We start from the raw sequence: 72,089 nt of genomic DNA on the forward strand, positions 1-72,089 counted from the left end.
TTTATCTTTGAGTTTTAACAGTTTTATTATATGATGGATGTGATTTTTGTATTCAAACTATTTAACATTATCTGAACTTCCTTGGTGGCTTGATGCATTTCTTCAATTTGGGGAACATTTAGGCTATTTTTTCTTTGAATATTTCTCTCATCCCATCCTGTATTATTCTTCTTCTAAGACTGCAATTACATTTATCTTATACTGTTTCATCCTGTAGCGAACATATTAGATGCTTGTTCCATTTTTCCCACCTCTTTTTTGTGGTTTAGTTTAGATAATATATATTGACTTGCCATAAACTTTACTAATTCTTTCCTCTTCTGTTCAGTTTTCTGTTCTTCTCCATTGAATGGTTTCTTTGTTTCTGATACATTATTTTTCATTTCTGGTATCTTTATTTGATTCTTTTTTTATAGTTTCCAATTCTGCTGAAGTTCCACATTTGTCCATTTATGTTGTCTAATTTTTCCATCTAGATCCTCTAAAATGCTTAATCACTGTTATTTTAAGGTCACTGTCTGGTAACCCCACCATCTCTGGGCTATCTTTGGGTCTACTTCTATCGACTACTTCTTCTCTTGATCACAGAACACATATTTCTTGCTTCTTTGCAGTTCTTGGACTCCATGATGCCATGCCAAATCCTGTACATAAAACAACAATAGAGAATAAAGTAAATAAGGAAGAGCTTCCTTCTTCTTTGGACAGGTTGCTAGTGAGGGAAGATAAGTCAATCTAATCTAGTTGAACTGGTACAGGGTTTGTCATAACTCAAGTAAGAGTCATTTAGCAGTCAACAGCTTCAATGTTTGGAAGGCAGCAACAGGATTTTCCCTTCAGTAGGGGATAGGATCTGAGCACTGATGTAACTCCATAGTTGTTTTTATGCTTCACAGTCTAGCCACCAACTTTCTAAACCACACTCGGTTGCCAACTCTGGGGCTTCTGCAGAGTTCTCTTTGTTCCTGTCCCACTTCCAGGCTTTTACTCCTTGGGAGATCTCACCAGCTTTCTGTCCCACATCAAACTCTGAAGGGTCACTACAGGCATTCAGTGAAGGTCCAGAGTATCTCAAAGGGATTTTTCTCACCTCTGCTGTCTTAATCCTAGACATCACAGGAGTGTTGCTGTGTTCTCAGTGAAGGCCTCCTGTGGCTCCAGGGATTTCTGTCCATTTCCCTGCTTTTCTTTTAGCCTTCAGTATACTACTAACTAGTATTTGGAGAATGTGTATGTACCTCAGAGGGGTCTCTCTTTGAGTTCCTTTCCCACCTCAAGTCTTGGATGGACTTTCCCTTAAACATGATGAGAGCCTCTAGGAAAGAGTTGGCTCTTTAACAGGTGCTCCTCAGGACTGTAGTCCATCAAGGGAGCCTCTGATTATTACATGTGTGTTGAAGTTCAATTGGCTTTTCTCAATTCCTTTCTGTACAAGATTATTCCTCTTCCAACCACCCTAGGTAGTATGAAGCCACTACAGATCTCTTCCCTTCTAGGAAGAATTTGTCACTTTCTGAAATTAAGCTCACTGAAGTTTGTTTTTTTTTTTTAAAAACTATGATTTTTGTACTTTACCTTGGTTCTCATTGTTAGGGGCCCTATAACATTCCCCCCCCCTTTAACCTTATAATATCTTTAAACTTTTAAAAGACATCTTATTCTAAAATGAAATCTTATGCAGAAATTGAATATATAAAACAGATCAAAGTTGAATGTTCTGATTAAAACATACTTGGTGGGGAGGATGAGGTTGGTGGCCCAGAGGTTCCCACAGGCTCTCTCGTTAATTTCTGCAACAACTGTTTGGAGAAATTTTCAAGTTGTTTGACAATCACAGATTTGATCATCAAGTGGGAATGTTTTCTTTATGGGTCCAGTCTTTATCATTTAGTTTTCTCAATATTCCAATGTCCAGGGCTCTTTTTAGTTTTTACATGTCTCTGCTTATGCTGCTTTCCCTCCATAGGAATCTTGCCTCTCTCCTAATTTAAATCACTTACCCTTCAGGGTCCAGTTCTCCCTTAAGGAGTTCTGCTGTTCCCCAGCACTATTATGGCACTTACCATTTGGGCTATACAATTTAGACATTGACTGTGGGGTGTCTTCTCCTGGTTTGGTGAATGTTACTCTGCCTCTGTAGCTGGACATCCTTCTTTCAAATAGGGACTACGATGGAATTCATCTTCTGTCTTTTTGGGGGCTGGAAGAGAGAGGCAGACTGAATATTTGCTACTGTGACTACTCTGGAAATGTGAAAACTGTCTTTTGGTTAATGACTCTGCGTCAGCCACAATTATTCTCTATTTATGGCTTAATATCTTTTCATTGAAGCCCATGTGGTTTCTGCTTAAAATGAACATTGATTCAGATCACTGTCAGCCCTTCAGAGTCAGATGACTGCCTTTGTTTCCACAGCTATGCTACTGGATGCTGGGACTCCATGTGTCTTCTTAGTATTGGTGATGCTTGAAGATTTACCATACAGTTATTTTTTAACTACCTAGTTTCTCCCGTCCTTCATCCTCTGAGCTGGCCAGGTCCACTCATGCTAGCCTGCTGTTCCATCAAGCCTTGCCTCAGTGGGGTAGACTGGCTGTATTCCAGAACCACACTTCAATTGGATTAATGTGGCTATAAGAGGCGCCAACTGAGAGTGTGTCTTTTCCCTGATATCCACTAAGCTGTCAGCAACACAACTGGCCTATTGCAAGGTGGCACCTAGAATATCTAGGCAAACTCTCAACATGTAATTGTGAGGATTTAGAATTAGTATGTTACTTTTGACTCTGTCTGATGGCTTTCCCCAGAAATAGCTATTTCCGGGCATCTCTGACTCAAAGAGATTTCTGGGAGATGAAATGTCTTCTTCCATCCCCAGGGAAATCAGAGAACTTTTAACTTTTCCTTCTCTAGGGTAAGTCATCTACCCCTTTTTTTCTCAAGTATTTTCTTTCTGAATCTTGGGGGTTGTTGTGGTGATAATACCTACCTCATGGAGTTACTATGGAGATTAAAAAAGGCATCAGTCTTGCTTAAGTTCTATGCGTATTCTTCAATATGCCTGTTGTCAAGGTCTTTTATATTTTCCTGAATCTTTTATGCATGTTCTTCAAGCTCTTTTATGAAGGAATTGGGGCCCAAAGCAACAAAAGACATAAACACCAAGAAGATTATTTTCCTTAGAAGATCCACACTTTGGGGAGTCTAATTTCAAGTTTTAGGACCCTGGTCTGAATCCTCATTATAACATTCACATCAAATCTGTGGCCTCGCACAGCTCTAGGAGAGGTACACAGGCCCTGGATTTGCAAGAATGTGAAGGGTAGTTGGCAAAAGACCACATGTGGACACCCTTTTGCTTGCGGGGAGTTTTTATTATGTTTTCAGGGACACTCTAAAGTACAAGTTTCCCTAAATTTTCTTTCATCAGATTTACATATCTTTCTTAAAAAAACAAATTTGCACTACCTCTTTAATCATGTCAGAGCCAATGCATTTATTTTGCTTTCATTAAGTCATTTGCCTGGCTGGCATTCTGCAACTCTGAACTACACACTGATAAAAGCTGAAATTTAAAACCTACCCAGAAATCTGTTGGTAGGCAGGGACTCTATGAACCAACTTAAAATGAAATGTGTTTTGGGGGCACCTGGGTGGTTCAGTTGGTTAAGCGTCTGCCTTCAGCTCAGGTCATGATCCCAAGGCCCTGGGATCGAGTCCCGCATTGGGCTCCCTGCTCAGCAGAAAGCCTGCTTCTCCCTCTCCCTCTGCCTGCTGCTCTGCCTACTTGTGCTCTCTCTCTATCTCTCTCAAATAAATAAATAAAGTCTTAAAAAAAAAAAAAGAAATGTGTTTTGGGGTATGGGTAACCTTAAGTCCAGCTCCAACCTCTCATTAACCAGATGACTCCTGTTCTTGGGTGATGTGTTTGGGCACAGATACTCAAATCACTGTGTGGCTCTCCAGAAAGTTTAGGTTGGGACAGTGAATTTTGCTTTGCAAAGGGGTTTATTGTTAAAATTCCTTGGGACTTGGATTGTATTCTTTGGGTACATTATCATCTGGATTCTGAAATGAAACCTCTTAGGTAGCAGAAGGGTTGAAAGCTTGGCTGGCAGCAGTGGTGGAACAAACCTGCCCTCTGACCAGCTTGATGGGTGAGGGGATTTACTGCTTATGTAGATAAGATTCACTGTAGTTAGACACTGTCAGCATAGCCTGGTGTAAATGCGGTACCTCTCCTTGACTTTCCCAAGGGAAAAATAGATCTCATGACATTGACTTTTATTTCTTAGCTATAGTGTCTAAAGTATCTTTTCTCATCGAGGGGCTGAGACATTGGGCTTTACAGGTCTCCACTGCTGGGCAGATTTAGGAATGTAATCTGACATGCAGTTTAAATGTTCATATATGGATGTGCTTACAAATGCATGTATTATTATTTTTTAAGTTTTTATTTAGTTAGTTCACATATAGTGTTGTATTAGTTTCAAGTGTGCAATATTTAACAGTTCCATACATCACCCTGTGCTCACTACAACACATGCACTCCTTAATCTCCATCACCCATTTCACCCTTCCGCCCACACCCCTCCCCTCTGGTAACTCTCGGATTATTCTCTGTCATTAAGGGTCTATTTCTTGCTTTGTCTCTCCTTATTTTTTCCCCTTTGCTTGTTTTTTCTGTTTCTTAAATTCCATGTACAGTATTTGTCTTTCTCTGACTGACTTTTTTTACTTAATATTATACTCTCCAGCTCCATCCATGTCATTGTTAATGGACAGATTGCATTCTTTTTTAATGGCCGAATAGTATTGCACTGTTGCATGCATTATTTTAAATGTAAATAAATTTACACATAGAGAAAATGGGACATATGTGCAGGAAACAACTATTTACTACTTGATGGCATTAGTGTCAGTGTAGATTATAATGACAATGTCTCCTCAAAGGGAGGAATGAACTAAGCTCCACTGTAGTCTGTTTTCTATTTGACTTAATGGTACTTTTAGGTGGTTATTCATTTATTTATTCATTTAACACTTTGTGCAAGCACTGTGTTGGGGGCTGAAGACATATCTTGAAAAGTATAGATTGTCCCTTTGAGAGATTACAGTAGAATGGGAAAGACAAAATAAACAGGTAGTGGTTATAATAGGAAAGAGAGGAGGTGGAAAAGCACAATGGAAGGAGTCAGCCTCTGGACAAAGGCCTACCAACCACTGGAGGAAGTGATAGCATCTTTATATTATTACAATATTTCATGGGTAAGTTTCACTCTTTCCCAAATCTCCCCTATTCTTTAAAACGTTCCCCTGTTTTCCCATGTTTATTCTTCTACACAAACTTTGTGTGTGTAGTTTGTATACAAATAGTATAGTTATAGTATATTTATAATATATTTTATAGTATATTTACATAAATATACTATATTTATAATATAATTTATAGTATCTTTATAATAGTATATTTGTAGTTTGTATACAAATACAAACTTTGTATTGTTTTGATCAAATTTCAAATCTGGATTACATTTATAGATTAATTTAGGTAGAATCATTATCTTTATCAGGATTGAGTTTTCTTACATGAGAACCATATATACTTCCCTCCATTTGTTCACTTTTTTAAAAATAGATTTCTAGTACCACATTATCATATATGTCCTACATGTGTCTTGTGGTTATTGCTAGACATCCCCAGCTATTTTTTGTTATTGTGATTGAGATTTTTAGATTATATTTTATAATCAATTAACTATGGTAATGAAGAAAGCTAGTGAAATTTGGGTATTTATGTTTTACCTGGTCATAGAGAGATCACATCAGATATAGGTGATTCTCCCTCCTGTTTACTGACTGCTATAGGTTAAGTTCCTTGAGAAACAGACTGGCAGATGAAGGTCCATGCACAAGAGATTTCCTGGAAGGTTCTTCCAGGAACCTTGTGGAAGAAGGAATGTGAGGAATGAAGGAAGCAGAATTGGGAGAGGGAAAAATTGAGCCACCCTGCAGTTGCAGCAGAGAACTAGGCTGGTCCCACAGGGACCTGTAGATCTGGGATGGCCCTTCCAAGTTGTCCTGAATTGAGGCAGAGAGGCCAGACCTTTGGTCTGCCCCCCACCCCGCCCCAATTTACTGTGCATTGTATGTGGGCTTCTTTTGAGAGGGAAGTGTGAGCTTGGGCCAGGCAGTTCCCTTCAGCAGAGGGCAATCCCAGACATCATTGGAAGTTTACTCTCTATCTAATGGGGGATCCAGGGCTTCAATCTTGAATAGGAGAGCAGGGTAGTGACCCATGGCAGGCCTTACACTAAGATTTTCCTATTTCTTTTTTTTTTTTTTTTTAAGATTTTATTTATTTATTTGACAGACAGAGATCACAAGCAGGCAGAGAGGCAGGCAGAGAGAGAGAAGAGGAAGCAGGCTCCCTGCTGAGCAGAGAGCCTAATGCAGGGCTCAATCCCAGGACCCTGGGATCATGACCTGAGCCGAGGGCAGAGGCTTTAACCCACTGAGCCACCCAGGCACCTCAATATTTTCCTATTTCTGACTCCTAAATGACTAGATAATCAAGGACACCAACAACCTTGACAAGCCAAGGAGGTGAAAAACACCCAGCTAGCTGTCCTTTTCTTTACTTTTTAAAGACTTGTTATTTAAATTTACCTTTACTTATTATTTTCTAGCAGATTTTTTTATTTTAGAGAGGGGGAGACGGGCAAAGGAAGAGTGAGAGAACGTGTTAAGCAGACTTTCCCTGAGTGTGGAGCCCCACAGGGGACTCCATCCCAGGACCTCAATCACAACCTGAGAAGAAACCAAGGGTCCCTTGCCCAACTGGGCCACCCAGGTGCCCTGAAATTTACCTTTTAAAGATTTGTAAAGGCATTTCACTCTGAGGATGATATAGATAACGAAGGTTTTCAGAAACAGATAGCCTTCACTTTGAATTCACTTTGATGTTCTGTGAGGCATTAAATAATATTTGTTCTCAGTATAAGGAGACCTACAAAGAATAAGACAGTGTGTCTTCAGTCCAGACATTATTGGATGAATTTTAAAATGCCTTGACTAGTTCAGACCTGCTGAAAAAAAATCCCACCTACCCTCAAAACACATTCAAAGTAAGACTTAAATACAGCCATTTCTTTCTCTCCAACCTATTGAGGTGTAATTTACATAAAATAAGATGTGTCTATTTTAAGTGTAGATGTTGATGAGTTTTGACAAATGTATACATCTATGTAATCACCCCTATAATGAATGTCTAGGACATTCCCATCACTCTCATCCCAGTCCATTCTCCTGCCCTCCCCCTAGCCCACCCCCAGGCAACCTCTGATCTGCTTTCTGTTTCCATAGGTGAGTTATAGAAGTTTCATGCATATGGATGCCCACAGCATCTGTTCTTCTATATCTGGTGTTTTTCATTTACTATTTTAAAGGTAGTTTTATTGAGGTTTAATTTGTACACAGTACAATGGATTCGTTTGAAGTTTACAGGCACTTAAAATGTAATCACTGCCACAATCGAGATAAGATATAGGACATTTCCAGGGCCTTGCAAAATTCTCTGCAAGTCCTCTTTGCAGTCAATTATTTATTTGCAGAGCCTAACCTGCTGCTAATCCCATCATGTTGTATTTTTCTTATTGGATACTGTTTTCTCACTTTACAAGGTCCCTTTGGATCTTTTTTCCAATTTCCCTCTTTCATCATTGTATTCATACTTTCTTTTATATCCTTTGACATGATTATAAGATTTTAAAATCTGAATCTTTTAATTTTCAATCATTTAAGGTCCTTGTCTACTAATTCCATTATCTTTGCCATTTCTGCGTCTATTCCCATTGATTAATTTTTCCCCTGGTTTTAAGTCAAATTTTGTTTCTTTACATGATTTCTGAATTTTTATTGGATGTTGGGAATTATAAATTTCATTTTTTTTGGGGTGCTCATTTTACTATATTCCCTTAATGAGCACTGGGCTTTTTTTTTTTTTTTTTTCCTGGTAAGCACTTGTTACTTGGGATCAGTTTTATTGAGACTTTCTTTTAAGATAGTTACAAAGGGTTTAAAACTCTGGAGGGCCCCATGCTTATTTCTACAGCTCTTTCTCTGCCTGGCTCCATTTTTTAGTATTTCTGCCTCACAGATTACCTTGAACTCCCCCAAAGTCACATCTGTTGTCTCCTCAGCTCATAAAGATAGCCAGGCTCTCTTTGCATTACATTCCTTTGCATCGAAATCCAGAAGGTTCTTCCAAACAGAAAGCTTTGTCAATGGTAGAGTTATCTTCATTTGTTTTCCTTTCTTAGGAAGAACAACCCAACACTGTTTGTTGTACAATGTCTGAAAATAGCTGTTTCCTGTATTTTCTCCAGTGTTATAGTTGTTTATGGCTGGATGATAGTTCTGGATCCTCTTAATGTAGCTTTTATAATATTGTTTTTAAAATGTATGTAAACGTTATTAGAATTTTAAATTTATTTTGTGATCCAATTTTTTTAATGATGTGAATTCGATTTCTATAAATATGGCCTCAATTTCATGTAATGGAAATGTGGTCATTGACTTTTTAAAACATAAAACCATTTAAGTTATAGTTCAGTGGTTACTGGCAACCTCAGGTCTAATACATTCTGTACTTCTTTAGGAATAACAATAATTCAGCATTAACATGGAAAAAACATTTGCCTCATTATTACAATAATATATTTGTATATTAGACAAAAAATGAGGTAGCCTTCAGTCATAATTGGAAATTAGAGTACACACATTAGAAATTAACTAAGGAAGTTGGTATTTTTGTTTCTTTTTTGTCTGTTCTCTTCCTGCATGCCTGGTTTGCTTGCTTTAAATGACTTAAGCACATGAATTGTCTCCACCAAAGGATCAAGGTAAACTATGTCCCAACCATGAATAATTGCTGGTATACTCCATATTCAAAAATAAACCATAGTATATCTAAAGAAATCAGGCAGTGAAACTAAACAGAGATAAATATCCAGGTAGTACTGAGTTTAGAAGTTGCTTCTGGCAAGGAAAAGGATCTGTCGGTGTTCCTACCAGTGCTCCTAGCTCCCCACTGTAGCACACTTGGAACTACCCACCCAGAAACGTGTCTTCACTGATGTAGAGAGAGTCACCTTGTCATGAATTTTAAGAGGCAGAAGGGGTTTACAATCAGTGCCCTGCTTCATCCTATAGTACAGTTAGTGATCTTGCAGTGCCCAGGTGGCTGCCACGATAGCCATTGCCTTCTGGCTAGAAGGGAAGGTAGATTTCTGGTATACTCACAACCCAGGATGCATCTGTCATAAAACTCATTCGCAAGTGAGAGTGACTATAGTTGCAAACAAGTTATCCTATTCCAGTGTGCATATATGAAAGGCTAAATTGGCTTTTGAGTTGGATGGAGAACTTAGTCTCTGAGACAATATGAGTTTCAAACTGTAGGGAGTCCTTGTTAATCCTGTATTCATTACAGGAGTCTCTATAGTTATGGGGCTGCAGGAATCACAGGGAAGCTAAAGTCAGAGGCAAGCAGAAACCATCAAAACCAGAAACTATTCATTAATGACATGACAAACAACCATCCCACCTTAATGGTTGAGTATTTCTCAGCTCCTCATGGCAAGGCCTTTGTGGCCTGTCTCTTGCTGATGGTCAGATATTGTTAACATACAAAATTTAAATACAAAAACAAGAGATTCAGGAATTTATAAAACCGATGAAAGTAATGTTGGAAAATTGTTGGAATCACACTCAAAGTTTTGAACAACACAAGTCTGGCAGAGTTAACCTGTGAACAGTTGAAGAAGAGAAATCTAGTATGGGTGAAGCCAAGGATATATCCCTAGGCAGAAAATAATTTGATTATTAGAAGATTAAGGGAAGCCTTGGAAAGTTAACAATGTCCTAGATTTTTTTTTTTGAAATTACTTTCTTTATGACCACACTGAAAAAGCCAAGCTTGGACATCAAGTGAACTATGTCTTATGAGGCTATCACACAATTTGTTTGAACAATAATAATCTCAGGCCGCCTGGGTGGCTCAGTCCATTAAGCATCCAGCTCTTGGTTTTGGCTCAGCTTATGATCTCAGAGTCATGAGACTGAGCCCCGCTTTGGACTCCACTTTCAGCACAGAGTCTGCTTGAGATTCTCTCTCTCCCCCTACTAGCGCAGGTGGTCTCTCTCTCTCTAAAATAAATAAATAAAATAAAGTAAAGAAAAAGAAAAATGATAATCCCCTTTTTAAGAAAATCCTCATGCGGGGCGCCTGGGTGGCTCAGTGGGTTAAAGCCTCTGCCTTCGGCTCAGGTCAGAATCCCAGTGTCCTGGGATCGAGCCCCACATCGGGCTGTCTGCTCCGCGGAAAGCCTGCTTCCTCCTCTCTCTCTCTCAGGCTGCCTCTCTACCTACTTGTGATTTCTGTCCGTCAAATAAATAAATAAATAAAATCTTTAAAAAAAAAAAAAAAAGAAAATCACATGCAATCAATCTTTTTTTAAAAAATTAAGGCATAGTTGTAATTTAGCATAAATTTTGTTAAACATAATATAAATCTATTTTTTAGAATATTTTATTTATTATGATAGAGAGAGATAACAAGAGAGGGAACACAAGCATGGGGGGAGCTGGAGAGGAAGACGTAGACTCCCTGCTGAGCAGGGAGCCTGATATGGGGCTCCATCCCAGGACCCTGGGAACCTGACCTGAGGCAAAGGCAGACTCTTAACAACTGAACCCCCAGGTGCCCCAATATAAATCCATTTTTTTAATAAGTTCTTGGGTTTATTATTCAAGATTAAGTTCCTATCCAACTAGTTTTTATTTAGTGTGAAATTTTGGTCCCCATTTTAAAAAGATTTAACTGACCTCTAGCCGGCTGTGCTACTGTACCTTTTCACAAAAGCAATTTGGTGTTGCAGGCCCTTAGTAAATTGAGGACCAAAAGGAAATGCCTTCTGGTGACTTTGCTGGTATAGACATTTTGAGATGAATATTTATCTGGAGGTCTTCAGAAATGTAAAATTACTAGCTCATTAATAGACAGTAGGTATAGTTTGGTCCAACAGCACTTCTGGGTCCTCTTTATGGAAAGAAAAGGAGGACCCTGTAAATCCTAGATGCTAGAAGGTATTCCTGTGGTGGCCCTGCCATCTCGGCTTCATCTCTCCCTTCCCCCTACCCTGCAAGCCTCACCTTCTCCACTTGCATTTCCTTTTCTTATTCAGGGCTCTTTTTTTTTTTTTTTTTTTCCGGCCTAAGGCATTCTGGTAGTGATCGAAATCATCCTGGTCATAGTCTGCGAACGTTGTTTAGACTTGGATAGTCCCAACCAGATATGAGTTACCCATGTCACCCGCTTTAGGTACAGATCCAGTCCCCTGTGTCTTTGTGTCATCTCTCCAGCGATGTGCACAGGCCGCCTTTTTTCTCTTTAACAGGAAGTTCATATTTCTTGTTCTTGATCTCAGTTATCCCTGCTCCCCACATTACTTAAGCACCCTGGAGGCTTGTTCAGTCCAAAGGGTCAGTCTTGTCCCGGAATGCCAGTAGATAAAGAATGGAAAAGTCTGATTAGTCTGATACAGGGCTTCAGTTTATAGCTGCCATGATTCATTTTCAGCCCTACAGTGGTTTCCTGGTTGGAAATGGACCTGTATGTTTTCATCCAAAGTTTTGGATGAAACACCAGTGTGTTTTCATCCAATGTTTTAAGATGTCCTTTCTCATTTAGATCTTTCAGGGGTTTATGGCACCATTGGTGCAGATATTTTTTTTTTTCAAAGTTTATGCTCACATGCTCAACCAAATGATCCCAGAGTTCAGTTCTTGGTGTAAGCAGTGCTGTGTCTGGACAGGTTTGCAACCTCTGCCATCCGCATCCCCTGCATGCTCCTTTCCTATCCATTTGGTGTCAGAAAGGAGTCAAACACCTCATGCCTTCCAGGTGTTGTCCCCTTTGGGCCCTTAGGGCTCCTCCTGTACCAACAAACCTTAGTTAAGAGCCTTCTGACCCATTAGATCACTTCCCAATAAAATGGTACCTCAATAAGGTTGTTTTTGTGGCAGTGAAGAGAATCCCAAAGTCTGTGAACTTACAAGGTATCATCTAGTCAAAATCCTTTATTTCGGAAAAGGTAAAGAAAGAAATACAGGTGAGTGCCCAAAGTGTAACAGTTGAATAATAAGAGATCTGAGACCAGAACTCCTCAATTTTAACATGTGCACGAGTTTATTAATATTATGGCGTAGTCAACCGAACTCTTCCCAGAAAGCTTTCTCTTATATCTTGTTTGCCTGAAGGAGAATTAAAACAATCCAAGGGCTTCTTTGAATTGTAGGACCATCCTTTTATATGTCCTGCTTTGTTAAATGTGATAAGAGCATCAGATTGGAGCTGAATATGGAAGCCACTTTCATAATATACACTGTGTATACTGAATTTTTTTTTTTTTTAATTATTTCAAAGGTCAACCAATATTTTTTTAAAAAACAAAAGGGGAGGGGTGCCTGGGTGGCTTGGTGGGTTAAAGCCTCTGCCTTCAGCTCGGGTTATGATCCCGGGATCCTGGGATCGGGCCCCTTGTGTGGCTCTCTGCTCAGCAGGGAGTCTGCTTCCTCCTCTCTCTCTGCCTGCCTCTGCCTACTTGTGATCTCTGTCTGTCAAAAAAAATAAGTAAAATCTTTACAAAAACCCAAACAACAACAACAACAACAAAACAAATCAAAAGGGGAGGGAGTAATGGCAAATAGAATTGACATATGTATTTGCTTATGTGTATAATGCTAATACAGTAATTTGGCCATCCTCTGAATGACTATCACTGAGTTGAATTTGAGTTTAGGCCCAACCACAGGGGTCATGTTAAGATGGCATCCTGAAAGTGCTGTTTGCATTTTTGTCCCCCGTTCCCTCATCAAGTCTCTTCATTCGATTCTTATTTCTTTTTTTTGATTGATTGATTGATTGATTTACTTACTTATTTATTTCGATTCTTATTTCTGATTGGCTCTTTGGTCTTTTCCCTCAGGCTGTGTAGCTGAAGTTTCCTTCCCTTATCTTGGAGCTGTAACTTCTCCAAGCTTGAAAATACTGCTGCTGTATTGCTGTACCTCGTACCCTGCAGACACCTAGAACAGGCACCTGGGATATTTTGGCAAATTTACCCATTGGTAGAATGTGGCGTGCGGTTTGATCCAATCACAGTAAGAGGTGTGGTGCTTGCCCACGTGACACTGGCCTACCTAAGAACACAAAGAAGGGGCCGCTCAAATGATCCTCCCCTGAATGCCTGCAAAGCCTCTCCAAATCCGCTCCAAACTATCAAGTTCACTCAGACTGGTAGAAGCTTGTTAGAGTCCCCCCCGTTAATAAATGTTCAGTCTGCTTCATTCTGTCCCTGCTACATTTTTTTGTCTCTGGATTCAGCTCAGTGCCTGGCACGTAATAAGCAGTCAGGGAATATTTGTTGAATTAAAAAAAAATTTGAAGAATTCGTGACCCAGTTCGATGGGGAGCTCTGACCTGGGCTGAATGGGAATACCGAGAGGCGGGGTGGGGATTGGTGAGGGTGGGGTGTGCTGTTGGGAAATGTGAGTTCTGGGAGGGGTTCCTATTGATTTCATAGATGAATTAAAACATTTGATAACCCTGTAAATAGACTACTGTACAGTTATATAAATGGCACACTTAGCTTGTGGTTATAAGGTGCTAAAATAACTATGAAAAATGAAAGAGTCCATCAATCAAATGGTTGTTTTGCCTATGTGAAAATCAACCAACCAATGTGACCAATTTTTTTCCTCCTCTGAATTGACCCCATTGTTCTGTGACCCAACGCTTTGGTGCAGATTGCCGATTTAAGGCAACCCTGAGTGCTGATTACAGTGTTCTGCAGGCTCCTGTGTGTGAAAAATGAAGCAAAGGCTCAGCCATGATGCTGGCTCGGGAGACGCTGGTGCAAGTCCAGTTGAGGCTGTTTTATCCCTGAGGTTATCAGACTGGTTCTTCTTGGAGGGCATTACGTAGGTGGTTGAAAGGAAAAAGGAGAAGGATAAATGTGGAAAGTAGGTCCCATGCTATGATCTCTCCAATGTAAAGGCAATTCCTTTTGAGTTACAGTAGAGACACGTTTTTGTATATGTGTTAATATGCACCTACTTAGAGACCCAGTGATAGGCTGAGCAACGGTTGCCTCAAAAACGTCAAGTTCTAATGCAGGCACCTGCGAATATGCTGCCTTATAAGGCACATGTCTTCCTCCTCTCCCTTTTCCCAGCTCCCTTACTCTCCCCTCTCCTTTCTCTTCCCCCTTCTGTTTTCCTCCTCCCCCTACTCCTTCCCCTCTTGCTCTCCTCCGCCACTTCCTCCTTCTTTGCATGTAGCCAGCATTCACTCATTGGACATTCTGGCATTTTCTATGAGTGCTGTTGAGGTGAGGGACGTGTCATACAGAGCCTGCTCTGTATCTTACACTGTCAGGAAGGCGGACAGACAGCATTTTTACAAGGCCCATGGCTGCACCTGCCCTTTTTGGGCCAAACCCACGATCCTGGGACTTTTCTGAACTCCCTCTTGAAGAGCACCTGTTAGTTTCCTAGAATTGCTGTAACAAGTCACCCAAGTCTGGGTGGCTTAAGACAACAGAAATTTTTTCTTTCAGGCCAGAAGTCTGCCATCAAGGTGTCTGCCGGCTGTGCAGTCTCTGAAGATCCAGTGGACAGTTTGTTCCATACTGTTCTCCTCGCCTCTGGTGTTTGCTGGAAATCCTCTGTGTTCTTTGGCTTACGGCTGCGTAACCCCGACGTCTGCCTCCATCTCCGCATGGCCGCCTCCCTGCGTGTCTGTGTTTGTGTCCCTTCTCCTCTTTTTATAATGACACCAGGTGCATTGAAGTCAAGGCCCACCCTACTCCAGAATGACCTCATCTTAACTTACGTCTGAATTGCATCTGCAAAGACTCTATTTTCAGACAAGGTCACATTTATGTTTGGAGGGTTAGGACTTAAAGAGTATCTTTTCGGGGAACACAGTAAGAGCCTTCTTTCCATGGGAGTCTCCTCTCACCTTGCTCCGCTGGGGATGGCCTTTGAGATGGTACTTGATGTCAGTGCTGCTCCAGTCTCCCTTGGCTCAGACAAACTTGGGTAAAGGGCAGCCTGTGGTAGGAATATACATGAAAAACAAGTCACTGGCATCCTGGAACAGGAGCCCAATAGGGTTGGTGCTGGATCTGGAAGGAGATTCCTGATTTTGAGAAACTCTGGAGACTTCAGCAGCCGGAGGTGTGGAAATCCATTCCCGCGCTGCCATTAGTAGGCCTCGGCTCAGCTCCAAGTGTTGCTTTCCCCAGCCTCGAGGTACAGGGGACTTCCCATCTCTTTTCACCAATTTTGCTCCCCCACCTCAACTGTAGCTTGTTTTCAGTTTTTCAAAGATTTATTTATTTATTTGAGGGAGAGAGGAAGAGAGTGAAAGCAGGGGGAGGGAGAAAGGGAGAGCGGGTGAGGATCTTAAGCAGATTTTGTGCTGAGCTCGGAGCCTGATGACATGGGGCTCATCCCAGGACCCTGAGATCCTGACCTGAGCCGAAACCGTGAGTCAGACATTTAACCAACAGCCACTCAGGCACCCCTGGATCTTGTTTTTGATTTGGCTTTTCCAGGCCTGATTTGGCCTCCTGATCTTTCAGCTGCATGAGTCATCGCAGACCGACACGTTCTGATCCTGTTTCTCGGTTCTCATGCTGCTATGGTGTGTATGTTTGTGTCCCCTCCCCGCCCAATTCATATGTTGCAACCCTAACCCCAAATGTGATGATGTTAAGATGTGGGGCCTTTGGGAGGTAATTAGGTACAGATGAGATCATGAGGGTGGAGCCCTCATCATGGGATTAGTGCCCTTTTTTTTTTTTTTTTAAGATTTTATTTATTTATTTGACAGAGAAAGATCACAAGTAGGCAGAGAGGCAGGCAGAGAGAGAGAGGAGGAAGCAGACTCCCTGCTGAGCAGAGAGCCCGATGCGAGGCTTGATCCCAGGACCCTGAGATCATGACCCGAGCCAAAGGCAGAAGCTTTAACCACTGAGCCACTCAGGCGCCCCAATTAGTGCCTTTTTAGGGAGAGGAAGAGACACCAGAACCGTGTCTCTTTATCTTTATTTCTCTCTGTCTCCACCTGTCTCTCTCTCTCATCTCTCTCTCTTTCTGCCATATGAGGACGCAGGAAGAAGGTCGCAAGGCAGAAGGAGGTGTTCACTAGGAACGGAATCTGACGACCCCTTGCTCTTAGACTCTTGGACTCCAGAACTCTGAGTCTGGAGTCTCACATATTTGTTTAATATGTGTTATTTAAGCCCCCAGGCTGTGGTATTTTGTGACAGCAGGCTGAGCTGACTAAGACACCTGTCTTACGGAGAGTTTCTGAGGAACTCAAGTCCTCTGTGACAGGCTCCAGCGGATATCTTGGGAGAGCCAGGCCTGGGATGTGAGATATGGTCATCTCCTCTTGTCCTGGGGTTGTGTATGTGTATGTATGCATGTGCATTTCTGTGTGTGTGTGTGTGTTGCATTTTAATAGGAGGTGGTGGTCTAACCCAAAGCCCCCTCTGAAATGGTGGCATTTGAAGCTTCCCCCAGGCTCCTGAAACTCCCAGGGCTTCTCAAAACACAGCAAAGAGGCCGCTTTCATTCCCTTGGGATGAGCTCTGGCCAGATTCGGGACTGCATAGAATTCAGAGGGGCTCTCGGCATCGTTATAGTAGCAACTCTGAGGATCTGAGAGGGCGCTCCTGAAGCAGTGTGGAGGCTCGAGCCCCTGCCATGGCAGGGACTGTGTGTCCACGGAAGAAGAGGGACACTCACTGTGGCTTGGCACATGAGCAAGAAAGCCAGATCTGTGGGTTAGCTCTTGTTTGTTTGTTTCGCTTGCTTTTAAAGCTGCTGAAGCCCACGCTCTGTTCCTTGATGAGTCGCGCCAGCCAGCATATGGCTGCTTGACCTCTGTTGTTGAACCTCTTCCAACTTGGAGATGTAAGAGCCCCTCTTCAAGTGTAAAGAAACCTCTTTGCTCACGTAACTGAAGTTTTAAGTACCTCGCAGGTCTGGTTTCAAGTCTGGCAATAAAACAGAAGTCTTTCTCGCTGCTCCACATATTGAGTCTCCCCGGTGTATTTCCAGCAAATACAGTTAGCAGCAGCCTCTGAAATTCTGGAGATGAAATGCAGAGGGCCAAATTCGGCCCCACCAGCTCGGTAGCATCTTGCGGGCCCTCGTGTACTCACAGCTGTGGAATGTTCTGGCTCGTCTTGCTGCACGAGAAAGCCTGAGTACTACAGGAGGTGGAAATCTAAGCTAGAAGGAGCTGAGGAGTAAGAGTGATGAAGCAAGAAGACTTGGCAGCTGCTGCATGACCTCCCGGGACTGCTCCCGCCGTCTGCAGGCTACAGACCACAGCAGTGAGAGTGCAGGCCCGCTGCAAACTTGCAGTCCAGCTGGGGAAAGAAGACGTACCTCAGAGAAAAGTTAGCATTAATGTGGTTAAGTGACATTTTAAGAGAGCAGTGGAGGAACTGTAGTGGACCCTTGAACAACGCGGGTTTGAACTGTGCCCGGTCTCTTACAATGCTTTTTTTTTTTTTTTTTTTTTTAATGTAAATACAGGACAGTACTGAAAATATATTTTCTCTTTCTTGAAACTTTCTTTCTTTCTTCCTTCTTTTTTTTTTTTTAAGATTTATTTATTTGAGAGCAAGAGAGAGCATGTGCGCAGGTACGAGGATGAGGGGCAGAGGGAGAGGGAGAGAGATCCTCAAGCAGACTCCCTGCTGAGTGAGGAACCTAGAGGCGGGCTCAATCCCAGGGCCTCTGAGATCGTGATCCAAGGCGAAATCGAGTTGAGTACCCAACGGCCTGAGCCACCCAGGAAACCCTCTTAAGATTGTCTTAATAACATTTTCCTCCTGTAGCTTATTTTATTGTAAGGATACAATATATAATACAATATATAATGCACAGTATATATATATACACAGTGTATATATATATATATATATATATATATATATACATATACATATACATACACATACACACACAGTATATAATGCACATAACACAGCCTGGGTATGTGATCAGTCAGGCTTCCCATCACCAGTCAGCTATCTGTAGTTAAGTTTTCGGGGAGTCCAGAGTCATACAGGGACTTTTATCTCTGTGGGTGGTCAGGATCTCCAGCCCCCAAGTTGTTTAAGTGTCAACAGTATTTTATGATAGAAAATTAAAAAAGAAAAGAAAAGAAACGAAAAAAGACAAACTTCTCAGGTCCCCTCCCTCCTGGGAGCTTTGTACTATCACCTTGCTATCACTCAGTAAACCTTGCTTTGCTGCCCACCAAAAACAAAAGCAATAATAAAAACAAAATGAAAGCAAAAAGCCACCTGTCAATAGTCACTGTTCTGCGCTGCCAAAGGAAAGAGCCCTGACTTTCGGTTGTGAGGGCCAGAGAAGAAGCCAGGCTTGACCATGGGAATGGTCAGGAAGTTTACTGATGAAGGAAAAGGGGTCTTTCTGGGTGGACAGCATGAAGTAGGCAGAGGGCAGAGAGGGGAGAGTGAAAAGATGTGCTCAGGAGAAGCAGAACTATGTGTCGGGATGTTGGGGAAAGCTCAAGCATCTGGACTTCACATTGGACCAATACTCCAAGAGAAGCGGAAGGAAAAACAGCCATTCTTCAAAGTCTGTATTTTGTAATAACTGCTGATAATCTGGGTTTACATACCACAGAGAGTTTAAGTGTATGTTTTATTATAAAACTTCAAATAAAATATTGTATATACAAGGATACTGAGATATAAACTGTAAAAAAAAATCAGAATTTTAAAGACCAACTCTTGTATAAATTCTCTGTTAAGTCTTTTTGTGTCAGATCTTTCTTTCTTTCTTCTTTTTATTTTTAATCACAGAAGGAAATGCTGCCTTATCCAAAGTGCTTTAAAATATCTCACATGGGAAGGTTTCTCAATGAGAAAACAATTATGTAATTCTACTCATGTTTGCCTCGCTTCTGTATGCTTGAATTTACTAGAAGCTAAAAGATTCCCAGAAATCTCAACCCCAAGACAGAAACTTCCAAATGCCACCTTAAGGTAGGAAAACAGATGGTTTTAGATCCAGGGCTTGGTGTCCATTTACGAAGGGTCGGCAGGAGTGAAGCATGGCTGCCTTGTATTCATACATGTCAAACTGGCTTCTAGCAAACAGACCTTGAAAAGACCCCAGAATCCCTGGAAACTGCTTGCCGTCCGAACTCTAAGTTACTGTCTTTTTCCCAATTAACGTTGCAAACGATTCACATTAGAGTTTGCCAACACTGCCACGTGAGGAATACAAATGGCGCCTCTGGGGAGCTGCCTTGGTGTCTCTAGGCGCTTCTGCCCATGCTGGTCTGGTCCGGGATGACTCGGGTGGGCTCCCTCTATATCCAGACAGCATTTCGGCTCTTTGCCCAGAAGCAGGGCCTGGCCAGCTTCAGAACTGTCTGCCTTGGCCCTGCCCTTTTAGGAGGGTACAGATAGCTCTTGGACAAAGCCCGTTGAGATGGAAGCCCCCACGGAGAACTTTGTGTTCTACAGATGAATGTGTCCCATTATGAATCCATGTATGTCTTTGTTGCCTGTGGGTATTCCATAAAAGGCCTGTTTGTACATGCTAATTGATAGGATTGAAGTGTGACAAAGTTGCTACCTTCTGCTGAAGCCAGGATTAAGAAGTGAGGTTTCCTAGGGCCCAACCAGAAAAGACAAGAGCCTTGACCATCAGGTGTTTGTGGAGAAGGACAGGGAGAGGTGAGCTGGGGTAGCAAGGCACGGACCACGGAGAAGAAAAGGCTGGATACGCAGAAAATACCAGCTCCCCTGAGGCCACCATAGGAGGTGCGGGTGATGGGGGAGGGGAGAAAAACTTGAATCAGGCTGACAGCACCTGCCCAGGTGCTTCCACGGAAGCTTGGTTCGTCTTCTCCCCTTTCTGGATTCTTCCCTCCCTCTACTGCAGGTGCCGAGTGCCCCATGCCTCAGTATATTAACCGTGTCTTCTATTGTCTATATACTGATGATGTTTTGACCTCTGGGGCCTTGTGACCCTGGAGGGACCAACTCTCCCAGGACAGGTCGGTTCCTAGAGGTGGTAAACAACTCACCTACAATTGTACTCGTCAAATACAGACCAACCAACTGGAGCCCACACCCAACACTTCATTGTCTGAACTTTCATGCTCTGGGCTGCTATCCACCTCTGGCAGCTACTGGACCACTAGAGATAGCCCCTATGCTCCAGAGCCCTGTGAAATGATTCAAGCTAGCCAGTCCTAACTAGCTTACCCTGCCTTGCTCGTTCATCCTGCAGAAACTACAATAAAAACCCTCACCCACCCACCCAACTGGTCCCCTTCTCCCTCTTCCTCCTGGCCAGCCCTGTGCTCCTATGTGTGGTCCCTCGCGGTGAGGCACGCTCTCTTCTCTTAGGAACTGCGAGTAACAAGCTATCTTTAAAATGGCAGTCATCTCTTAATCTGTTGGTCTCACATACCTGAATAACAGTAAAACCTAGGAAAACACTCCGTTCCAAAAATACCTCAAAGGCCAGTGTTCTACCAAGTCATCCTGTTCCCCGAGTCCCCAAACTCCAAAATCACCCCTGCTGCCAGCTCTCTTCTCTCTCAGCATTGGAGACTTCATCTGGTTGATAAGTACGTCAATTTAGTGAGATTAGAGTAAAAATTAAAGTGTAAAGTAGAACAGGCAGCAAATGCGATCTCTGAAATTGTCTAACGATATCTCTGAATCGTTAAAGCTGAAGTGAAGCCTGAAGGGTTTACTTTGTTAAATACCCAGGGTCTGGCCTGTGAGTAGAAATGAGGTGAAATTAAAAGTAAATTTCAGATCCATCGACCTAGAAAGATCCAGGCCATGAATGGGCTGGACTTGGTTGGCAATCTTGAGAGATGCACGGCGAGAAAAGCTGAACGTTGATTGGGTGATTCCTCTGTGCCAGGACTGATCCTGAGGAATCAATCACTTAATCCTCCAACAACATTGCCGAAAGGAATTTGCCCAAGGTCACAGGACTAGCTAAGCAACAGAGATGGGGTTCAAATTCAGGCCAGGTGGCTCCAGAACCTGGGCTTCCAACCACTTTTCTACCTTGTATAGCTGAGCAAGCCCTGTTTGGGGGCCAGACAGACGCATGTACCAATTTGACCTTACCAATTCTCAGTGGTGCAATTTTGAGTTTGGAACTTGATGAGCTATGGTATAAGGGTTCATCGACAACATAAGTGGGGAGTAATCCTTATCCAACAAGGCTCTTTTGAGGATAAAATAAGTGGTAAATAAATATCGGTGCCCCTTTTCAGTTCTAAGCTAGGCACGGCCGGTCATGGCATTATTATGCTTCACGAGCGATTCGCTCGTTACTCATACCTCAGGTGTTCTACGTGAGTGGATTTAGGGAACTGGAAAATATGTCATGAGCAAGTCAGGCATGATGTCCAGCCAGCAGGCTTCAGTATGCCCACAGCAGTTGTTATCATACGCAGCATGGCGGTTTGGGTTGGTCATTGACTGGTTCCCTGAGACTCCATCCCCACCGCAGTCCTGTCATACCACGTAACCCAGCTTGGGGCTCCAGGGTGCTGTCATTGGCTCAGCTGCCCGTCTGTTTGTGCTGGTGGTTAAACATCCCCAATATCACCACTGTGGGCCAAAGCAGAAGAAAGGCTACCCTGTGGTCCTCAGCTGAAGACCCCAAGTCTTGGGTTGGTGCCAACCAAAGCCGGAAGCCTGTGCTGGGCCAACTGCCCTCTTCTTCTGTGCTTAGGGATCAAAGAGAGAAAGAGGACAAGCAACAGTTTTCCTCCCTCTGCCCCCCCCCCTCATTCTCACCTTTGAAAGAACCACCTAAGAGGCAGAGTAACATTTTTAGATCCTTCACAAAATGAAGATGTCCACGTTTATGAAAATATTATTCCAAAGCAGATGTGGCCACATTAAGCTGACCTGAGAGATACAATCACCTCTCTCTGGGCTTAGGCCAAATCACATGTGGCTTCTCTGAACTGAAACTGCTCCCAATTGGAAGGGGCACTCCTTGAAAATACCCCACCAAGAATCCCATCTCACTCATGTTGACTATCAGTACAGATACAATTGGCTTCAGTTAGATCTTTTGAAAACAGTTTCTTGTGAGCTTGGCCACAAAGCCAGGAGGCATCTTAACAATCATATTTGAGCTGTATCTTGGAGCACGGATAGGTCACTTTGGAGTTAGAGCCAAGAGTTTATGCACTTTGCTGTGGGCATCTGGGAGAAGGCTTCTGAGATCTGGTGAACTCAGGCGAAGATAGTTCACGAACTGTATTTATCACACCACTTTGAAAGAGAAACACTAGGTTCATATTTCATTTCATTTATAGTAATTGCCTAGCTTTCCACTCAATTCCTCCTGTGTAATCTAGATCTGCTGTCTCCAAAAATCCTATAAAGTCCCCTTACACAGAAGAGGCATTGAGTGCCTCAGTTACCAATGGAATGAAAATACCATCATTCCCTCTGGTGTTCTGCCCTATCAAATTGCTTGAGAAATCATAAGCAATCATAAGCAATCATAAGCAAATCCGTTAATATTTTCAGGGAAATAGGAATACTTTTAAATTATTTGGACCTTTTCAAGAGGTAAGATCTGTTAACCTTATCCCCATCCCCAGTACACCGAGAAGCTGAGAAGTGGGGATGATCAGTTTCTGGGTACAGGCTTGTTGTTTACACTCATTGGAAGAACTAGAAATGGCCTGAAGGGATCCTCTAGCCTGTTTTGTCCCAAAGCCTGTGTCTCAGGATGTCAATAGAGGTGACCCATTAAAATAACAGTTTTGATCCCTTAAAGTTTGGAGCAGTGATTTGTTGAGCAGTGAAGGGTGTGTGTTTATTGTAGGGCGTGCACGGATTTTTAACAGACTGATGTTTGTGACCAGGTGATGATCTGTTATACAACAGGTTCTCCGGAGAAAAAGCCCTTCCTTGCAGCATCTGCTGATATCTGTGCTCTAAATATTCTCTCTGGGGTTTAAGCTACCAGCCCAGCATCAGTGGTCACGAAGCTGGTTGTCTGGACCACTTACGATACAGACGGTAGATGTAAATGACCTCGAGAGCCAGCATAAAAGCAAGATGTAATGAAGGAATTCAGAAGGATTGTTTGGGTAATTATCTCCTTTGTTTTTAATATAATTTAGCTCCATGTAGGTTCTAGAATTTATTATTTTTTTTTAAAGATTTGATTTAGGGGTGCCTGGGTGGCTCAGTGAGTTAAGCCTCTGCCTTCTGCTCAGATCACGATCTCAGGGTCCTGGGATTGAGCTCCACATCAGGCTCTCTCCTGGGCAGGGAGCCTGCTTTTCCCTCTCTCTCTCTCTGCCTGCCTCTCTGCCTACTTGTGATCTCTGTCAAATAAAATAGATCAAATATTAAAAAAAAGATTTGATTTATTTTATTTGACAAAGATCACAAGTAGGCAGAGAGACAGGCAGAGTGAGAGGGGGAAGCAGGCTCCCCACTGAGCAGGGAACCCTATGCGGGTGTTGATCCCAGGACCCTAAGATTATGACCTGAGCCAAAGGCAGAGGCTTAACCCACTGAGCCACCCAGGCACCCCATAGAATTTAATTTTTAATACTGACCATGTTTAGTAATTAGCTCACAAAATTCCTAAAAATGTAATGATTGGAATTCGCAAGCCGGAGCAAGCTGGCTCCAGCAGACCTGTGTTCATGATTCCCAAAGGGGTTGGGTGGGTGGGGTGGATATTAGGTGGCACTCTCCAGAATGATTCGACCCTAGACCTTTCTTCAGATGGGATTTTATAGGATTTGTGCTCTGTGGATCACACTTTGGAAACTGCTGGTCTAGTTCAACCTTGTCATTTCTGTACCCCCTTTGTTTTTCTCCATTTTCAAAGCTCGTATATTTTCCTCTCTACTAGCTGGGAGCTTAACACACCACACTTTCACTTAATTCAATTCAATAAATATTTATTGGACTCCTGTTATGTGCAAAACATTATGCTAATCCTACAGAAAATTCTAGATGACTCAGAGTTCCTGCTCTTGGAGGGTAAGTTGTAGGACGCATCCACAAGGAACTACTGGAGAAGGCAACGTCTGGTTAGGACGCTGGCAAAGGTATAAGCAAATCACTTTGGGAGTCCAGAGAAAAACAAAATCGTATCCTGTTATTAACGGTAGGAGATAATCAGTTCCAAAGTGGGGCCAGAGTTTCAGCTGTGTGCCTTGTGCTTGGGGCTGGAAGAAGTACAGGTGGACAGAGTGGCAGGCGTGGGCTCTTCTGGTACAAAATGTGCCTATTGACTCATTCATTACTTCTTCAGCAGACAAGGGTGGGAGGTCTTGGTATTAGGCCAGTAAAGACGAACTATTCAAAAATTTGCATTTTTAAATTACCAGCTAGACTGAGTTATTTGTCCACATATTAGTTAACTCTTTGGGTTTTCTCCTCTGTGAACTGTCTCCCGGTATCCTTTGTCCACTTTTCTATGGGTTTTCCTTTTTGTTCCTCTGCCCCTTTGCTGGGGTTGCTTGCGTGTTCCATTATGTAAGTTTCAGCTGTTTAAAATACTTTCTCCCCACCTGTCACCCAAGCTTCCTTGGTCCGTTGTGTCTTCTAGAGGCAATACAGTGGAGTGGCTCTCAAGCTAGGGCTCATCTCTCGCTCCTACACTCCATGTGTGTCCTAGAATAAGTTACTGAGCTGATCTGTGCCTGAGGGGCCATCTGTCAGATGAATGTAACCCCTGCCTCATGGGAGAGGTAGTAAGAGCAGATGAATGAATACCCTTTAAGAATTTTGCTTAGTAAATATGAGCCTTTATCAGTTAACTTGAAGTCTCTGCTTTTGATGTCATCAAATCCATTAAGTTTTTCCTGTTACAGTTTATGCTTCTTGGGACTTTTGGAAGAAATTTTCCAGTTTTTTTTCTATTAATTTTATATCTTTATTTTCACACTTAGGTCTTTAATGGAGTGAGGTCGTCGTCTGACTTTAATGTTCAACACGAAATGAGCCAACGCCATGTCTGAATAATCCATTTTATGATTTCTTTTACCTTACATGTCTTTGTTAATATCAGTTTTAGATTAAATATAATGTATTACATGTAAATATTAAACTCTTATTGCCTGTTCTTATTGGGTGGCTCAGTGGGTTAAGCCTCTGCCTTTGGCTCAGGTCATGATCTTAGGGTCCTGGGATCCAGCTCTGCATCAGGCTCTCTGCTCAGCGGGGAGCCTGCTTCCCCCCTCTCTCTGCCTGCCTCTCCGCCTACTTATGATCGCTCTCTCTCTGTCAAATAAATAAATAAAATCTTTTAAAAAAAACCTTTAGTAATAATAATATATAATGTGATACATAACACAGTTATTAAATTAGAATATATATTTCTGCCATCTGATTTCATGTTTTCCATTTACCATGGCTTCTTTTTGTTTCTTTTTCTCCTTTCCTATTTTTTACAGCCATATCAAATTTCCTTTTACTTGTTTAGAAGTTTTACCTTTCATCTTTATTATTCTAACAGAAGTTAAATTGCCCTTAATTTATTAGATTATCTTAGGGCATTATCTATTATTTCAAGAAGCATTATACAATTCTCTCTGAAATAAGAGCTTATTGATTTTAATAAAAGCAATACACTGTTCAGTTCCTAATAATTAAATATGTGCAAATGGAAAGCACAATAAAATACCACTTTTAACTTCTAAAATATATAAAATTTAAGATTTTTGTAACACCCAGTGTGGGGAAGTTGCATGGAGACAAATAATATTGGTGGAAGCATAAACTTTGGAAATTTGACGAGTATCTATCCAATTTTGAATGTTTGTAATTTTGTTTTGTTTTTTAAAGATTTTATATATACTTATTTGTTATAGTGAGAGAAAGCACAAGCAAGGGGAGCAGCAGGCAGAGAGGGAGAGGGAGAAGCAGGCTTTCTGAGGAGCAGGGAGCCCGATGTGGGACTGGATCCCAGGATCCTGGGATCCCAACCTGAGCAGAAGGCAGACACTTAATGCCTAAACCATCCAGGCATGCTGAATGTTCATACTTTTTGATTCATCATTTCTACTTCTAGGAAGTTATCTAGTAGATAAGGTTTTTAATGTAAAATTGTAAAACTTAGTACTCTGTACTGTCTCAATTTCTTACTATGAGCATATATCACCCTTTGCATTAAAAATGAACTATATAAAAATTATATATGTGTACACACACACACACACTCAAAACGAAGAGAGAAATATAAGATATCACAAAGCCAAAACAAAGAGTTTCTAATATTGAAAGTTTGAGAATCTCGGCCTAAAGTATCACTGCAATTGTCACTATTTAGAATTATTAAGAAATATTACACAGCGAGTACGGTCTTAGTTTGGGCTGCCGTAACAAATCACCATGACCAGGTAGCTTAAACACCAAACATTGATTCCTTACAGTTCTGGAAACTGGAAAGTCCAAGACCAAGGCACCAGTAAATCTAATGCCTTGGGAGGGCCCTCTTCCTAGTTTGCAGATGACGATTTTCTCGCCGTATCCTCCCAGGGTAGAAGGAGAGGTTGGGCTAGCTCTCTCCCTTTTCGCACAAAGACACTAATCCCATCATGGAAGCTCCACCTTCATAACCTCCTTTCTTCCCAAAGACCCCACCTCTAAATACCATCACATTAGGGCTTCAACACAAGAATTTTAGAGGTAACAAACCTTCAGTCCATAGTCATATGTTATTTCAATGAACTAAAAATGATATTTTCTCTAGTCTTACATTTTTAAAAATATGAGTGCTTCAAAAATTCAACATAGTTTTCTTTTTTTAAAAGATTTTTTTTTTTTTTTTTTTTTTTATTTGACAGAGAGAGAGAGGGATGACAAGTAGACACAGAGGGGAAAGCAGGCTCCCTGCTTCGGAGCAGAGAGCCTGATGCGGGACTTGATCCCAGGACCCTGAGATCATGACCTGATCTGAAGGCAGAGGCTTAACCCAACATAGTTTTCTTATTTTATTTTGCAGGATGGGTACCTAAGCTAGGAAGAAGTTAACATGGCTCAACTCAAGTCCCATAGTGAGTTAACACCGCCTTGAGGCCTGACTGACTACTGCCATCTCTGGGAGTATGTTTGTCTGAGAGACACATCACAGAGGTAATAGGGATTCTCATTCCTCAGTCATCATTTAGTTCTTTATGTACATGTTTCAAGAGTTACCTTATCAAGGGCTGTGAAGCAGCTTACATTTACTGTGGAATTATTCCATTTATTTTTACTTCTGTGGACCATTCAAATTGTAACCATTGGTCAGTCATCTACATGGCTTGGTAACCAATGAAATTCAACAATCTTAGTGGCCCTCCATTATAAAGAATTGCATAACCGTCCATGAAATTACAATTCTGCACTACATTCTTGAAACAGGTCTAAAAGCCACAAAATGAAAGGAAATGGCAAGTGTGAGTTTAGAGCAGTAGACCTGTGAAGCCGTATTCCTGAGGTCAGGAAGTGAGGGCTTGCAGTGGAACTCACAGACTTGAGAGGGCTTCAGAACAGGGAACCCAAGCAGCCCCCATTTCCAGCTTAGATTTATGTTCTGTTCAAACAAAATACCTTGCTTCCTGAATGCTGCTTTGGCTTAATTTCAGCAAAGTAGCAATTCTTAATCCAAAACAATCAAGAAGAATGTGTTCAGTGGTCAAACAGCATTTTTCTAAGTGCTTGGAAATCATGAGCGTCCACTGTTTCAAAATATTCTCTAGCAAACAAGGCAGAAAAAATGAATGGAAGTGCCAGATGATGCCAGGGTCAGCCCCAATGGCCCTGAAGCCAACTGTGACGCCAGTGAAATACATGTCTTGATTTCCCCAGCTGTAAAACTGGAATATAAGACAGCTTTATGCTGACATCTAAAATTGTACTCTAACAGGTTCGTGTATGTGTCCGTGTGTACACGATTTGTCCACTTCCAACTGCTACGCCATTCTAGTCCAAATGTAGCAGATAAAACTTTGACTAATTCTCAACTTCTCCAGCACATATTATTCACTACCTCCTCTATGTCTCTGAAGCACTTTGTCTACATCTTCATTATGTATTTGTCACATTCTGTCATAGTTAGTAATTTACCCATCTTTCTTCCCAGATAGACTTTAATTCCTTGAGGGTAGAGACTCTGTCTTTCTCTTTATATTTTCAAAGCCAAATGCCATATAGCAGTCATATATTAGGCACTATACAATGTTTAAAGAATAAAGATATAAATCAATGACTAAAGTCTACCTATATTCTAATCATGCTGTTACGAGATACTTTGAAAGAGTAAATACATCATTGACCACATAGAGATTCAAAGCAGGTGTGTGACACAACGTTAGAAGAGAGGGTACAGCAGAGGGTGTGCTTTCCTGGAAGGCAAAGGGAAAAAAAATATACATGTACATCATCATTTTTATATTTAGAAGAAATTGAGGGTAATTTCCATTCCAAACATTTCTTATCTAAATTCCTGGTGACCAAGGTACTTGGAATATCAAAGACAGTACAAGTTTTCATTTAAAATACATTCCTAGGGATGCCTGGGTGGCTCAGTTGGTTAAGCGGCTGCCTTCGGCTCAGGTCATGATCCCAGCGTCCTGGGATCGAGTCCCACATCGGGCTCCTTGCTTGGCAGGGAGCCTGCTTCTCCCTCTGCCTCTGCCTGCCACTCTGTCTGCCTGTGCGCTCTTTCTCCCTCTCTCTCTCTCTGGCAAATAAATAAATAAAATCTTAAAATACATTTCTAAAGGTCTCAGGGATATTAATAAGGTCACAAAAAAGACTAGCAACACAGGTCAATTTCAGTTTTCTCTTTTGTCTACAAAACTTCTCTCTGTGAGAAGAAATCATTTGAAATCTTACCTACCTTATACCACTAACCTCATAAGTCTACTGGATACACATTTATTTCAAATTAATTTAACAAAAAATATAGACAGGAATTTATTTTATCCATGAATTTCAATTAAGCTGACTACTACTCATTAATACAATAGCAACTTGAAAGGAGAATTTAGATTACTAATGGCATATGCACAAGCCTATCTGTTGAAAGGGACTTACTCTTACAGTGAGAGGAAAAACATCTTTGTTTCTCAAGTCAGGAGGAAGAAACTAATTTGAATTGACGGGATGATTTTAGGAATGGGCCTTTGGACAATTGGGTATAATTGGTTAATATTTTTAGAGAGTTGGGAATAATTGGTTAATAATTTTTAACAAAAAATAATTTTTAACAAAAAAGAATCCCTGGGCTGGATAATAATTTTTCCTTTAGTCTGAGATGCAGTACCAACAATTTTGTGTGGCTTGTTCATCAAGGGGATGGCTGTCGGGGAGTAGGGGAATGCAGCAAGGGGAGGCCAGGGCCACAGTAGCAGACACCTGCCACACAGCATTTTAGAATATTTGAAGATCAAGGTCTTAGGACCCAAGAGAAGTAGTAGATGAAGTCAAGATCATGATTAATGAGGGAAGGTACTTTTATTTCTTTGATGTAATGACATCATTTATGAAAAAACTGTGAGGATATTCTATAGGGACCAGTCCTTGAGGACATAGAGGAAAGAAGGGTGGTACTTGGGAAATGGGCAGGGAAAGGGGACTTAACTTTAGGGAATCAGTTGAATGTCTTTTGCCCCAACATTTGGGGATGATTTGAAAAGTAGGACAAGCACTATGAATAGTAGCCCTTGAATTTCCAGGAGGAACCGAGAGCTCCACCCAACATGAGGTGAAGCTTTGTAGTATGACAGGAGCTTTGCTCTTCCCACTACAACACAATTCTGTTTTGTTAAGAGTCTGCTGATCTTCTGAATGGGAACATCAAGCTGCTGGTCTTTCTAGATATCATCTGCCAAATCACTGTCCTCTCTTGAGCAAGATTGTTTCCCCTATGTTAAGACAGCACCAAGCTTAGACAGCACCAACCAAGGAGCTCTCTAGGCATCTAGACACATAGAAATGGGGGGATGAGCTTCCACAGCTGGTCCTAGTTAAGAACTGAGAGATAATGCATCCCTATTACATTCTCAGGAAGACCTCAATACTTGAGATAACTTAGATGAGTTCTTGCAACTGAAGAAATCACCACCAGAACATTCATTTTTGTGTCCTCATATCTTGGCCCCATTCCTGGGGTCTAAATTACATTTGTTGACTAAAACTGGACTAACTATAACTGACCTTCCCTAACTGTTTTTGCCTTTTTGTCAAAGGGATGAAACCTTTGACATCTCAACTACTAGAAACTGTTGCCACTGCTAGTGATGATGGCCAAGATGATACTTTAATTAAACAACATTTAAAGTTTTCAGTCCTTTACTTCATAACAACCAGGTGAGGCAGGTGAGTAGATCTGGTTGTATATTCCAGCTTAGGGAGCATTCCAAATTGTTTGAGCATTCCAAATTGTCTAGGCACTTGAATTATATTGAGGTGAAGACAAATACACTTCCTTGCTTTGCTTCAAAGTCCTGCGCTGGGAAAAAAAAAAAAAAAGGAAAAAACTTCAAAAAATTTCCCCTAACTTTCCTACTTTTGAAGTATTCTAATCTATACATATCTCCCTGAGATAGTTCAAATTCACATAACTCTAAAATTGTCTATTAAAACACTTTTTAAAATTAGGTCTCTCCAGATTGGTATTGCCATAGAGCTAGGGCTCAACCTCTGTCAGCCATGTTTGCTGCCACATCCCCTGGAACAATGCCTGGCATCCACTATGAAGTGAGTGCATGAAAAAAAAAGTTAGAATTTATTTCCTTTTTTCTTTTTTAATTAAGATTTGATCTCACAAACCCAAGTGGCTCAGTTCAGAGTTGTTAGGTTGGAAAGCTATATACTTATTCCACTTATTCTGCCATTTTTCTAATCCCTTTGGGAATTCTCATATTGAAATTCCTGTCCTAGACCAAGGCATGTGGTTTTGAAGGATTTATTGGTGGCAAACTTTGCTTTTGCGAGAGCATCTGCTATTTAGAAAATGCAAAAGGCATCTGGAGCCCAGTCTGATAAATAAGTTGAGTAATCTAACTTTATAATCTCATTCATATGTGATTAGAAACTGACAAGATTAATTTTCTGATGCATTTCATAAACTATATCTCAAAACAATCCTAAAATGGGAATTTCACAGATGTTTTGAAGAATGGTGGTACCATAGGAATAAATGTATACTCTAGAGGACAACCACTTTCAATGGAATGGCATTGCTTTTATGCTTCTCAAAAAAAAAAAATCTCGTAAAGTTTTGCCACATCAGGGAAACAAAATTCCAACTGGTTCTTGTTTCATATTCACAGGCAATGCCTGGAGATTATTTGGAGCCTCGTGTTGCTAAGCCCATCCCCTTGGTCACCTGGGCCAGTGCTCCCAAGAGCCATGATGAGTTTGAATTTGCGGTCAGTCCTTCAGCATGCCAGAAGGGATGGTGTTACTGCCTTTGCTTCTTTAGTCAATTATGTTTTCACTGGAATTAAAATAATAAGCTTCTGTGCTGCCTATTAACTTCCTACATGCTGAGATGAGAATAGCTTGAAGCTGTGGAAAAATGCTGATATACTTAAAATAAAGAACAAAAATAGCCATATAAACAAACCTCAGGGAATTTTAACCAAGAAACTACCGCCAAATAAATCGTCGGCCAGTGAAAATGCTGAATATTTTATTTCAAAAAGGAACTGTATTTTTAGTCTCTGCCATGCTTGTCAACACTCTATTGCAATAACAAACATCACCATTCATAAAAAAAGATGGAAGCAGCCGTTTTCACAAACCCTATCAGTCTCCGTGCAGCTGCGGAAGCAGAGAGATGTACAGTTAACTAAGGTTGACCGGAGATCGCAAGCATCTTGTCGGGGCATTGGCAGTTCAAGATGAAGAATAAGAAAACAAACAGCTCCTTTGAGGCCAGTTTGATGAAAATTGCTGGTTTCCATGGTGCCCTTCCCACAAGAACAAAAGATGGACTGAAAGCTAAAGGCAAACACTGGTCATGTTTCATGGTACTTCATTAGTGTTTTCTTCTCTATTTTCCCCGTTAGTGTTCGTTTTATTGAGCGCACTGTTGTGAGATGGACGTCTGAAGCTGCCAGTCAAATAGTTCAGGCAACAAGGCCATTAGGATAAGTATCGTAAATGTGTTCCACATTATAAAACAATACACATTTACCTTCCACAAGTAGGAAAGGAAAGCAACAACCAAGAAGAAAATAAAAATTACCCATGTTCCCACTATTCAGAAATAATCCCTGTTAAAATTCTGATGCATTGCCTTCTCATTTTCTTTAACTGCATTATGGAGAAATAATTGAAGATAAAATGGGGACCAGACATGTAGTTTTCTATTTTGTTTTTTTTTCCCCCTTTAGTTTATTATGAACCTTTGTCCATGTTAGTGAATAGTCTTCAGAAAGGTGATTTTTAAAGGCTGTGTAATAGCCTTCTGTGCCTGACCACATGCACAGAGCTTAAATTTGTCATGAAATTCCCAGTGAGTTATGTTTTACACATCCATAATGAGCACTTTGTCCCATAACATGTTGTATTCTATTACAATTATTTCCCCAGTATACATTCTTTGAAGTTAGATTCCTAGCTTAGAGGGATTATTTGCATACTTTTAATTAACATATTTTTGGTTAAAAATAAATACCTCTGCTAATACATTGAAATATGCTAGAATAATCCCCCTTACTAACTTTTGAGAGGGCGCGGATTGCATGGAGCACTGGGTGTGGTGCAAAAATAATGAATACTGTTATGCTGAAGAAAAAAAAAACCACATTATACGCTTGGACCTTGAGTTTATTAGTCCCATCACTATCAGGCAAACTGTGTAAAACCAAATGTGATGTACAGGTTCATCAAGATGGATGGTTTATCTCTCACTCCACTACCCGCCAGAGGAAATAGGGCTGGACTAGCTAAGAGGTTCAAATGTGAAAGCACAAAGTATGGTGAACATGTTTGGAGTGCCTGCCAAGACCATCTCTGACCTTACAAGTACCTTTTATCGACTTTGTCCAAGAATAGGGTTTGGCAACTATTTTTATAATAGTAGATCAGGGACATCTGACTCAACCTGAAGAATTCAGATCTGAATCACAAAAATTTAACTTAAGTGACAAAGGCACTCTTGTTCCATGGATGTTTCTTTAATCCAGAAGACTGGATTAGAGCAGCCTTTTGGGGCCATAAGGACTGGTGTGTAAACAGAGAGAGCTAGTCTTCCAAGGGAAGCCAGAGGATGGAAGCACAGAGGGAAGTAGAGGCGAGAGCCCATCATGGTGGGGTTTGAGGAGGTGGGAAGAAGAGAGAGTGAGCAAGCATTGAGTTCTCAACCACTGTGGATTTCCTATGTATACATTTTCAGCTTCATGAAATAGTCCATTGTTTTTGCAATAGCTCCCCCTTTACTCAAGCTGCCTGAAACGAGCTTCTGTTCCTTATAACCAAATTGACTGAAACAATGCAATGATGTTGACCAATCTTCCTCCAAGGGTGTGTCAGGCACAGGCCCTTGGTTTAGGTGGCCTGGGTGCTGGTCAATACATTTTAAAGAAGAAGGAAAAACTAAAACAAGAATGTGTAACTGCTGAATATACCTTAATTTGAAAATGTTCTTCTTTTTCCTATGGATAAGTCATATTGGTCAGACCACAAGCTGACATGTGAATTTATTCCCACCAAATGAGTCAGTTGAAAAAAACAAAACAAAAGAAAAAACCACCAAAAAAACAAAAAGCAAAACCCAAACACCTCCCAATTGTTCTGAAGGATAAAAAGGGAGATAGTTGGTCCTATCAGCTTGTACCAACAAAAAATAACCCCCCAAATCCATCTTCAATATATTTAAAACAACAATATTAGCTATTTTCGCTACCCCAGTGGGAACAGAGTTTTAATAAACTGCATACTATCTGGAATAGTATGATTTTTTAACCTGGCAGGAGGTTGAAAAGTACTTGTTATACAGTCCAGAGTTGAAATAGTCAGAGCAAGCTTCTTTTTCATTCACACTTTCCTGAGAAGGTCTCTGTGAGTAGAAGACAAGGAACCTGGGTCTGAGCAGCTGAGACACACTTTTGAGGGATGTCAACTCTGCAGGACCTCAAATGCTATTGGATAATCTTTTTACTTGTCCTCAGATGAGATTCTAAGGAGACTGGAGTGTCTTGGTTTTGTTTTTGTTTTTTGCTTCTGTTTTGGAAGGGCCATGCGTTGGTGTTGGGAGGATGATGTGTTTGAGGAACAAATACCTAAGGGGCAGAGCATGGATATACACAGAAGCTGTCGCTTCTTCTCTGTTTTCTTCTGAAGTTCAAGTTCTGTAGTATGTTAGGTCTGATTTCTTGGGAAAAACCCCATCTTGGCTGGATCTCTCAGGAGCTAAAAGAGATGCTGAAAGAACCATATTTCGGTTTCCCCGAACTCTATACTGAGAGGAGTTCATTCTGTGTCCCACTGAAGCTTTCTTGTGGAGTGTCACCCTTGTTCGCCCATGTGTATGAGAAGCACAGCTGAATGTAACAGCCCTGGGGTCTTGAGCTGGTCACTCAAAGGAGCTTAAACTAAAACTACTGGTGTCTCAGCTGTGTGAGTGAATTTGGGTATGCAAACCCGTGAGACATTTGTGGGGGGATCACCAAAAATGTTTGGGTGGTATTGGAAGGTGCCCAAGTTCTTCCACAGGTGGGGAGGGGCAATAACTGATTACATTTGGATTTCTACTATAACCATCACAACATCTGTGTTCCCCCAGGGGAGGTTGGCACTAGAGAGAAACAAAGGCAGTGACATTGTACACATCTTAAATTCATTGTAATGGGATGCTATTGACTGACGGTGTCCCCCTAAAATTCGAATGTTAAACCTAATCCTCCGTGTCATGGTATTTGGAGATGGGGCCGTGAGGTTGGAGCCCTGATGCTAGACTGAATGCCCTTATAAGGAGACACGGAGATTCCCTGATCAGTCTCTTGGCCAGTGAGGAACCAAGGAGAAGGTGGCTGTCTACAAGCCAGGATGCTGGCCTTCACCAGATGTTGGATCTGCTGGCACTTTAATCTTAGACTTCCCAGTCTCCACAACTATGAGAAGTACATTTCTGCTTTCCAAGTCACCCAGTCTATGGTACTGTGTTTGTTATGGCAGCTCAAACTGACTAAGACACGGGTGCTGAAGTAATTTTTATTTGCCACCTTCTCTGGTCAGAAACAATTGGGAAACTACCCAACCCATAGTTTCAAGATGTTTGTAAATCTTTTTTTTTTTTTTTTTCTTGATCATTGATACTTCATATTCTAAGAGTATTTTTTTGTCTCTGACTCATCTTCTAATCAAGTGTTCCAGTGCCTATCTGAATTTATTATTCTGAGTATTAATTTTCCCCCTCTAGGTTTGCCTTGTGTCAATTAATGATTGTAGAAATGATAAAACAGATGACAAAGTAAAACATCAAAGAGGACACAGAGGTTCAGGAATGAGAAGACAGAAAGACATTGCTAATGGAAGGTGGTCAAAGAATACAAAGTTTCAGTTATAAGATGAATGAATTCCGGAGATCTAATGTGCAGGCTGGTGACTGCAGGGAAAATAGTGTATACTTAATGATATAATGTATAGTTAGAATTTGCTAAGAAAGTAGATCTCAAGTGTTCTCAATGCACCCACGTGCACACACACACAGAGCTTACTTATGTTAGGTGATGGGTAGGTTAATTAGCTTGATTGTGACAATTATTTTACAATGTATATGCGTATCAAAACATCACATTATATATCTTAAGTATATATAATTTTAATTTATCAATTATATCTTAATAAAGCTAGAGAAAACAAAAAAGTTACATTTGTATAAGGCTTTATATTGTATCACTGATTGAATTAATAACAGAATAGAAACAACATAAACATTAATTAATAAAGAAGTACTTAAATAAATTATGGTACATATCTCTGGACAAAAAAAAAAATCACCACAGTCATTAAGAATATTGAGGAAGTTCTTTACAAACTGGTCTTTAAAAAAAATCCCTCCAAGGTATATTATTCAGTTAAAAAAAAATGTTGCAATCTGGGTGGGCCAGGGAACTGGGAGGGAGTATGAGCAGGCAGAAAGATATTATGAAACATTTAAGTAAGTGATTGGCTAAACAGACAGAGCCTAAGGTTGAACCACTGCTCCCCTTACTAACCTGTGAATCAGGAAGGATCATCCTGCCTAGTTCAAGATCTTAGTGAACTCTTAGTGAACTTAGTGAACTCTAACTTCGTTGCTATAGCCAGCCAGAGAGGCTAATGATGGTTGTCACTGGATTAATTCGTAAATCTAGGATAAAAAGATGAAGGAAATATTGATGGTATGTAAGGTATGCATTTGTAAGGATCTTATGAAAGTAGTAAGTTTTGTCTTTACTGTGCTACATTTAATATGCTTTATCTGATTTTGAGACGTGAGATTAGAATTACTGGCTTTACCTTCTACTTTTTTTTTTTTTTAAAGATTTTTATTTATTTATGTGACAGAGGAGAGGGGGAGAGAGAGAGAGCACAAGCAGGGGGGATGGCAGGCAGGGGAAAAGAAGGCTCCCTGCTTGGCAAGGAACTTGATGTGGGGTTTTATCCTGGAACCTGGGATCATGACCTGAGCCGAAGGCAGCCGCTTAACTGACTGAGCCACCCAGGAGCCCCTTGGCTTTATTCACTATATTTTAAAGTTTATTGGAGTCACACTAGTTGATTAAATATCAGAAAAATTGTACTTTTAAAATTTGTTAAATTTTCTTGACAGGCATTTGACACCTTGTATTACATATAGATACACTAAATATACAACTATACTATTAAATGTCTATTTTTGTTATTTATGAGAGGAAAATTTGTCTCTTGAACTTATGAGTTAATTTAATTAACTTATGAGTTAATTTAAGTTAAGTTAATTTCACATCAAGGAATGTGAAATGGCTTTTCTCATTTTTGGACAATTACTATATTTCTAAGTAAAAAAAAAAACAAGATTTGTAAGTTGAATTTGAACATTTATAAGGACTGAGATTCTTAATTGATACCTTTAATAAACTGAATACTACTTTTAGGCCCTGCTACAGAAAGTTTTTCTTTCTAGACACAAAATCCTTCTGACTTTTAAAAACTGCTCATTCCCGTGGTGATCTCAGAGATGTGAGTAACTTAAATGCTTGAGATGGAAAATCTCAGGGAAAATACTTAATTTATTTGTCTAGACTTTTTATTTTTTATTTTTATTTTTATTTTAAATATTTATTTATTTGTTTGACAGACAGAGATCACAAGTAGGCAGAGAGGCAGGCAGAGAGAGAGGAGGAAGCAGGCTCCCTGTAGAGCAGAGAGCCTGATGCGGGGCTTAATCCCAGGACTCTGGGATCACGACCTGAGCTGAAGGCAGAGGCCTTAACCCACTGAGCCACCCAGGTGCCCCTGTCTAGACTTTTTAAATCCCTCTCCAAAGTCCAGGTTAACACAGCTTGGTTCGATCTTTGTAATCTCTACATTGAAACTTGCCTTACATTTGTCTTTGCTCCTTTCCTCCTTGGGAATGCTACTGGAGGGCAGTCGAGGTACAGGATTCAATTTCCCCACCTGGCTTCCCAGGAGGAATCGACTGCAAACATTTGTACTCCTTTTCTAAGGGCTTTACTCTTTTACTAGCTTCCTAACCTCATTCTTCCCCTTGTGCAACGATTCCTTTCTTTCTTTCTTTTTAAATTAACATATGTATTGTTTGTTTCAGGGGCACAGGTCTGTGATTCATTAGTCTTATCCAATACACAGCACTCACCATAGCACATTCCTTCACTAATGTCTATCCTCTAGCCACCCCAACCCTCTGCCCCCACCTCTGCCTCCAGCAACCTTCAGTTTATTTCCTGAGATTAAGAGTCTCTTATGGTTTGTCTCTCTGTCTGGTATCATCTTCTTTCATTTTTTTCCCCACCCTTCCCCTATGATCCTCTGTCTTGTTTCTCAAATTCCTCATATCAGTGAGATCATATGATACTTGTCTTTCTCTGATTGACTTATTTTGCTTAGCATAATACCCTCTAGTTCCATCCACATTGTTGCAAATGGCACATTACAGATTTTTTGATGGCTGCATAATATTCCATATAATATTCAATATTATATTCCATAATATTCCATATAATATTATATATTACATATAATATAATATTCCATATAATATTCCATAATATTCCATATGCACTACATCTTCTTTATCCATTCATCTGTTGATGGACATCTAGGCTCTTTCAATAATTTGCCTTTTGTGGACATCGCTACTATAAGTATTGGGATCCCTCATGCAACTATTTCTAAGAAACAATTCAGTTATACAGAATTTCTCATGGTTTATAAAAGTTATCAGCAGTGAATTCATGGATACAGAAGATCCGTGTTAGGTCAGTATTGATGGAAAAAGCGAGCATTTGCAGATCCTAAACGGGTTATGCTTTCCCTTGTCTCTGATTGCGACAGCCTTTCCTCTCTGTGTCCAGCTCATTCCTCATTTTCTAAAATCTCATCTTGACTGCTTGAAGTATTTTCAGGATTCACTTTTGTCCCCTTCAACATTTTGGGGATTCATTCATGCTCTTGTACATAGCTATTTGGTATTCTATTCTACGACTTATTACATTATATTTATTCATTTCACTGTTGATGGAAATCGTAGGTGGTTTTAAGTCTTTTTTATTTATCACAAACAACGCTACTCTAAACAATCTTATAAGTGTCTCCTGGTTTACATGTGCAAGAATTTTGCTAGTGTCTTTAAGTATCTAAGAGTGGAATTGCTGGGCCAAATGTAATAGACGATGCTGAAGGTTGTACTGATTTTTACCGTACAACATGTGAGACTTCCCGTTGCTCCACGTCTTCATGAACACTTTTTAAAAATTGAGATGTAATTGACATACAACATTATATTAGTTTCAGGTATAAAACATATGATTTTGGTATGTGTATATATTGCAGAATCATAACAACCATCAGTCTAGTTAACATTGGTGACCATACGTAGTTACAAAATTTTGTCTTGTGCTAAGAACATTTAGGATCTACTTTCTTAGCAACTTTCAAATAGGCCATACAGTGTTATTAACTACAGTCACTATGCTATACATAGGAACACCTAATATTGTTAAGGATTTTAATATTTGCCAATCATGTGTTTAAAATTACATCTCATTGGGGTTTTATTTTGCATTTCTCCAATTACAAATAGTTGAGCATCTTTAGATGTCTGTTAATATTTGGATTCTTCCTTTGTGGAATATGTGTTCTTTTTGGGGGGGGTAGGTCTTTTTCCATTGAGTTGCTTATTTTTTTAATAGAGCTGGGTGACAGTAGGTTAAGTGTCTAAGTGTCTGACTCTCGGTTTCAACTCAGGTCATGATCTCGGGGGGTGAGTCTAAGCATGTTAGTCTGTCCCATTGGTCTGTTTGTCTATTCCATTAAGACAGATCAGATTATCTTAATTACTGTAGTATTGTAGTGAGTTTTGCTGTCTGGTTGAGGACGTCTCCCAACCTTCTTTATCTTCAAGAGGTTTTGACTTTAATAAGTTCTTTGCCCTTTTGTATAAATTTTAGAGTTTGTTTGTCAACTTCTAAGAAAAATAATTTAGGGATTTCAATTGGACTTTCATTAAATCTATAAATCCCTTGTATAAGAAGTGACATCTTTGGGAAATCGTGCTTTCTAATCTGTGGAATTAGCATGTCCTCCCATTTATATAAATGTTCTAATGTTTTTAAATATACATTTATAGAATTTTTTTGCAGAAAATTATTGCATGTGTTTTTTCTAAATTTATTCCTAAATATCATATGCATTTCTTGATCTTGTAAATGGTATCTCTTTAAAACATAAAACTCTTAATACTTTTTATTGGTATGGACAGTACAATGAGCTCTTACGAATTGGTATTATATCTAATAACCATGCTGGAAACTCGAATGTTAATGATTTATAGATTTTATTCCCCCAGGTTTTCTATGCAGACAGTCATATGATCTACACACAGTACTAATTTTGTTTCCTCCTTTTCAGTTCTTATATCTTTTATCTTTTTGTGCTTATCTAGGAAGACTTAAACTTCTAAAACAAGATGGAATAGAAGTGAGAATGCATGTCCTTGAATTGTTCTTGGTTTCAAAAGATAAACATTTTTAACATCTCAGCACTAAAGAAGGTATTTATTGTCATTTTTTTAATGGGGACCTTTGAGTAAGCGAAGGAAATTCTATTTTCTTCCTACTCAGCTGCACACTGACTTTCACTGAATGCTTTTTCTGAATCTAAATGATCATCTCCCCTCCTCTTCTTAATCTTTAATGTCAATTACACCAACAGATTTTCTGAGTTTGCAGTTCAATTACACCAACAGATTTTCTGAGTTTGCAGTACACTTGCATCACTAAAATAAACCTAACTTGATTATGATGTAGTACACGACAGATAGAACTCAGGTTACCAGTATTTTCTTTAGGGTTTTTGCTTCTATTCTTCTGTGTGAGAACCCCACTCCACCCAACCCCTGCCACTGGTTTTCAAAAAAGAATTATGCTAATTTTGTAATGTAAATTGAGGTAATGTTTCCTCTTTTTCTACTTTTTGAAAGAGTTCGGTAACATTGAAAATATCTGTTCCTAAAAAAAAAAAAAAGAAGAAGAAGAAGAAAAGAAAATATCTGTTCTTGAACTTTGGGAGAAGTCACCTGTAAAACCCAGGCTTGGTTTTATTGTCGGAAGATTTTGATCTAATTTTGTTTGTAGTTACCAAACCATTCAGATTTTTTATTACCACCTGAGCCATTCTAGGAAATTGTCCATTTAATCTAAGTTTTCAATTTATTTTTATAAACTTATTCATAATTTTTTTAATCTTTATAATCTCCACTCTATCTGTGGTTTGGCCCATTTTCCCCCCTTAGTCCTAATATTGTTTATTTATACCATCTCTCTTTTTTTCTTGATCATTTATGCTAGACAAGTATTCATTTATTAATCTTTGTAAAGATCCAAACTCTGGCATCTGGAACCTCTCTCCTGTTTTTATTTTTCCCATTTCATTAATTTCTGCTCTTGCCTTTCTTCTCTTTTCTTTTTTGTACTCTCTGTGGAGGGATTATATTGTTTCTAATCTCTGGGTGGATTCTACTGTTTTTCAAAGTTAACCTCTTAAATTGCATGCTTAGTTCAGTCATTTTTAAATTGTCCTTTCTTTAAAAAAAGATCTTATTTATTTATATATTTGAGAGAGAGAGAGAGTGCATGTGAACAGGAAGGGGCGGGGCAGGGAGAGAGGAAGAGAGACTTCCCCGACAGGAGGCTCCATCTCACCACCCTGAGATCACGACCTGAGCCAAAATCAAGAGTTGAATACTTAACTGACTGAGCCGCCCAAAGGCCCCTCAATTTTTCCTTTTTTAAAAAATATAAGTAATACAATTTTTATATAAATTTAGGAAATGAATTTTCTTTTCTGTACTGCTTACCCCCCCGCAACTAGTCTGGAAGTTATATGTATTCTATAACCAGTCTTTTTGTAACTCCCTTAGAAATTTTATTGTGACTATCTGATTATCAAGTCTAATGTTAATATTTATCCTTTTGAATCATCCAAGGACGTTTCTTTGTTTTTCCTATAATCACCAATTTCCCTATCATTGCCAAAAATTTAATTATGTCTTATTTTTCTTTTCCAGTCCTCACAAACGAAAGTTACTCTGTGATAGTGAAATTCTCACCACTTTGGGCCCCAAATTAATTCTTTCAAGTCCTAAGAGGGTCCACTGACTTAACCCTGTCTCTTATACCCGTAAAGGCAGTGGACTTTGAGTCCAAGCCTGACTCAGAGGGTACCACAACCATTGAAAACATCAGATTCATGAAACGATTGCTATTTCTGAGAACTGTTTGTCTCAGCCAAATTTCCCCTTGAGTGAGATGATCAAACAACGGCTACTCTCTCCCCCCTTTCCTGTTTTCATACTCTGACACATACCGTGCTTTTTAATGAAACAACTTTAGGGGAATTTTCTAGTACCCGTGAAAGCCTGCTATTTAAAAATAAAATTAACGAAATATTTTCCCTTTTACTGGGATTCCACTAATTTCCATGGGTTCCCTTTCTTTTCCCTGTGGCTGAAGTCTTGAGTCTTTATTAGCAAATAAAGTCTTTGGGTAAGGGAGGAGGGGCGTGATACCAGAAAACAAAGCCCCTCAGTGAATGGCAGAGACGGGAGCTTTACTTGTCAGGGTGCATTCCCTGTGCTTCCTGAGTCAGCATTTCAGAAAAACCCTGTAGAGACAACAGACTCTGAGGGGGCCAGCAGTGAAAGCTTTAGATAAGAGAGAAGTGTGAGTATTCTCTCTAAAAAGAGAATTGTATTTCTGCCATGGGCCCTGAAGGGGCAAAGCAATTTAATTCTTTGTCCTTCCAGGCCTCCTGCTGTAAGTGAAGAACCACTTATTTCAGATTCAAGGAGGGAGCAGAGATGTGGCCTCTGGCTGCCCCACTTGAACACCCATGGCCTGACTCAAATGACCCTCTCAGTGGCTTCCCAGTAAACTACACTAGGCTTTTCTGATTTTGGTCTATTCCAATGCTAATTCCATGCCAAAGCCATAAAATGTGTGGGGGGAAAAAAAAGCCAGTCTGTGACAGGATGCACATTTCACCCATGATACTGGAAGGCCAGCGCTGGGCCCCACAGTGGAGACAGCATGACTTTCTGGTCAAAGTCCTAGGACAGGAGACGACGGAACTCCAGAAGACTAGTGGCCAAGTTAAGCCACAAAATGACCATGATGACTTCTGACTGAGAAGAAAAACGGGGCAGAGAAAGTGAATATGTGGGAATTTCTTATACAAAGTCTATACTCAAAATGATCTTTTCAGTTTTTTAGAATTCATAAAATGAGCTTTTCTAAAATAAGTAGACATCTTTTTGTTCAATAATGGGAAAATCTCTTCATAAATATGCTAGAGGAATTTTTTTCTCTCTCTCTCTGAGAATTCACTGCTTACCATATTTCCAGTATCTCTAGCTGTTACCTGTGAATATTAGTGATATTAAGCTATTTTTGCTTCATCACCTAGTGTTTTAAGTTTTACTTGGGCTGCTGTAGTCAACAAATTTTTCTTTCATTGTTTCAAATAGAAAATGCATGTTTAGTTTTCCAATGCAAGCTTTTTGAAAGTATACTTTTTTCTTTTTACATAATAATCGGTTCAAAATATTTCAGTGTTCTGTGAGAATAGAAACTTCGTAATTATACAGATGTTCATGTATGTCCTTTGTTTTAAATTATATTAATATTTGTCCAATGTCACCTAGGTGCCAGGTGTTGTTGCCAGTGCTTTACATATATTATCGGACCCTCACAATAGCCCCACGGATATGCGCTGTTATTACTTCTATTTTACATGGGGGTAGTCTTGGCACAGAGAGTTGCTGTGACTTGCCCCAGTCACACAGCTTGTAAGGCTGGGCCCAGGCTCCAACAGCAGGCTTCTGCCTCCACTGCCCACCTCCTCACACTCTACTACCTCTCTGGCCAGATGGGCTCCATTTTTCACCTGTTTCGCAGGCTCACACACATGTGGAAGCTGTATTACCTTCTAAAAGCCACTAGCACATTATGGTATCATTCCGTGTCTACGAGGTATCTGGAGCAGTGGAATTCATCCAGGCAATAATTAGAAGGATGGTTACTGGGTTGTTGGGGCAAGAGGAGGGCAGAATGGGGAGTTGTTGTTTAATGGGTACAGAGTTTCAGTTTGGATGAAAGGAGTTCTGGAGCTGGATGGCGTGATGGTTTGCTCAACAATGCAAATATACTTAATGGCTGAAAAGTGTCTTTAAAAACGGTGAAAATGGGGGTGTTAAGCATCTGCCTTCAGCTCAAGTCACGATCCTGAGTTGTAGCATCGAGCCCTGCATCAGGCTGTCCACTCAGCAGAGTCTGCTTCTCTCTCTGCCTCTGCCCCTGCTTGTTGAGGTCTCTCTCTCTCTCTAATAAGTAAATCAAATCTTTTAAAAAAGTGGTGAAAATGTAAAATTTTATATTAAATATCTTTTGCTACAAAAAAAAAAGGCAAAAAAAAAAAAAAAACCAAAAAGAAAAAAACAAAAAACCTCACCAACAACCCCCAAACAAAACCTTGCAAAGATTCTCTTCAACTGGCCAGTGACTCAGTGAACAGAGTATCCACCTGTCACTGGGAGCTGCCAGTTAATGGAAAAATGATGTTCAACTTCGAACACTTCAGAAGTTGGAGATTGACCTGACAGATACTTATAATTTGGGAAAGTATGTATGGGTCAGATTCTGTCACATATTTCTCTGTAGTGTTTCAAGATGGCGCTGTGTACTGGGGGAAAAGAGACCAGAGCGGTGCTTGGCTCAGATGTCTCGAGACCCGTGGCGATGCAGCTCCTTCTCTGCACTGGGAGCATGGGGACTGCTTGTCCTTAGTGGTCTCCAGGCTCAGCTCTGCAGTGGTTCTCCCACTGGTGCTCCAGCCCTTGGATGTTTTTGCTTCTGAGAAATGGTCTGTGGTTGCTGTGTTCTCCCAGCCTGGCTGCCTCCCTGGCCCCTGTTGCCAGCCAATGTCATTTCTCCTTTTTCCATAACCAGAGCCAACAGAATATATTTTTGAATGCTCCGCCTCTACCACAATCCTGTCATGATGGCTGCTATCTTATCAGACATGGCGGTACACGCACAGGCGTGCTTACTCATCACTGGTTCATGGCCAGGATCCGAATTAACAGATGAGGAAGCTTTTCCCAGTTTCTCCAGAGGAAAGGAGGATGCCCAAATACTCCTTTCCCAGGTCACTAAAAGTTTGATTCAAAACATTTTTCTCAATGTATAGTTACAGATCTGTGTGGTTTTTTTTTTTAACATACAAATGACTCTTGAATGTTTATATCCATAATGCAATGTCAGTCAAACTAATCGGACCATTTCTCTCCTATCAGATTGTATGCTTTGCTTTAATGTAGCTAGACAGTCAGTGCCACATCTGTTTTGTTCCTAAAATCACTCCAGCAATGGGGTGCCTGAGTGGCTTAGTCAGTTAGACTGCCAACCCTTGATTTCTGCTCAGGTCATGATCTCAGAGTCCCGGGATCAAGCCCCGCATTGGGCTCTGCACTCAGTGAGGGAGTCTGCTTAAGGATTCTCTCTCTCCCTTTCCCTCTGCTCCTCCCCCAACTTCTCTCTCTCTGTTTCTCTCCCTAAAATAAATAAAACTTAAAAAAAAAAAAGTCACTCCAGCAAGAAGCATAATGCTATGTACATATTTGGCATTTCATGAACACTTGTAGAATGAATGACATGACCTGTCCAAGGTCACATTGTTAATAAGTGACAGTTTGAAGAGGACCCAGAAAGGACCCTATAACACATCTCTTCTGTGTGCCCTATGTTTTAAAAATTGCCCGTGCACGTATATACACACGTGCACTCACACAGAGGCACGTGTGTATATATAGATTCTTATACCCTACGAAACTAGGGCATAAGGAAGAGAAAGGCTGAAAAGGGAGGTCTTGCACCCCCTAAGGGAGGAAACACACATGAGGAAGGACACTCGTCCTTCACCGATCTTTATCCTTCACACGTGGGCAGGAGGTGCCGGAGAGAATCCATGCCAGGGCGGAGGCTGTTGAACTGTCTGTCCTCCCTCCCAAGATGGCAGTGACATCCAGAGTCAGGTAGTCAGTCACTGATTCATCTCACCCTGTCCACCCTCCCCCCGCGACTAAGGCACATAACTACCCATGAGCATGCACACAGAGACATGTAGTGCTCATAGCCCACCCCCATCTAGACCTATGCACACACACACAGATACATGTACACATATTCTGACACACCCACATTCTCACACACACCCACAGACACACACAGACATATACTGTCATACACAACTTCACACTCGTGCCTAGGCATGTGCACACAACACATGCACACTCACAGTCACACACACTTGCACGTGGGTGAGTCTGAAAAGGTTATTTTTTTGTGCTTTCTGAGGCTCCCTAAGACCCTTGGAATTTGGTTCAAATTTCTTGGCTTGGCATTTGGGATCTGCCACATGGAATCCCAACATGTCTTTCTAGTCTTTTCTATTCCCACAACTCTCTCTCTCTAACCTCCATTAGGAATCCAGTGGGTGAAAGCCAGGACTATGCTGGTTGGCAGGGAGGCTGTGAGGTGGATGGCTGATGCCGGGATCCCTCTTGGGATCCCTGTTTTTCATCTACATCATTGAGGCCTTCCATCCCTGGTACATTCCTGAGGGCTGTCTAAGGAACAAGCTCCCATGAGGACCCTTCCTACCTTTACTCAAGCTTTTTTGTCTGTCCTGATCCTCTCCAAACTACCTTTTGAAATCTGAACTTCAGAACATTTTGTGCTTGAGAGCCCTTCTCAACCTCAGGTCTCTAGATCCCTCCCTCATGCCACATACCAGCCTTGAATTAAAGTTTCCTGGCTTACTTTCCTCATCTTGTCTTGAATTCTGGAGACTGGGTTGGTGAAGTGTTATATCTGCCTGTGTTGTTTCAAAGAGTTTAGCAAGATACCTTTGCACAAATCAGTTGTTCTAAAATCTTGTGTACTACTCTAAGGTATAAAAGTTGATCTTAAAATAGACACTAATTCATCCATAGTTATTTAGCTGACTTTATAACATTGTGTGTTGAAATGTCTAAGGCTGCCATTTAGGTGGAAATATTATTCAACGAGGATAAAACATTAACCCCATAACTCCTTCCTGTGTCTGTGGATGTGAGACACCCTTCCACGGTCTGTCCCAGGGGAACAAGATTCTGAGCCAAAGGGAAGTGCAAGGTGTCAGGGAAGGGCCATAGTTTTTGGTAGGATGCAGGAGAAGACATCTAAGGCACAGAATAAAAGCGAGAATGTTCTAGAAAAAGGCATGCCCAGAGGAAAGAGGACAGAAAGAAAGATAAAATGGTTCAACAGACCATTTCTCTTAATTAAAAATTTTGCCTTGGTTCAGCACGCCAAGCCAAAGGTTCAAAATTGAATTTAAGGGATTTATGCAAAAGGATTGCCATTGCACTGTCTCCGTATTTGTTGAAATACAAATTGTTTCATCTGAACAGTCCAGTGATTGTCACTTGTGTGTCATTATTATTAAAATGAGGCTCCCATATGAATAGCATATAGCCTTTGTATAAGCTACCTTGGGTTATGAGCTCTTAAGAGGAAAATGTCTATCCAAGTGAAAAAATATTATTATTGCTACTTTATTACTTTCAAATTCAGCCAAAGCTTTGTGTTGGGGCCACTGGGACATCTTACAAGCATTGCTTTGATCTCTACATTATTTATTTCCATATCAGTGTGAGTGTTTTTCCTGGGGAATCTCTAGTTTCTGGCTCAAGGCTTCTTTGGCAGCGCAGATGCTGTGTCAGAAAGTGGGGCCCTGGGATTTGCCATTTCAATTCAACATGTAGACTTACATTTGAAGGCTTAAAAACTCTCCAAAGGGATGGGGGATTGGGGAGGAAAAGAGTTATTTTTCTCCTCCTACCTCCGAGTCCAATTACCTAATAAAGATTCATCATTCCTTTTGTCCGAGGAGTTCTGTGACCTAATTTTGCTCCTTGCCTTGTTTCAGATATCACAACCCATTTTTATGCATTCAGCTTTCCTAATGAAATCCACATGTCTTAAATCAATAAAGCCATTGTTCAGCTTCCTCTCCTATTTCTCTAGTGCTTTTTGTCTGATCTGTTTTGTTTGCATACTTGTTTGTAGGAAATATGTCTCTTTATCTAGAATTCCCCCATTTTGGGGGGGGGTGTCTTTTTCTTATTTTTCTTTTTCATGATGATCAGTTTGTTCACTGCAGCTATTAAACATATAGTTTTTTCTTTAATGGGCTAGTCTAGGGGAAATTTTGTTTATACAGGTTTTCTTTCTCATTAATTGTTTGTTTTAGATAGGTTAAGAAATTAGCAGTGAGAAACTCAGTGTCTTTATTCATCATCTTTGTATGCAGGTAGGATGTACAAAACCCCAGTGTAAACTTCAGAAACTCAGCTTTTTTTGGCCGTGAATGCCCTGTCTTTTCCCCAGTATCCCCAGTCTGTCCCTTCTTCCACTCAAGAGCCAGGCATTACTGAGTATGTAGATCTTCTTAAATTCTTGAAGTCCTCCAGATCACGTCGACACCCTCTTTAGTGGCTTTCTGCTTCTAATGAACTGTAGGTCCTTGAGAGTTGCCTGATGGATAGTCAGTCTACTTCCCAAGAAACATTTTATTTACCTGAAATCCAGGACTTCAAAAATAGAAAACCTACCCACAAACCCCAGAGTTGGTACCAAAGGGTGTTTTCTTCTGGAGTAGCTCTCTCCAAGTCTTCTCATAGATTTTAAATACTCTATCCCATCACTGTCTTTCAACAGTCAGGCAAGAGCTAGCCCAGCAGCATCTCCAGTGATCCCTCCAGCAATCTTTACTTTTTTGAATTTTTTATCTCTCTAAGTTGTCATGGCAGAAAGTGTGGGCCATATTAGTAAGCAGGCACTTGAATATAGATGAAGATGGTGGTGACAATGGTGACGATGGTGATGATGGTGATGTTGGTGATGATGATGATAGACTACCAGGCCCCATGTGGTAGTTAAAACATTAACATTGGGCCATCTTACTTACCCTATTCTCTTGGATTCAACCTTGCCAATGGGAAAGATAGAAGAAGGAATAAATAAATGGTGGATCCCAATGTTCAGACATGCTCGATGACCCTATTCTTTTTTCTTTTTTGTCTTTCTTGGCCTTTTTTGAGGTTCCTGCTTATGTCTTTTTCTCATTTAAAGTATCTTGCCAGAGTCATTGCAACTCTTTCCCCCTCATATTTCTTTTCTCCATTTTAAGTCATATCCTAAGTGTGGAAAAATGTCTCCCCCACCCCAACCCAAAGCTCTGTTGTTATTCTTCTGGACTTGATGTGAGAAGGTGAACTTAGAATTAAATCCCCACATGGAGCATATTTAGGTAGCTAGCCACTTTAATAAGCACAAAGAAAAGGGGCACCTGGGTGGCTCAGTTGGTTAAGCAACTGCCTTTGGCTCAGGTCATAATCCTGGAGTCCCCGGATCGAGTCCTACATCAGGCTCCCAGCTCCATGGGGAGTTTGCTTCTCCCTCTGACCTTCTCCCCTCTCATGCTCTCTCGCTCTCTCTCAAATAAATAAAATCTTAAAAAAAAAAAAGCACAAAGAAAAATTCAGACTCACGCTGAACTGCTTTATTAAGATGTTTCCTTGAGGGGAAATAGTTGAAAGGCAAAGCAATGAATACAAAGTGTGCTGCTTTGTCCACCCAAGAAATGTCATCAGCCTCTAGTCCTGCAGTTTCCTTCAAGGAAGACAGATAAAGGGAGAATCCTGCTCTGTCTGCTGGGGCCAGGGGTAGTTGCCAAACCCTCTTTCTGTCTTCATCTCTCCCTCTGGACTCTTCATTCTTCTGAAACATTTCCTTTTCAATGTCTAGAATTACTTCTTAGTCATTTCTGTGAACTAGTTCTGCACACCAATTTCAAGTCTGTTGGACATGCAGATATTTCCTGTGGGCAGGTGCTCTTTGGCTCTTGAGAATTATTTTTCTTCTCGACCTGAGGAGTTAAGAAGAGCAAGAAAGAGGTCTCTGGAAACAAAGCTTGGTTTCACTGGGACTGAATGAACTTTTTAATTAAAAAAGGTAACACGGTGTTTGGAAAGCGGACAGAGGTCCCTGGTATAGGGACCCAGACATTCTCCCTCTGGCTGATGATAGGATCCTTTTGCTGGTTTGTGGACTGGACTAAGGCTGGGAAGCTCTCTCATTGGTTCTGCTCTACCTCCCAGCCTGAATTCAGGAGTGGTACCCAATGTCATCTTGAGGCCAAGATCCCAGGGCCCCTCTTCAACACTCCCTTGCCTTATACAGGTGTTTGCTCCTGTTGGGATCATTACCTTTGTTGAGGTGGTCATGATTTTCCGGCTAGTCCTGCTGTGATGATGTTATGCCTGAGTTCTAAGTGGGTTTGAGATGCCTTAAAAAAAGAACAGGCCATGTGTCGGGTCAAGAATAGCAAAAAAATTTTTTTTAAATTTCATTTTGACCACAAGTACTGTGTTGACAAAGATTTTCAACTGTATTCTGGCTCAACAGGAGGGAGGTGGCCTGGGGCAGGTATGGAGAGAAAAGGGGAGCAAGAATTTTGGCCCTTGGGATCTCACTCCTTTCACTGACAGAGGAGGAAGTGACCAAGAGCCTGAGGACTTTTCTCCTGAGTCCCAGAGCTGGTCCAAGTTTCTTTACTCTTTGTTCTCTTTCCTGGGGTTCCTTTGGTGACCATCAAGACCTATTCAGTCTCGCCCCACAAGCTCAGTGGAAAAGATGAGTGAAGAGAGAACCAGACGTGGCTCCAAAAAGAGAACGAGGATGCCCATCCAGCACATTCCTTCGGAGTTTAGCCTCTGCCCGTCAGCTGGGAGGCCTTGAATGATTCCTAGCCTCTTGGTGTAATGGTTTCCTCGCGTGGTTTTCTAGACGGGAATGATAAAGCATTGGTGTGAGGATTAAATGAGATGACCCATGAAAATCACTTGGCATATTTTCCTGGCACATATTAGGTTCTCCCTAAATGTCAGCTATTGTTATCTAATTATATATAATCTCTTTATTTTCCCACTGAAATTTCCATTCCTTCTAGGGTGGCCCAATGCTGTGTATCACTAATGACTCTAACTTTATCATCATCAGGGGATCCTCCTCCATGGGACTCTGTGAGGATCTCTTGAAGACAGAATGTGTGGCTTTTTGGGAAATAGAGGCATCCCAGAAATCAGAGAATGATGAGTCTAGAAGGCATCTTGACCGTCTTCTCACACCTGGAACGCAGACCATGGAGCCAGAGGTGGGCCGGAAGATCTGCAGTGTCCCTCCACAGTCGTGTGGGTTGATAGAAACTTTGATAAAATCATGAAGAAGGTGGGTGATTTGGGGTGTTCCTGTCCTTTTGTCCTCTCTGACTTCAGCAGCTGTTCTCTTTCCCGGCACCGAGGGCCCACCTCAGTGTGTAGTTCCTGGGGCCTTTTCCTGGGCTCATTAAACCTTCATTCCCCGCGGTGGGGGTGGGGGGGGACCATCCTAATTGGCTTTTAGGAGATTATCCGATTCTGGTGATTTACAGCGTTAGGAATGGCTGGTGCCTGTGACCACACGGCAATATTTACATTTTAAAAAGGAAAGCTATTAATCAAGATTATGGGAGTATGTGGTTCCGTTTTTAGTCTGGAGGACTTTTTATTTTCCACCGATATTTCAGGAAATCAGGAGCTCCTCAGTGGGTACCCCTCTTGTGGGATGTTGGCTGCCTATCACAGATTGGAGAGAGCCTTCTCCCCTCAGCCCATGTTGAGTTTTCTCAAAAAGATATTCAGAGAAGAGGGTCTGAAAGTGCCCCGCATAGCTTTCTTCCTGACTGTTCAATAATTCTCACTGTCAGGACATTTCTTTCGTACTGAACCTAAATCCTGTCTGTGCTGTTTGATCCATTCTATTTCCTCCTGTCCTGCCCTCAGTGGAAACAGAAAACAGCTGGTAACAGTTCCTTGCACACAACAAATGATTCTGGCTTCTCAGGAGTCTTGATTTAAAGGTAACTCGTTAGAGCAGCCTCCCCCGCCCCCACCCCAATGCAGACCTTGGGGCCCTCACTTAAAGAGTTGGGCCAGGGTCCCTTGCTTCAGAGAAAGCCAGAGCACCCCCCTCCTCCCCCTCCCACACCAGTTTAATGTCATTGCCGCGTGTGTGACAAATCCTGTGTTTAACTTGGGCGAGCTTCAGAGGGTCCTCCTTGAACCACATTCCAACTAAAAGCCTGCCGCAAAAGGCCGGCGTTTGAACCCCGTTAACGTTCTCCACAGCCTCGCAGATCTCCCGGATGTAGCCAACAAAACAGCCGCTGTGGAGGGCATGGAGAGTGTCACCATAGTCAAAATGGAATATTTATCCATTTATTAGGCAGGGCGGGGGTGTATGGGTCATGCTGACACACAAAGTTGCCGAGCCTAAACTTTGTGTCTCCTCCTTATGTTATGCCATGTTGCAAGAGAGGGAGGCAGTTTTAATTACTGAATGGATTCCGAACTCTCACTTGCAAGTGGCAATAATACAAATGTGTGCCCAAATGTTCTTGCCAATACGACAAAAACATATTGCCATATCTCTAAATCCACTATCTCGAGACAAAAATAATTTCCCAGGGGTCCCTTCGGCTCAGGTCATGATCTCAGGGTTCTGGGATAGAGCCCCGTGTCGGGCTGGCTCCCTGCTCAGCAGGAGCCTGCTTCTCCCCCTCCCTCAGCTCCTCCTCCCACGTGTGTCCCCTCTCTCTCTCTTCTCTCTGTAACAAGTGAATAAAATCTTTGAGAAAAAGAAATTTTCCAGATTTTCTTTCTTTCTTTCTCTCTCTCTCTCTCTCTCTCTTTTTTTTTTTTTTTTTTTTTTTTTTTTTTTTTTACCTTGCAAGCTTGTCTTTGTTATGCTATCTACTGCTTTTCAAGTGGGATTTAGGTATAGCTCTAAAATGCCAGAGTGTAACTCATAATGATAAAAATGAACATTGATTGAGCATGTGTTCTAAGAATTTGAGGCATTTAAATTTCCTTAAGCTTCTCAATAACTCTATGGGGTAGGAACTGCTATAATTAATCCTTATATATAGATGAGGAAACTCAGGCACAGAACGATTAGGAACTTGCTTTAGGTCATCCATTAGCAAAAGGCAGAGGCAGGGCCTGAATCCATACGGGTCACTTCCAGAGCCCGGATGCTCAGCCACAGCGTGGCAGGACCTCTCTGCCCAAAGCCATGAGCTGAGAGTGGCCAACTCTCTGAGGGGTCAGGGTGCATGATGGTGAGTAATTCAGCACATCATTTTATAATGATAAAACAGATATGGAGTCTTCTGCAAACAACCAACCTGAAAGAAGTTTTTAGTGTGTAGTGAGTTGTCTCAGACTGCGCCCTGGGTGACAGGGTACATATTTCCTCTCCTCCATGGCTGGGGCACACATTCAGGGACAAATGGAAGAGATGCTGTGGTGTACCTTATCTACTCATGGTTTCAGTTGTCCTGTGCTGAAGCCATAGGCCAGAGGTCAGATGTCAGATGGCGATGATAGAATTTCTAGCCATTTTTCTTGGATTTTTGCTCTATCTCCCTCCCTCCCAGCAATGTCAAGTGTAGGTCATGCTAATGTCCGTGCCTGCAGGACAAGAAAGGAGCATTTCCTTAGACACTGGGACCAATATCCCAGAAGTAGGGACTGTGTACTGTACACTGGCCCATCACTTCCTGTGTCTTTCCTGGGGTCCTGTCCTTCTAATGCCCCACCCCGGGGTGGGCTCCACTTCCTCCCTGGTATTCTGGGCACATGTGCTTAGCTCTTGCCCAGCTATTTGTTGATGATATCGTGAAACTGGGCAGAAGTCAAAAGCTGAGCTCCTTTTATCATGTAAAGCATCAGAGATGGGCTCCATGTTTGACTGAAGGAGAGTTTTTTCAAATCTTGAAATGTGTCCCTATCACACTTAACCTCCTTTCTGGGACTTAGGAGCACAAGAGAGTAGGGTTCTGTCAGCTTCTCCTTCATGGCACGTTTGTGAGGAGAAGCCAGCCCACAGCTGGGCGGATTCTCCTGGATAGACTCTGAGTTCTACCAAGGGCGATCCTCCATCTTGAAGGGCCCAGAGCTGCAAGTTTACATCAGCAAAGCAAGTTCACTCTATTGATGTCATTGTTTTATCCTTTCCTTTCTATATTGCATAATTACAAACTAAACTCTAAGAAAGTCTGTGTTTATAAAATGCACAGCATGCCAAACCAGAGTCTATCTCAAGAATTTTCTCCTGGTACTGTTAGTATGAACTTATTCTTTCTCATGTTTTTTTGTTTGTTTGTTTTTGTGTTTTGTTTTGTTTTAATTGGACTTTTTGAAATAACTGCAGATTCACATGCAGTTGTAAGAAACCACACAGAGAGATCCCACATGCCTCTCACCAATGTCCCCCCAATGGTGACATGCTACAAAACTGTGGTCCAATATCACAGCCAAGATATCCATAGTGACGCAGTCAAGATACAGAACATTTCCAACAGCACAAGATACCTCATGTTGAAATTTTATTTTTCTTAAAGATTTATTTATTTAGGAGAGAGAGCATGAGCTGGGGATAGAGAGGGGCAGAAGGAGAGGGAGAAACAGGCCCCACGCTGTGCAAGGAGCCTGATGCAGGGCTTGATCCCATGACCTTGGGAACATGACCTGGCTAAACGCAGACACTTAGCTGACTGAGCCACCCAGGAGCCCTCATGTTGAAAAGTTAGAGCCAAATTCACTTCCCTCTCTACTGACACATGCCAGCCACTAATCTGTTCCTCATTTTATAATTTTGTCCTTTTGATAATATTATCTACAGAATTTCATACAGGATTGAATTGTTCACTCGGCCCAATTCTCTATGGATTCATCCAGGCAATGTTATGTGTGTCAGTAGTTTGCTCCTTTTAACTGCTGAGGAGTATTCCGTGGTAAGAGTGTGCCATAGTTTGGACAACTAGTTGCCCCACCGGAGAACATCTAGGATTTTTCCAGCTGGGGGCTCTTATGAATAAAGCCGCTATAAACACGTGTGCCAGGTTTTTGTGTGAACGTGTTTCATTTCTCTGGGATAAATGCCCAGAGGTGCAACTGCTGAGTCCTATGGTAGCTGCGGGTTTATTCTTTTTAAGATACTGCCAAAGTGCTTTCCAAAGTGGCTGCCCCGTTTTGCACTCCCAGCAGCAATGCCTGAGTAATACGGTTTCTCTGCATCCTTGCTATCCTGATAAGTATGTTGTGAGACCCCGCTGTGGTTTTAATTTGCCTTTCCCCCAATGGCAAAAAAAAAAAAAAAAAAAGTGCTGAACATCTTTATGTATACGTGGTTATCAGCTGTAGGTCTCCTCTGTGAAATCTCGCTTCAGGTGCTTTGCCTGTTTTCTAAAGAGTTTTTTTTTTTTTTTTTTTTTTTAACTGTTAAATTTTGAGAACACTTTATGTATTTAAGAGACTGAACCTTTGTTGGCTATGTGGATTTCAGATATGTTCTCACCATCAGTAGCTTGTCTCTTCATTCTCTTAACATCGTTTCTGGTAGTACAAAAGTTTTCAGTTTTACCAGAATCCAATGTTCTATTTTTCTTTTATGAATTGTGTTTTTGGTGTTAAGTCTAAAAAGTCTTTGCCTAGCTCTTAATCTCAAAAATATTCCGCTATTTTTTTCCTAAACATTTTATATTTTTACATTTGAGCCTGTACTCCCTTTTGAGTTTATTTTTGTAGAAGGTGTGAGATAGAGGCTTAAGTTCATTTTTTGGGTGTGTCTGGATGTCCAGTCGTTCTGGTACCATTTGTTGGAAAGACTACTTTTATTTACTCCACTGAACTGTTTTTTGCATTGTTGTCCAAAGTCAGCTGGGCATATTTGTGTGAATCTATTTCATTCCTCATTCCATTTATTGGTTTATGTGCCACACAGTTTTGGTTCCTTACTGAACAAGATTACTTACACTAAGAAATTACATTATAAATTGCATTAAAGCTGTATATCAGTTTGGGAAGAATGGATATCTTTACTATGTTAAGTCTTCTGATCCATGAACAAGGTATGTTTATGAATGCAGACCCTGTTTGATTTCATTCATCAACATTGTGTAGTTTTCAGTATACACCATGGAAAAAACCTGTGGCCCCACTCCTGTCAGAAAAGGCCAGCTGGGAAGGCTGGACTTTCATCTTCACAAGCTGCAGTGGGGCACCCCCACAGAGGGGATGTCAGAGAAGAGTAGGGAGTTGGAACATTACCTGGTGGGGAGGGGGAGGTGACACCACCACCCAGCAATGGCATAATGTATTCACAAGTGCCTACAGACTGGATATTGAGATAGACCATACCCTGGGCCATTAAAAAACTTTTTTTCAAGAAATTTAAAAGGCTTGAAATCATGCAGTGTGTTCTCTGACTGTAATGGAATCAAACTAAAAATCGATAACAGAAATTTTTTTTAGAATTTGTAAGTGGTATTGTATTTTTAATTTCAGTGTCTATGCATTCATTGCTAATATATAGAAATATCATTGGTTTTTGTATATTTATTTTGTATCCTGTGACCTTGATGAACTCATTTATTAGTTCTAGGAGTTTTTAAAATAAATGCTAGGGTTTCTTATGTAGACAATCATGTCATCTGTAAATAGGGACAGTTTTATTTCTTCTTTTCTGATCTGTATGTCTTTTCTTGCTCTACTGCACTGTCTAGAACTTGTAGCGCCATGTTGAGTTAGCATAGTGGGTGTGGGTATCCTTGCCTTGTTCCTGATGTTAGGTGGAAAGCATTCAGTGCTTGTACGTGGTCTAAATAAACCAAATAAAATAGAGATTAGTGAAGTGAGTTTAAAAACATGACCCAACTATATGCTGTCTATAAGAAATCCACTTCAAATATAATAATTTAGACAGGTTGGAAGGAAAAACATTGGGAAAAGATATATCATGCAAACATCAATCAAAGGGAAGTAGGAGTAGCTATATTAGTATCAGATAAAGTAGCCTTCAAAGCAAAAAAAAAAAAAAATTAGCGAAGACTGATAAGGAGATTATATGATGATTAAAGATTATATAATGATTAATGATTATATAATGCATATAGTAATCCACTGCCATTTAATTTCCAAATGTTTGGACATTTTCCTACTATCTTTCTGTTATTGATTTTTAGTTTGATTCCATTACAGTCAGAGAACACACTGCATGATTTCAAGCCTTTTAAATTTCTTGAATAAAAGTTTTTTAATGGCCCAGGGTATGGTCTATCTCAATATCCAGTCTGTAAGCACTTGTGAATACATTATGCCATTGCTGGGTGGTGGTGTCACCTCCCCCCCCCACCAGGTAATGTTCCAACTCCCTACTCTTCTCTGACATCCCCTCTGTGGGGGTGCCCCACTGCAGCTTGTGAAGATGAAAGTCCAGCCTTCCCAGCTGGCCTTTTCTGACAGGAGTGGGGCCACAGGTTTTTTCCATGGTGTTTGATTGAAACAGTTATTGTCTTAAATAACCTGTCTTACTAGGCTGCTCCTTTCCCAATCCTTTCTCTTCTTTTGTGCACATGGGTTTTTCCAGTCACCGGCTTCTTCAGCTCCATGTCTGGACACATGGGACAGCATGGAAGTCCAGGGAATTCACCACGGTTTCATTCTTTGGGTCCCAAGTTCTCTAGCCCATTTTCCTGCTTTTTCCATGGTTTCATACACAATGTCTGAGGTTTCTAGTTGGACTTAGCAAATGGAATGGGAAAAAACTACATCTACCCCATCTTCCTGGAAGAAGTCAGTCTTTCATGAGTTTAACAATGTTGACATAAAAAAGCACAGCCCTTTGATTCTCTGGCTCTTATCCGCTTGATCATTCACTTCTCTCTTTTCTTAAAAAAGTTCGTCAAATCAGGGAGAACAATGACCCCTCTTTGGGAGAGGCTTGAAGTGAAGGAGACAAAATGTTGCTTGGGTCTCCATGTATTAAATTCCATTCCCCTACCTCTTCTTTATTCCCTTTCAGGAAAAGGGCTTGGACTTCCTGTGTTTGTCTACAGTGCTTTGTTCTTGGAGTATGCCCTGGGTCTAGAATGTCAAATGTCTTCTGGAATTGAGGTTTGGGCACAGATTAAGGATAAGATTAAACCTACTTAGGTGAAGCACATGTAGTTGGCACGAAGCAAGAGCGGGAATGTGAGTGGTCTCACATGGAGAAAACCTGTCTTAGCTTGGGTGGCCATAACAAAGTCTGGGAGATTGGGTGGTTTAAATATGAAAGTTAATTTTCTCTACAGTTTTGGAGGCTAGAAGCCCTAGGTCAAGATGCCAACAGGGTTGATTCTCTCTGAGGCCTCTCTCCTTGGCTTGCAGATGGCCATCTTTTCCCTGTGTCTTAGCAAACTGTCTTTCCCTTGTGTGTCTGGGTCCAAATCTCCTCTTCTAATCAAGACACAAGTCAGATCAGATTAGGGCCTACCTTAATGACTGCATTTAAGTTTAATTGCCTCTTTAAAGACCATATCTTCAAAGACAGTCACATTGAGGGTTAAGGCTTCAATCTAAGAATTTTGGAGACAACTTCTGAGCCTGAAATAAACCCCAGGTAGGAAAATGTGAAAGTGGAAGGCAGAGGGGTAGCATGAGCCCTCTGGTAAGACTTCAGGATGGAGCGCGTCAGCAGAAGTGTATCTACTGATTGATTCAGTGGTTTTTTTCAATGGATCCTGATGTGATGTTCATTCGTGGAGGGTCCTGGCCTTGCCTGGTTCAACTTGTAGCTTTATTTATTTATCATTATTTTTTAACACAAGGGAAAGTGAGGTTACTAGGGGAATTTTCCTAGGTACTAAATGCTTGCCAGCTCTATTTTTCTTTTTCAGTGAGATACATACAGTAAAGTGCATAAAATGTGTCAATCTGGAGTGTGCTACTCAAGGTTTACAGATGTGTACACCTTTGTAACCAGCACTCAGATCAAGACATAACACATGTCCAGCATATGTGTCCAGGAAGTTCCTTGTTTTCTTTCTAGTCAATTCCTGGTTTTCTGTCTGGAGGTTACCACTCCAGATCCCTATTCTTGAATATCGTGTAAGTGAAATCATACAATACATACTCTTTCGTGTCTGGCTTCTATTGCTCAACATAATGTCTTTGTGATTCTTCTCTGTTGTCTTCAGTGGTCTGTAGCTTTTATTGCTGATTTGTAGCCTATTATATGAACATAGCACAATTTAATTATCCATTTCTTTATTGATGGATGTATGGGTTATTTCCAATTTGGAGTTATTATGAATAAAGCTGCTATAAACATTCTTGCATATATCTTTTGGCAGATCTATGCACAAATTTCTCTTGGGTACATAAATCTAGGAGTAGGATTTCTGGGTCGTATCAAGCCCACTTATTAAATTAAATTAAATTTGATAAACAGATACGAGCAAGTTTAGGTTACTTTTTTCTTTGGTTATTTTTTTGTAGTGGTCCTCCAGACTTCAGTCAAGGGTATCACATATCTTTGTGATATTTAGTTGTATAATAACTTTAATTGAAGGTACAATCAATTATAAAAATACGACCACTTAAAGATGGTTTTACATTAGACCTAAGTTGTAGCAAGGTGGGGATTATCCAAAATACAATACAGGTTATATCCTTAGACTTCTGGGTAGATGTCATTTCAAAGTAGAGCCCCCTTTTTCAAAGATTTCATAGAAGGAAGAAATTATGTACTAAATGCCCAGTAATGACATGAATCAGAAAAATTCTCACCCTTCATACACTCTTCTATTGCACTGTTCTGGCTGTTTGAGAGAAACAGAATTGATAATGTGTCATCAAAATGACTCATCTTTGCCATCAGGAGTTCGATTTTGCTGGAGGATTAGACTGGGGTGGGTTTGGACCTGGGGTAGGGGGGGCGCATTAAGAGGTTGCTCCGGACCCCAAGTGGTTGTGCTAGTTCCCGAGCTGCCTGAAAAATACATGCATCAATGGTAGTAGGATTGGGCTCCACTGGCTTTTCATCAGACTGACCTATTGACTGGTACGGAGGTCCCCACCGATGTGCCCAGACTTTGGTCCTTTGGGTCTTGGGCTGGCAGTGGGGCCAAAGATGCCAGAACTTCCTGAACTTTTGCTTCTGGCTTTGAGTCACCACACCTCTTTACCTTGTCCCCCAGTGTATGGTTCAAATATGATCATGTTCTCTGTGTACTGTGACACCGAAGAGGATGGGAAGCACTCTCTTTGACCATAGTCCCTCAAGTTAAGTTGAACAACCTACCCCCAAACTCTTCCAGAAGAGCTCAGGTTTCACTGACTCCCCGTTTCAGAGGTTCAATGCACCAAATCTTTCCTTCTATTATGTCTTCTTCTCCACAGTTCCCACATCAGCTCATTTTTGTAAGTAAGTGTTGTAGATAGAATCCTCATGCTTACCTCCCTCAAGGCCAACCACCACCCACAGAACTGTGAGAACTGGGGTAGACTTGGTGGGACAGCTACCTCAGTAACCATTAGCAGAGACATTGCAAAGACTTCTGTGAACACAGAAGTCCTGTTCTGCAGGTTGATGATATGGCCTGGAGCCGTAACACAAAGGGCGATAACCAGAGAGGGCATGGGAGCTCTTACTGCTGATCAGGAGTGAGTGACAGGCAAGAAGACCTGAGCTCACTGGACCCACAGATTCCCTTTTGGAGGGGGAGGGAGGGCGGACAGACAGCTAGGACCGTTTTGGGCATCTTTGCTTGGTGGGGATACATTGGGGGGGGGCAGGGACAGCCCACAGACCCTCTCTGCCCCAGTGCCATTTGCAAAAGGCACTGATGTGTTTTCTTTTCTTGCGAACACTCCAGTTCATTTGTTTCTGGAGATTAAATCTAGGTTATTTGCAGGGGGTTTGGGGGTTGGGGGCTGGGGGCAGGCGGGAAGAGATAGCTACCAACATTCGTTTTGACCAACACAGGATAACTGCGGCAAATTCCAGGAGCTGATGTGATTGCCCCCAGGAACAAAGCAATTTCAGCCTTCAGCATTTTAACCTTATCTGCCTAACCTTATGCTGATAGAGATATGATTTCTCTTAGCTCTTATCAAACATCTAGATGAGCTGAGGGACCACTTGTTACTGCACTTATGGATGTCAGCCCTCGGGGTGGGGGGAGCCACAAGGCTTGGATAGCTACCTGTGACCCTTGTTCTGGTTGCTAATAGGCTCCTGGAAAATTCCTTCCAGTAGCAGGGATCCCTGGTGTCCTGGCCTTATCTCAGATGTCCTAAGGTATGGTGTCTTTCTGTCTTCTCCATTTCATCCCTGCCCACACAGGGATGTATCTAAGGAATTTAGGACAATCTGGAACTTTCAGGACTCAGCATAGTGTGACAGGAAAGAGCATGTGTTTAAGAACCAGATTAACTCTTACTAGTCGTATACATTGTTACCTTTTCTGAACCTGCCACCTCATCTACTAAATGGAAATTATAATAAAATCCATTTCCTAGGTCTTTTGGAAACTTGGAAGAAAAACAGTGCCTAAAGCACCTAGCACAGAGCCTGGCACACAGTAGGCTTCCAATCATGTCACATTTCCATGTCACAGTTTCTCTGTGTCCTTGGCGGAACCTGGGGACTGAGGAGAAGGGAGCGAGAACCAATGAGGGGTTATAGGACTTGACCTAAGGTCCTTAAGCCTGAAATCCCCTCAAAACCGACCCAGAGTCCACATCTGGAACCATTCGTAAGGGGAACAGTTTCCAGGGGAAGCTCCAGATTGGCCCACAAAGAGCCTGAACCCACTGGAGTTAGCATTCACTGGGCCAACTGGAGGGAACCCAGGGACCCGTCACAGTCAGCAGCCTGTCACGCAAGCTGAGTGGCCCCATCTACAGCAGTGAGTAATAAGCTAGTTGCCCTGCACAGCGTTAAATGCCGTGCCTTCTAAGTAAGCAATTTATTTCCTGATAGGATCAACATTTTCACTTGAAAAGCCTTCCAGCTCCTTGAAAATGATCACTGGAAGTAGCTTAACATTTGGATAATACTATAACATCCCAATGCTTAGGCTAAGCATTACAGTAAGCACTTTAACGCTAGTGAACAACCGACCATAGAGACAGCAGCACATCAGCAAAGCAGATGAACAGAAGAACAGAGGATCTGGGGTTCTTTGGGGAGGGACACCATTCTGTCTCCTCATGATCTCCCAGCCAGACCAAGGTCCCCGGCTGCTTGTTGCAGATGGGGAGAGGCTGGGGTAAGGTAGGTGGCAAGGGAATCCTTTGGCAAGGGTGTGCAGGAACAGTTAAGAGATCCACAAAGAATTCATCATTGTTTCACAGCTCTGGGCATCTGGGGGACCCCACTGCATGCTTGTTGTGCTCCCAGCCTTGCTTCTAGCTTGCCTGGTGCCCGCCCAGCCTTACCTCTAACCGTCCTCGCCTGCGCCTGGGCAGGTGCACAGGCGGTGACACACAGCTGCAACTGGGAATGTGTTTGCTTTCAACTCTGTCTTAGAACAGAGCTCGAGCCTAGAGTAAAACCCTTTGGAAATACTTAGGCTCCTAGGAAGAGAAATGGGCAGCGAGGACTGTCAGAAACAATAAAACATCAAACTCGGTTTTCAAACCGTGGTGGATGAGCCAAAAAGAAAACTGTTTTCAAATGTTTTGGGTTAAAACTCACAAAACTGACATTTAAAAGCTGTCGTGGAAATCTCGATAATGAGTAGAGGCCATTCCTGTGCAGAAGGGAAAAAAAATATCCTCTGCTTTCAGGTGGAGGGCTGGAGAGGGTCACAATCCTCGGGGTTTACACTGAAGCTAAGCCCTGGGGGAGGCTCAGAAAGGTCCCTGGCTGAACGTCAGGCTGGAGCAGTCCACACAAGTGAAATGAACCACATCCGGGGAGAGTTTGGCTGCCAAGAGGCTGGTGCCTGCGTCCCCCCACCCCACTCCCCCTTCTGTCTCCATCAAGGAGGCTTTGCTCCCCAGGCTCCAGGAGGGGGTTGCAAAAATCAGAAGCGGGGAGTGGGGATCCAAGGAAGGGAGTTCAAAATCCTTCAAGCATCAGCTCAGGTATCACATCCCCTCAGGGGCTTGATGGACCCCCTCAAACACAATTCATCTCCTTTGGGTTCCCATAGCACTGCTGATCCCTATGGAAATATCACACCTTATGCTTCCTTTTCAGAATGACGTATCTTAAGAAGTAAAAATTTCAAATGAACACATGTGGACACGTGGGCGCCCATGGGGGCACATACACACACACATTTAAGGGCCATCTGATGTAAACCACATGGAAAAGGTTTTGAGGTCTCTTCCTGGATGTTTGGTGCCAGCAACCTGAGAGAGAGGGACTCTCTCTGGGATGGCAGGGCAACCTCCCAGCCAAGAGCGACTTCCAGGGCCTCTCATGACATCGCTGGCCTGGTCAGGAGCCTGCTCCAGTGCTCCAGGGATGCGTGTTTGTTTGTTTGTTTGTTTGAGGGTTTTTACACTTTTGAACGGATGTGTAATCAGAAAATGCCAATGACTGTTGCCCGTGGGCTCTCAGATTAAGCACATGTGAAAATCGAATCCTGACTGGAGTCAGTAAAAGTTTCGAGCTGCAAAGGGATTATGGCATTGGCCATGTAGCTCACCTCATTGAAAGATGTCACCAAGATGGTAGTGCTGAGTTTGGAAGGGCCTGGCACATTCCATACAAACATTCCAGTAGTGGAGACCTTGGAGTATAGCACAGCCAGTGGTTCGAGAATGATCTGCCATGTGATCAGACCTCGTTCGTGAGTTCTGAGGCTTTATAAATAAGCATTTTTAGAAAGAAGCATTCTCAGTATGCAAGTTTTCCATAAATGTTATGTTTGGTATTTGTGATAATGTGATGAACAAGGAGAAAACCAACATTTTTCAGCCTACTGAAACCTATCTCCCGCCCTTAGTAAATCTCTTAAAATTTCAGTGTAAATCTTTATATGCTGCTTGAAACGTCCATGGCTCCCAAGCCATCACACCCACAGTGAGAACCCAGGCACACTGGAAGGGCGTGTGCATGTGTGTGTCACTGAGCAGCAAGTTCCTCAAAGCCAGGCAGTGAGCTGTGCGCTGCTTCCGCCCAGAGCCTGGCAGGGTGCCTGGCACACGGAGGCTCTGGGACACACCTGGTGAGGAGAAGAGAGACTCCAACATTGTCTGAGAAAGCTTCTTCTCTCATGAGATGGCACAAATTTGTGATCTGACTGGTGGTGTTTTATAATTATCTTGGCTTGATGCTATTTTCCACGAATCTCTTCCTTACCGAATTTGTGGGAGGGAGCCATGCACCCAGTGAGAAACACTTTCCAACTTCCTTTTCACCTGAGGGGCCCTTGAAACGCAGCTCTAACCAATGAAACCTAAGGAGAAATCAGTTAGAGATTTCTGGACAAGTTTTGCTTTTTCAAATACAGGACTTGTCCTTTCCTCCTTGGTGCTTCCTGCTCTTTCTGCCAAGAATAGAGTTATGACAACAGAACTACAGCGAAAAAAGTCAGAGGCCTCAGCCTTACCTTCCCGAGCTTCTCCACCAGCACTAGCAAGTGTGCCAATAAGGAAAATTAAACCTCCTGATTGGGGGAGACAGAGATTTTTATGACTATCCAGTGCTCATTTGTATAAAGCCCTGGGCCAGATGGGCGTCTCAGGGAGCGTGAAGTCACAAGCAATCTGACTGACTGGACAGTTCTATCCCTCTGAATGAATGAGCTCTTTGTCTTTGGATTTATCGAGACATTACTGATGAACTAAATTTGTTTGAATTGTCATCCAGGCTTGAGTACACCTGGGTACACCTGGCATTGTTGGTTTCCTAATACAATCTAGTTTTTTTTTTTTTTTTTAAGATTTTATTTATTTATTTGACAGAGATCACAAGTTGGAAGAGAGGCAGGCAGAGAAAGAGGAGGAAGCAGGCTCCCCGCTGAGCAGAGAGCCCAATGCGGGGCTTGATCCCAGGACCCTGAGACCACAACCTGAGCCGAAGGCAGATGCTTTTACCTACTGAGCCACCCAGACACCCCTACAATCTAGTTTAAAATCTATTACATTCACTCTGAATGTAACAATATGCTCTCAGTTTTTCTTCCACAATGTCCTAGCCAGGCTCCATCAGTCTTCTTGGAATTGAGCCCTAGCTGGAAGAGGAAAAACCAAGTCTGGGAGCCACGCCCACCTGCTTAACCCAGCTCTGCAGCTACACAGTTAGCCACCTTGACTGAGCTACTTAAACATTCAGCTTTAGGTTCCACACCTGTCAAAAGGCATCAGTAACCTCGACTTCACCAGATTGTCAGCAAGGAGACTGTGTGTGTTATTTGTTCCCTGTCACATCCAATGCCCCTCTCTCCTCTTGCTACCGATGCAAAATTGAATTGGAGCTTTTTCTGCTTTTTGCAATCTGAACCAAATCAGGAATTACCTATGTTAAAACTCTTCCATACATATTCTCTGGGAGCTCCAGAACCTGCGATTGACTCGTGACACATCAGATGATGGCGTTTGGCACCTTTCTCTATGCACCCTGAGTTCGCCAAGCTATTGCATATCTAAGTCACATCTGATGATTGTTATTGGTCAGCGTCCCTTATATTTGGAGAGACTCCTAAGCTTGGGCCCTGTTGTATTCATTATTCTGTCTCTAACCCCTAGAACAGTTCTTGGCCTTACCTAATACATGCTTACAGATTTGAAGAATGAATGAATGAATGAATGAGCTCATTGAGCATGGTATACATCTTTGCCACACAGAAGGGTCCCAGTAAAATGCTTTGGTGCATAAATTCCTAGCCAGCGTTTGTAGTTTGAGAACATTCTAGTCCTAACTGCCCAGCTTCGGGGAATTCTAATTGTGATCAACTTCTTACTCCTTCCATCTCTTGATGTTTCTGTAATTAGGGCAGCACAGAAGTGACCTAGAGTTATATAAACCTGTTACTGTGTTTCATAGTATCTCTGTTCTTCCCCAAACCTTCTCCCCACTAGCCTACTCAAGGGAGGGAAGATGGGACCCTTCTCAAAGTAGCCCTGGCTAGTCTCTGAAAACAAAACAAGACAAAACAAAATAAAACATTGACCCTGGCTCATCACTTTGACCATAGCAAGTCATACATGTAAGAGGTTACAATGGAATCCTGTGGTTACGCATCGAATAATGGTGACAGCCACCACTGGCATTAACAAGCGCTAGTACACAGCAGGTGCTATTCTAAACATATCACTCATCAACTCTTCCCAATAACCTTATGAAGCAGGTGAGATAATTATCCCCATTTGTATCCCCTGAGATACAAAGAGGTTAAGAAACACGCCTAAAGTGTCTGGTAACTGGTGAGTCTGGGATTTGAGTCGAGGCTCTCTGATCCAGAACTGGAACGCTTAACCTCTGAGCTATACCAAATGCATTGTTACTTTGGTGAAAGCATTTGGTGGCATTGGTCCAATCCAGAGATGTCTCGGTTTTTGACTGACTAACTCCTGAAATGACAGTTTCCTGTCCATGTAACTCCTCTGTCCCCCAACTGGATTGCAAAGATAAGGTCAAAGCAGAGTTGCGCAGGGGTGTGCCTAGCCTTAGTATAGCCTAGTCAGTATTTTCAAATTTCATTTAGAAGGACCTGTCATCTGGCTCCCACCCCCCTCCTTTACCGACTTCACAGGACGCATCTTGCTTGTGCAGAGAGCAAACCCCACTGGTCACGAGCCTACAGTGCTGTGTACACAGTTGGGCCAGGAATGAAAATAACTCCACCGTAGTAACAATCCGTCATTCTGTCCATCTGCTGCCCTAGAGGGATCTTAAAATAGTTTCAATTCACCTTTAAAATCTGCTACTCTGTGAAGGGCTTGTAACGCTCGGCGGCCGGAGGAGCCTGCCTGTGAAACGGGGCTGGTATTCGGACTATTGGTGTCCAGCTGTAAGCCTCTTTGGAGGGAAACAAACCATCCATTCATCTGGCCATTTTGAGATTTTCCCTCCCACCCCCCGCCTCCCGCCCCCAGCTTCCCAGGGGAGAAGAGACTACCTGAAGGAATGGCATTCTGGAGCTCCGTTCTTTCTAATTGACGCTTAATTTTGTTATTTTTTAATTTGCCTAGTTTATTTTTTTCTCCTGCTAAACTTTTTCTGCCCAACTCCCCAGCCCTAGAACTTTCTCTTTCTTTTAGCTTTATTTCCTCCAGCCCTAGAGCTGGGGGGGTTGGGGAGGAGTTGATGTTTAACATCAGTTAGTGGGGTGACCATTTATTATGTATCACCCAACCCGGGACACCTCCAAGGATGAAAAGAAGAGAGGTATTAGTAATTAGAGTGGCAGTAGTAGGAGTACCCCAGGGCCTTCCTGGGCAAGCCCAGACACGTGGTCCCCCGTGTTCTGCCTCCACTGCGGAGCCCCGAGAGAGCGTCGCAGAGGGAAGAGACTTGCCCTTCTTTGCTCTTGGCTCTGCTGCCAAATTGTGGTCTAGGTCTTGAACAGAACGTGGTCTATGGGAATTAAAACAGCACAGATTGTTCTCTTTTTTTTTTTGCTCACTGTATTTTTAGTCTATAATGATTCTTTTTTGTCTAGCTCTGTATTTTTCTAAAAGGTTGCATTCTCAATATTCAAGTAGGGTAGCCTAGCAGGTCTCTACTCTGAATTTGAAAGTTATACGCTGTCAAATTTCAATCTTACACAGATGTTTTTGTCCCTTTGTCATTCCTAGTTAGGGTGGGAAACCGAGTTTAAAATAAACTTACAGTTTTGCTCCTCAAGTATTCTTTGGGATCGATGTTATCAGACTAAGAATGCCTTGCGTGTGTAAAGTGTTTTGTATAATTGCACAAATTCTCATTTGGATCCACAGCAAAGCCCTGAGGCAGGCTACAAAAGTTCAGCATCTTGGGGCGCCTGGGTGGCTCAGTGGGTTAAGCCGCTGCCTTCGGCTCAGGTCATGATCTCAGAGTCCTGGGATCGAGTCCCGCATCGGGCTCTCTGCTCAGCGGAGAGCCTGCTTCCCTCTCTCTCTCTCTCTGCCTGCCTCTCCATCTACTTGTGATTTCTCTCTGTCAAATAAATAAATAAAATCTTTAAAAAAAAAGAAAAAGTTCAGCATCTTTTTCAGAACACAGAGCATACTACTTTGCATTGGGATCAAATTCTGGCGAGGAGGAACAAAAGGGGCATGGAGAATTAAGAGTCTGCATGCAGTCTTACACTCTAGTTGAAGTAGAAACATATCGAGGCATCAAGTCAAATCTACTGTCAGCTCTTGGTCTTGTCTGTTTGTTGTTTGTGCATCCTGGTACTACGGTGAGTGGCAAACACTTCTGATGGTGACCAGTAGTGTCCTTTCCTCACCTCCTTGCCAGCAGAGCCCACTTTACTTCGTAAGAAAAGACTGGCCTTCCCAGCTGCCCTGGCACCTATGGGCATCCAAGGAAGTCTTGGTGAATTAAACCAGAAAGGAAATCTTCCCTTGAACTTCTGGGGAAAACCCTTTCCTCTTTGATAAAAGAGCCATGCAAGGGAAAATCGGTGCCTCTGTCTTGTGGCTACAAACTAAGTGGACTGCAGAGGAATGCCAGCACACTGAAGACAGCAGACAGAAGGTTGGAGGTCACCTGGGTTGTTTTCCACCTCATGAAGCCACTAAAACAGTGTTAGAACTACTTATCTCTGGGCTTCTTACTCTATGAAGAAATTGTCTTTATAGTCTAAGCCACATTAGTGCACTCTTACTTACAGTTAAGAGCATCCTTTTTTTTTTTTTTTAAGGCTTTTATTTATTTGGCACAGAGAGAGAGAGATAGAACACAAGCGGGGGGCAGGGGGCGAGAAGGAGAAGCAGACTTCCTGCTGAGCAGGGAGCCCGATGTGGGGCTTGATTCCAGGACCCCGGGATCATGACCTGAGCTAAAGGCAGATGCTTAACCGACAGCGACCCGGCGCCTGGGTTAAGAGCATCCTTGGTGACTCATCATTTAAATGGTATTGCCACAGTTTGCTGTCACACTTCTCCTTCTGTAGCAAACTTTTTGTTGTATTCCTTTCACTCCCTTGAAACGAAATATCTAGGTAATAAAACCGACTTCTTCACATAATTGAAAAAATCAACCGGGTGCCCTGACTATAATATAAAGAAGAAGTACTAAAAACAACTTGAAAGAAGAACATGCGTGTAAATGGTAAATGTTTAGGCACCGCGATGCTGGAAGAAATGAGGAGGTGGTCAGAGCTTGCAAGTCTGGGGGGAGTCATCTTCAACATTGTAGCTCTCATAGCTGCCTGCTGTAGGCGCTCTGGGAACGCAAATACCACCCGAGGTGTAGACATTGGCACTGTGATTTTTCAAAAGGTGAACAACTCTTGAAAAAGTTCCAAACCAAACAGTGTACAATCTTACACCGACTTCAGCAGTAGCTGCATTCTTGAAAAATTCAGCATACAGTAAACCCATGCCAGATTACTTTGTGATGGTATGTAACACAGACTCAAGATCCAGGATCACAAAATGATAGGCACATTTTCACCTATGTGAATATCTGAGGGCACACTAGGAGGTGACGTGGGACTTGGGACAATCCTTTGCTGTGTGGCATCTGCCTGCACATTGCAAAAAAGTGACGGTGATCCCAAAATAACGTGAGAACCAAAAAATGCCCCCAAGAGTTTTCAAAGCACCCTTTGGGGAGGTCTTGCAACCTTCCCTCTCACCACAGAGGACATCCCATCGAAGTCGGACCAGTATGCTACAGGTTCCTGGGCCCCTCATTGTGCACCAATGTCAGAAGCACCCCTTAGTCCTGGCTCTACAAGTCACAGGGATGCTCCTGTTTCTTTGGGGGTGGGCGTGGACAGGGAGAGAGAAAGTACAGGAGCTCCTGGTGGAATCTTTAAGATCAAAACTCTTGCTGAGTCTTGAGAGTCAACTCTTTACCCTTTCTCCATACAGTGCACTTTTTCTCTGACCATTCATGGAGCCCCCGTTATGTGCAGGCAATGATGGTCACTACTCATAGACAAGGGCTGACCAAGATTTCCTTCCTTCCCTCAGGCAGCTAGAAATCTAACGTAGAAATGGAGAAAAGTATCCAAGTAAAATGGAGCAGATGTTCGTAGTCTGAGGTCCCAGGGATATATTTCAATGGATCCTTATCCTTCAATTTCCTGAAGTTGCAGGCAAGAGCTCATGCATATCTGTGCGCGTGTGCTTGCATGTGTGTTTGTGTATGTGCGTGCAGGCGCATTTTTTACTGGGTAGAACATGCACCATAGATTTAATCCCAGTCTCCGAGGACTCTAGCACCCCGTGAAGGCTACAGGACTGGTAAAGTGGTGCCACCCTACTTGATGGGTTTTCACAAGTTCCCCCTATTCTAAATGTGTCTTACTCAAATACTTTTCTCCTGAAAACTCTACCAGTAGAGATTCATTTCTAGTGAACGGATAGTTAGCAGGGGTCTCTGGGGTCATCCTGTTTCCAGCAATGTTCAGAGAATGTTCACTGAGCTTCTGCTGTGGGCAGGGCAATTAACTGAGGACCAGTGGCCAGGTGGCAGATGGAATGGAGCTCTCCGTCATGTGGCAGATGGGGAGCGGGAGACAAAGGCTAGGACAGCAGAAGTGCAAGATCTTTCAGGAACATAGGGGGTAACCTAGCCTGCCCCAGGGCAGTAGAGAAGTCCTCAGGAGGACATAATAAGCCATCCTGGGCTGCTAACTTCTGCACCTATGTGAATGTATGCATTGACCAGCAGGCTGGTGTGAAGAGAGGGTCCTTGTCACAAGGGCACTACCGTGGCTCTGTGGGAATGGGGCGGGGGAGGCAGGCAGGCAGCGTGGTAGAAAGGCTGAATTGGGATGGACAGTCTCCCCCAGCATCAGGCCTCAGTTGTCTCTGGGCTTTGCATGGGTCAGCCACTGGGTGAACAGGTCTGACCTTGAAAGGATGAACTCTGATAACATGACCTGCAATTTGGCGCATATTTAAAATTCCAGCATATACGGGCTATCACTATTTGTTGCAAAAGTGTGTTTGAAAAGCAGACTGCGGACGATCTGGGATTGGAGAATGAGGGGGAGGGTGGTTTATAACTGAAAAACTATGTGCTGACTATAACCTTGTTGAAAGCAGTGTGGTTTCTATGGGGTTCATTCTGGAACTAGTACATGTCGTTTTCCCTCTGGAACAAAGCCTTTGCCGAAAAAGAAAACATACCTTGGTCAGGAAAACGCCAAACACTCTCCCACTGCAGCTCCAAGCAGTTGTCTCCACGGGAGGGTTAACTTGTCCTGAGGCCATCTTGTTTTTGGAAACCCCAAAGTAGCAAAACACAGATCTTTTATGCCTTCCCCTCCTTTGCTAAAAAGGAACAGGAATAATTGCCAATTCAGTAGGCTCCTTGCTCTTTTGTGCATTTTAAAGGCATTTGCTGTTCGGGATTTGGAAGAAATTCATGAGAAATGAGAATCTCTCGCTGCCTTGGCTGGTGGCAGGCTCATTGTTTGCAGAGAGAGCCGGTTTCCATGGTTTTGGACTATAGATAGCCGTACTTTTTTCAGGAGTAGTTTCTACTTGCAATTGATCTAGTAAATAGCCAAGGTAGTCTGTCTTCCAACAGCAAAAGGTCTTAAAGTTCTTTGAAAACACCCTTGTATGTTATCATGCACAACCAAGAGCACAAGCTTTTTAGTTATTAAAACTAGTGCATTTCTCTCAGGGTGGCCCTGTTCTGCCCAAATTTCTGCTTTAATAAGAGCAGCCAATCCTGTTTCAGGCTCAAGGTCCTTGTCTTGAAAGTAAACACATTCTTCTTCTCTCAGCAGCAGGAGACTCAGGGAATGGTCTGGGAGAGGGGAGTAGGGCAGGAACCTGCAGTATTTGGGGCCTGAGCTCTAGCCAGGGGAGTGGCTGGGCTCTGAGACCGGCTGGGCTCTAAGGAGGCCATATGACTTCCCCTTCTTGCAATAGCCAACAGGGCCTGCTCCCCCTTCCCATTCCCTCCCCAGGAGCTACATGGCACACTGCAAAGGAGCCAGCCTGTGGAAACTGCCTGTTTTACCTTCTGTCCCTAAAACAAGACACGGGACACATAGAAAAGAACAATGTGCTAAAATGAGAAAAAAATTCTTTATGTCTTATTGAGACACCGGCTTGGAAGTAAAGGAGGGTCAGAT

The sequence above is a fragment of the Mustela lutreola genome, chromosome 6 (genome assembly GCF_030435805.1).
Source record: "Mustela lutreola isolate mMusLut2 chromosome 6, mMusLut2.pri, whole genome shotgun sequence".
Classification (NCBI taxonomy): domain Eukaryota; kingdom Metazoa; phylum Chordata; class Mammalia; order Carnivora; family Mustelidae; genus Mustela; species Mustela lutreola.